The sequence below is a fragment of the Notolepis coatsorum genome, assembly GCF_963971535.1.
Source record: "Notolepis coatsorum genome assembly, chromosome: 20".
In the NCBI taxonomy this organism is placed as follows: domain Eukaryota; kingdom Metazoa; phylum Chordata; class Actinopteri; order Aulopiformes; family Paralepididae; genus Notolepis; species Notolepis coatsorum.
In genome coordinates, this window is record NC_140184.1 from 45540982 (window position 1) to 45613070 (window position 72089).

The 72089-nt window shown below is 42.4% G+C and overlaps 1 protein-coding gene across 3 annotated transcripts; it reads left to right on the plus strand.

Moving 5' to 3' along the window:
- The first annotated feature begins 2036 nt into the window (after positions 1-2036).
- LOC311247363 (ubiquitin-conjugating enzyme E2 Q2-like) lies at positions 2037-56455 on the plus strand. 3 transcript variants are annotated; one of them, XM_084337737.1, is made up of 14 exons: positions 2056-2173; positions 2608-2794; positions 3232-3336; positions 18546-18668; positions 28670-28726; positions 32020-32175; positions 40111-40195; positions 40907-40967; positions 41078-41168; positions 41263-41321; positions 42191-42239; positions 42398-42493; positions 47690-47756; positions 52830-56455. In XM_084337737.1, the coding sequence occupies exons 2-14, from the start codon at positions 2636-2638 to the stop codon at positions 52859-52861; spliced, it is 1140 nt and encodes a 379-aa protein (XP_084193863.1). In that variant the 5' UTR covers positions 2056-2173; positions 2608-2635; the 3' UTR covers positions 52862-56455. The 3 variants fall into 3 exon arrangements, with proteins under 3 accessions (XP_084193862.1, XP_084193864.1, XP_084193863.1); XM_084337736.1 differs by having other exon boundaries at positions 2037-2794; XM_084337738.1 differs by having other exon boundaries at positions 2037-2794; positions 32020-32160.
- Positions 56456-72089: the final 15634 nt, after the last annotated feature.

Sequence of the window (72089 nt, forward strand, 5' to 3'; positions counted from 1 at the left end):
ATGGAGCCTAGTAGTAAAAGGGTGGGGTTCGCAATCCACATTCCCGCTCTGCGGGTCACCCAGAGCAGACGGCTGTCAAATGGGGTGTCAGTTTTTACATCAGAGGTAGTGGCATTATTATGGGCAGTAAATTTGGTAGAAGAGGTGAGGCCGCAGCAGGTGGTTATCTGCTCGGACTCGATGGCTGCATTGATGGCGCTGCAGGGTGGGAGGTCACGGGTTAGGCCGGATCTCATCTGTGAACTGCTAACTGCGCTCTATAGAGCAGAACGGGCAGGAGTTGAAGTGGGGTTCATTTGGGTTCCAGCCCATAGGGGGGTGAAGGGCAACGAGGCTGTGGATTTGGCAGCGAAAGAGGCCCTGAGGAGGGAGGAGGTGGATGTAGGCGTAGGCGTAGCCTTGGGGGTATCAGAATTTCGCAGGGAAATAAAGGCGGAGATTACCAGAAGGTGGCAGAAGGAATGGGAGGGAGAAAAGAGAGGAAGGTTTTATTACAGCTTGCAGAATAGTGTTAGGGGAGGGAACGTCACCCTGGGGAACAGCAGAAGAGAGCAGGTGATAATGGCAAGGCTGAGGTTTGGACACTGTGGACTAGCGGGGGACTGGCCCACATTGGGAAGCATGAGAATGGACTGTGTGAATGTGGGGCAGAGGAAACTGTGCAACATGTGGTTATGGAATGTGCCAATTACGCATCAGAGAGGAGGGTGCTGTTCACTGCAGTCCTGGATGCAGGGCTGCCTTGCATCTCACTGCGGAGTTTGTTAGGACCTGAGGAACAGCAAAGGGCAGTAGTGAAAGCGGTTATGGCATTTCTTGTGGACACAGGCCTACATCTTAAGGTGTAAGAACACAGCATTATTGGAGGGTAGGACAGGAGTGAGTTAAATTCTTGTTGTGGTTAGGTTAGGTTTAAGTTTATTATGTAGGATAGGGAGGTGAGGCTAGGGTTTGTATATCCTGGGTTATGTTTTGATTTTGATTTTGTTTTGTTTTATTTTTGTTTTGTTTGGTTTTGTTGTTTTGTTTGTTTTGTTATTATTTTCTTTATTTGGCGGAATCTTGCCGTATTGGCCCAGCGACAGGAGGTGGCGGTATGCGCCTTTCTGTTGTGGCGACTCGACGTTAAAGAAGAAGAAGATCGAGTTAGGCAGCAATACGCCGGAAGGTGTCTAGACTGCCGGAAATTACAAGAAGAAGAAGAAGAAGAAGAAGAAGAAGAAGAAGAAGAAGAAGAAGAAGAAGAAGAAGAAGAAGAAGAAGAAGAAGAAGAAGAAGAAGAGGAAGAGGATGCATAGTTATGTAACAGGAAAAATGCACAGGCGCCCACCCCGCACTGACCAGCCACCTTTCTGGAGATAAAGGGGCCCCTTTAACCTTGGCCTAAAAGCCTCTCAATGTAAAGGGAAAACCACTTATATTATGTACTTTTAACTTAATCAATGTTCCTAATTAGCTAATATATATATATATATGTGATATAAGCCTAAAGCTAATTTCCGACACTATAGCACCAGCATGTCATTTATTCCATCATGTGCATTCCACATGTGGAAATGGGAAGTAGGGAGGGGATACATGTGAACACAGAATGTTTTTAATGATTAGTTACTCTACATACAATTGTATATATAGCCATTTAATGCTTAGCAAATGCAGGTGAATGCCTTTACCATCTTGTTTTTTTTCTTTAGTTCGGTTTTATGCTCTTCAAGTATAGTATGTTGAAATAATTGTATCATGTCATTTCTTTAGTTGGTCTTTGTGGTAGCCATCTTGGCTGTACCAATTAGATCAACACAGGGTATTGTAGGGCGGCCCCTTCCTCGTGTACAGTACTAGTATATAAACAAAAGTTATATTATCATTTATGTGGACTAATCAAACGTGTAATTTGCAGCAGACTGTTGAAGTCTTGCCATCAGCACAAACAAAACTTATTTCCCCTAAATAAACTGAACACGCGCTGAATGCTGGGATGGATTCTGCGGGAACGGGCAGGTTGGAGAGAACGCCATCTTTAAACCCCACAAGAAGCCACGGTTGAGTCGAGCGCCGGGGATGAACGACACACAGTAACATAACGGCTACATCGCGTTATAAATTCTGAATGCTGGGAATAATAATGTTTGTTTCCCAGTAAACATCCGTTAAGGACCTGTCCGGTGGAACTGTAAGGAGACGGTTAAGGCATCTCGTTAAGACCTTAAACCCGTTTTTGATACCATAGGCTTGACAACAACAATAGACTGAAAGACAACAGTGGACTAGCGCGCGAGCAGCTACTAGCACGAGCTACGCTCATTTCAATGATAACTAACTGCAAGCTAACCCGACAGTAGGCTAACAGTTAGCTTAGCTACTAACGTTACGTTAACATCTCGCCCGTTTGGTTTTAAATGGACGTAGACAACGTTATTAAACGCTAGTTTACTATTCGGCGAAGCAATTTCCTATTTTTTTCCCCTCACCACTTTTCGTTTAATCTAGTAGGAACTGCAATTACGTTGTCAGTAAATAGCTTATCTAACGTTAGCTTAACTTGCTAGGTTAGCTACCAAGTACAACAAAGCTAAGTCCCGACTCCTGACTTCTCCCCTTCCCCAGCGGCCCGGACGGAGATGCGCGGAGGAAGATGTCGGTGTCGGGGCTGAAGGCCGAACTGAAGTTTTTGGAGTCTATTTTTGATCCGAACCACGAACGCTTCAGAATCATTGACTGGAAGCCCGACGAGCTAAGCTGCCAGTTTAACGTGACTGGGGAGAAGTTGTTGATCATCCACTGCAATATAACGGTAAGGAGAGAGGGCGCCAATGCGTGTGTTGATGGGCTTGATAACACTGCCCTGTTTAACCCCAGCTAAAGTTGGCTAACTAGCTTAGCTTAGCTTGCTTGCTAGCCAGGTAGCGAGCTAGCTGTACTCTTGCACAACCTGATGCGATGCGGGACAGGCGTTGCGTAGTTGGCTCGTTTATTTGCATCTGTGGAACTTTCAGGCTGATGTGTTGCATATAAGCAAAATATCACCCCATTTGAAATGTATCACAAATAATTACTATTATTGTCTTGTTACAAACTTTACATTTGCCTAATAGGGTTTGGTATGGTTAAAGCAGGCAGTCTAATTGGGCTGTCACCTGGGTCATGCACGGAATTTGTAAATTATAATTTGTTCAAGTATGGTTGTCTATTTTTTTTTTATTTCATTTGTTTTCATTCCCTATTCTTTAGGAGTCTTATCCATCCACACCACCAATATGGTTTGTGGATTCTGATGACCCAAGCTTGGCACAAGTTTTGGAGCGTTTGGAAGATGTGAGAAAAGGCAGTACCTTGGTAAGTGTCATTTCAAGTCAAAGAATAATGTCAAGGGTCAAAGATGTTGCCTGGGATTATGCTCGTATCATTGGAGCCCTTCATGTGAATGTGTTTACTGACGATGGTGATCATATTGCGGATGCACTGGTTTTAGCTACAAGATGACAAAAGATAACACTATGGAGTTAAATATTGCCAGTGCTTTTCCCTTTTGATATTCCAATAGTGTTTTCCCCACATATTAGTACTAGTTGGATTTAGCAGCTGGCTTGCCTTGTGTAAGTGGATGGAAGAATAACATAGCTAAAGTAGATGTCATATGGAGTGAATGGAAAGCGTAGGGCTTATTTGACTGAGAGTTGCCAGGTTAAAGAATTATGGGCCAGGCTGTTTCTCAGCAGGGGCATTCTCTGTGCATTATGATGACAACACCAGCCTGCTGTGCTAAGCTTCATCAAAACCAGGCAGATAATTGTGGTGCTAAATCATCCTATTGTTGGCTTTTTCAATTCCAACCTTTGATTTAATGCACCATATTTATTTGATATACCAAAAAAAAGCATTTGGTTCTTTGCGATTTTTGGTATAGGTACTACGAGTGTTGGGCCTAACAAAAATAATGGTTGGTTTCAGGTTGCCGACCGACCCTGCCGATTTAGGTGCGACCCAATATATTTTATGAGTTTTTAAAAAAAATTATATATTAAAAAAAAAAAATCGTTTTTTTTTTTTTTTTTTTTTTTTTTTAGAATAAAGTTTCATAGAAATCTTAGTCAAACATTTAGTATTATGGATATTAAACATGCTGGCAGAGTACATGCATCCATGTTGTTGTGAACATTTTAATTAAATAAAGAAATTCCCTATCCATAGTCGCCGTGGGAAAGAATAAAATAAAAAAATAAAATAAATTCCCTACCTACCCATGGCCAAACTGACAACCAACCTGAAACCAACTATTATTTTTGTTAGGCCTTGGCTACAATCTAAGGTTTTTAACTGACATCTCTGTTGACAATGATCAGTTAAAGAATCTAAATCAACACATTATAGAAGTTATTGTAACAGTCGTGTGTGCAAAGCCCTGCATTCCACCGAGTGAAGCAGGTCTGATAAGAATTTGGTAAACGCCATTGCTCTTTTCCCCCCTTTTAACATAATTATAGCAGGGTTTAGTGACACAGTAGAACCTTGTTTTTCCAAACCCCCCTGGAATTGAGGATGTTCATTAGGCTGCAATGTTAAGATTATTGAAATATGTGTGAAAACACATGGGACCTCCTTAAATGTTTTTATTCAATAAAGTACTACATTGCAAAGCTGGTTCCAAGTGCAATATTTGTTAATAATGTGTTTATAGGTGATCTGTGTTGGATATGCAACAGGCAGGTAAAGTAAAGTATGGCGCTTAGGGGGAAACAAACGAATATCCGGCCGATGGGTTGAATCAGTCAGTTGAGAACTGAGTTCAGATTAGAGCGGTGCGATTTTTTCGGTACTTTTGGTGGTATAATGGTATTTGTTTTCCAGTACAAATTACAATGTGATATGACAATATGTCTAAATTGGTGATACACACGCACAACTGTCCAAATGGATGACTGTGATTGTTTTGGGATAATTGGGGTTATAATGGAGAATTCTGATAAAAGTTCAATAGGGATGCCCCGATCGATCGGCCAGCGATCGGTATCGGCCGATATTCAGTATAAATCGGTGAATTGTGATAATGCTTTATTTTCGAAGATCGTGAAAACCGATCGATGACATATGCGGAAAACATGATCCAATTCTCAGCGGAGTTCTCACTCGCTCTTCTCTCTCAGCTGCTGCTGCTGCACGTCTTGCCCCTCCTCCTCCCCCTCCCAGACCCATGTCATGTCAACAAAATGTTAAACAAAATGGCCCAGTCATCTATTCACTTTTGTTTAATACATGAGGCGTTGTCTAATGTTATCTAGCTACTGATAGCTCCTGATATCAACGTCTGATATCATCAGTTTGGCATTCGTTTTCGCAGGTGCTGGCTAGCGTTGGCTAACTAGCTATCGCTCGTGAGCTAACGTTAGCTACCTAGCTAAGGGCTGAGGGCATGCTGAATGTGATTTTGACCAAAGCAGAGTGTACACAGACAGTGGAGCTGTTTGCAGATAGCGAGCATTTTGACTTGTTGCGTGGTGGCGATGTCTCGCAGATAATACAACTACAAGTATAATTATATAATGTATATATTTTATATATAAAAAATATATATATTATATATTTAAATCTTTATTTTTTATTTTTATAAAACCAAAAACGATCGGTATCGGCCGATATGGCTCATAGACGATCGGTGATCGGTATCGGTGGCGAAAAACGTGATCAGGGCATCCCTATTCAATATAATTTTTTTCTTTTCCCCCCTCCTTTTTCCTCCGATTTTCTCCCATCCCAATGTTAGTCGTTATGCCAATTCCCAATCCCCTTCCTGGTCGCTGCGCACTTACCCCCCACAGTCGGTCTGGGAGAGTGGAGGCTATCACGTGCTTCCTCCGACACACGTCTAGCCAATCAACCGCTTCTTTTCACCTGGCAGCGTGGACTCTCACTGAGAGGGTGTAACGTGTGGAAGGATCACACTACCCCCCTTAGATCCTATCCGCGCTGAGCAGGCGCCCAGACCGAACTGTAGGAGTCGCTGTTTACAACGACCCGGACCCACCCCGCCAGCTTTCCCACCCTCTAATACTGCCAATTGTATTAGTGTGAACGGCCAGCCAAGCTGGTGACAACGCCGGAGCTGTGAGCTGGATTTGAACAGGCGAATCCAGCGTCTCCGGTGTTGGTGACGAACGCAATCTCCGCTACGCCACCTGACCGCCTATTCAATATAATTCTAATTCCATATCACCTTTGTTTGAACTTGATTTTGATAAAAAGTTACATATTTTCTATTTCATTATATTGTAATAGTTATCATGGTGCCATTTCATTCAATTAAATATAAATCAATTTTCTTTTCTTTTACTTATTTGAATACTGCTGGAAGGAAATACTTTTTGATTAAACAAAAAAATATACTGTGTACTGTGTGTAATATATATATATATATATATATATATATATATATATATATATATATATATATATATATATATATCGAGGACTATAGTATAGTAAAAATCCATACATTTGCAGGGATCCATGATGGTATACCTACCAGCCAGATAATTGGTGCTCTACTGTGTAATGTGGGATTAGTGCAAGAGGATGTACACTTGTAGGACAGGTCTTTGTAGGATGCACACTAGGGGTGTAACGGTACACAAAAACCAAGGTTCGGTATGTACCTCGGTTTTGAAGTCACGGTTTGGTACCGATTTTCGGTACAGTGGAGGAAAGTTTGGCTTTCCATGTTCCACTCAGGGGTGATGTAGTGTGCAGTAACTAATTGTAATTGTAGGGCTGTCAACAAATATTCTATATTGAAATTGATAATCTACTAAAATAATTATATTAGCCCCCGGTGGGCAGTCGTTAGTGGTTAACATACCGTTGTATTCGTTCGGTACGGTACACACTGAAACGCAGGGGGAAATTCTTGGCCGAAACCGATACCGAAAATAGAAAACAGTTGGCCGAAAGCCCAAAGGCCGAAAATGATTCATAGAATAGAATTTTTTTTACCAATGTTGTGGAACATTATGATTATGGAAAAATATATGATTATGGCAAAACTTAACTTAAATAATAAATAATCACTATTATGGGTCCATAAAACATTTATTCAGCACTTCTGAATGCATACAGTACATTAATTCCATTTTTTCTCTGGCTGTGCAGCGGACATCTGTGCTCTACTGAGCGCACCTTTCTAGTCCCCAGCTGAATGTGCTCGCTTGACTCGGCACAGTAGACGCGCGACAGACAGACGGCGTCAATGTGAGAAACACAATCCCCCCCCCCTCCCGCTCTGAATAATATGCATATTAGATCACTCAGTGATTAACCGCGGCATATAGTAAATAAGGATATAAAGCATGTTAAAGACTCATTTATTGGACGCGTTGCGTGCAGTTTACATAGAAACAGCGCGACTCCCGACAGTGCGACATCATCACAACAACACGCGAATAATATGCATATTAGATCACTCAGTGATTAACCGCGGCATATAGTAAATAAGGTTATAAAGCATGTTAAAGACTCATTTATTGGACGCGTTGCGCGCAGTTTACATAGAAACAGCGCGACTCCCGACAGCGCGACATCATCACAACAACACGCAAGGTTGGTTGTTTCTGTTTCGGTGACATATTTTCGGTGAATCGGCCAAAAGCCGAAAGGCCATTTTTTGCCGAAAACTTTCGGTGCCGAAATTTCGGTGCATCCCTACTTGATATCGATAATTATTGAAATTGTTATAAGTAATTTTTTTTTAAATTTTATACAGATGTACGTTTATTTTGCAGCAATTCTTTGTCGTTGCCGCCATCTTTAGTGTTACATCCCCTCACACTCCAGTTCTCAGGCTGCAGCTGGTTTAAAAGCGAAAGTAAACCGGCTTCTCTGCTGGCTGTGGCTCCAGGGGAGTTGAACAGTTCTGGCTCTGCTAGTTTCTTTTCTATCTTTTGGCGCTTTTTTGGTGAACAAACCACCACACATGTGCACCGTGACTCGTGACTGGAGTCTAGCTCTGCTAGCACACATAGCCTACTGTGTACAGACGGGTTCAAACTGTATTTTAAATTAGAAAGCAAACAAAATAAATGGACAAGAGAAAAATAAATCTCAATTTGGTCAGTATTGTCATTTGGACAAGCAAAGCCATTACTTTAAGTTGCAGGCAAGAAAGACAAGTCTGTCCACTGTCTCTGGTTTTAAAACTGCCCTGTTGCAGGTAAAAAAAAACAATTTTTTTATATCTTTTTGATCGATTATTAAAATATATCGCAATATTTATCGTTATATCGCCCAGCCCTAGCTGTACAGTGCAAGATATATATTGCACGTGCTACAGCAACATCCGTCTGTGTGATGAATGGATTTACTTCAGTAGCACTGGTGCGATAGGCATTCGGTTCATATCGATACACTTTTTTTTTTTTTTATATTTTCCCCCCTCCTTTTTCCTCCGATTTTTCTCCCATCCCAATGTTAGTCGTTATGCCAATTCCCAATCCCCTTCCTGGTCGCTGCGCACTTACCCCCCACAGTCGGTCTGGGAGAGTGGAGGCTATCATGTGCTTCCTCTAGACACACGTCTAGCCAATCAACCGCTTCTTTTCACCTGGCAGCGCGGACTCTCACTGAGAGGGTGTAACGTGTGGAAGGATCACACTACCCCCCTTAGATCCTATCCACACTGAGCAGGCGCCCCGACCGAACTGTAGGAGTCGCTGTTTACAACGACCCGGACCCACCCCGCCAGCTTTTCCCACCCTCTAATACTGCCAATTGTATTAGTGTGAATGGCCAGCCAAGCTGGTGACAACCCCGGAGCTGGGAGCTGGATTCGAACAGGCGAATCCAGCGTCTCCGGGGTTGGTGACGAACGCAATCTCTGCTACGCCACCTGACCGCCTCATATCGTACTCTTATTTTGAAAATCCTGTGGCTGGTCTCATTTCTGCCCAAGCGCAGCTCCAGCCATAATATCTATGGCTCCGGCAGCTAGCAACGCTCAGTTCATTTTGATACTCTTATTTTGAAAATCCCGTGGTGTCGTGACTCATATCCGCTCGCAGGGGGCGAAATTAAAGCCCGCCATTTGCGGGCAGTTTTTACGTTTGGCACCTCCCACTGAGAGGTCTGCCCGCCGTGTGGTGGGCAATCAAATAGTCATGTGAAAACCGAAAATCATGATCCAATTCTGAGCGGAGTTCTCAATCGCTGTCTCAGCACAGACATGCAGCGCACCGCGCACTGCTCCTCCTACCCCTCCCGCACCTGTTTCTGTATGCTGCATGTAAACGGAGGACAGTCACCGTGACGTTAGTCTAGTCAGAGGGACCTCCGTGAGCTAATGTTAGCTACTGTTACAAAATGACCCAGTCAACTATTCACTTTTAGTTTAATACATGAGGCATTGTGTAACGTTATCCAGCCGGCTAGCTACTGATAGCTCCCGACATCAACAACTGCTCCAGCAAGTGTCCAGTGCATAATACCTCCGTTGGCTAGGTAGCTCATGTTAGCCCACGTTAGCTCACTAGTCACTACGAAATGTCCCAGTAAACTAAATGGTTCAGAGGCGTTGTCCCAACGCCATCCAGCAGTAGCTACAGATAGCTCCTGACATCAATGTCCTTCAACATGTGTATTCGAGCCCCTGGCTTACATCGCATGAGGGCTGCTGAATAGGGTCCAGCTGGAGCGCAGGAGAATCCTTTCATGCTGAATGTAGAGTTTAGGGTCCAGCTGCAGCGCCGGAGAATCCTTGCTGGAGCTGGAGGCCACTCGAGTATACACACAGACCAGGGTTAGAAATAATAAAAAAAAAATTCAAGGGCTTTTTTTGCCCCCCTTAACACTTTGGCTGCCATGGGTTAAATTCATTATCAACCGTAGGTTGCCGGCTCTATTTGTCTATAGAGAAAGTCCCCTTCTTTGCAGGGCTATAACTTTTTAAATTCTATTGCTACATTGCCATTATTAGGGCCCATTCAAAGTCCTATATGTATTGTTCATTGTGTAGCAACGTTAAACTTTTTCATTCACATATTCATAGTAAAGTATGGTCTAATGTATAAGTATGTTTTCATCTCTTTCTGCAGCTTTCTCCAGAACGTGATCTATAGCCCCAAATGCATTATATTGATGATGCAATACAGTTTTATGGCAATCAGCGCGATATAAAAAATTCCAACTAGACGTACTTCTAGAAGTTACTACACGTCATCTGATGTTGACCGGATGGGCTAGGGGGCGTTTATAATTCCGTGGGCAGCGTTATACCAATCATCTAATGTGGGTCAAATGTTGATAATAGCAGTTAGTATCGAAGACGGTAACTTTACACGCTAAAACTCACCCCAGTCTCCGCGCGCCGTTGGGCGATCATCGTAGAGTAGAAATTTTACCATTATGGGATGTCGATTTACCCGGTCCATCTCCAGCTTGTATAATGGTATATACGTCCAAATCATGTTGTTTATCGAGTTATTGGCAATCGATCGCTATGTAGTGTGTCGAGATCGAGTCCCGGAACCTATAGCTAGTGCCCGGAAGTAATGCGGCCGACCAGCACAATCTCCATAGCACTTCCTGTTAAGCGATTGCGCCGATCGGCCACCAGATGGCGCTCCTGAACCGCCAGAGAGCTCAGTGGGTCCTCCTGGTGGATCTCAGGCCAGCGGAGGGGAAATATGAATCCGATCCCAGATTTTTGAAATATTGATATTAAAGACGCTGTAAAGCGTCTTCGGCAACTTGAGCATGGCCGGGAATGACGTGTTTAGGCGTTTTCCGGCAGCCAAAGTGTTAATTGATTTTCGGGGGCTTTTTTTGTATTTTGGGGGCACTGGATTTTTATGATAAATGGTTAAACATCCTTACATCCAATTTTTCGTACAGTCTTCGTCCCGCGGACAAAAATATCCACACAAGCTCCTCGAACACTAGCCGTGTTTGCAGCCGGAGTCTCACGACAAGCTTTGCAATAAATGATATGTTGACCGGTAGCATCCTCCTCAACCCTTACCCAGTCTAATCCCCACGACTCCATCGTACTCCGCTTTACATTTTTTTATTTGAGGACCTGGGGAATCTGCTTCTCAGACTCTTTTTCCTTCGTGTTTTTATAGTTTATAAAAAACGCTCCATCTTGTCTGTCTTCAAAATGCCATCAAATGCTGGTGAGCTACTCACCTGCTAATGTGAGAGGGTGGGGAGAGTGACGTTGACATCGGCGTCTGATCAAAACAGATTTAACCTGTTCCACCCCAGGTGAAAATCCACATAAAATGTATACCTAGGTAAATGGAATATTGCTCCACTTCTACAAGGGCTATTTGCATATTCTTGGTATCTAGGTACATCTATGGACCTCAGGGAATGTATTCACAGTGTCAGAAATATTGTGTTATATATATATATATTACTATTACTAGGCTTGCTTAAATTGTGATGAAACAAAGGAGAATATGAATTATGATTTTTCTTTGACAGTGAATAACACCATGATAATAATGACCAAACTTAAAAAACTGCCACTGACCTCGTTCAGTACCCTCTTGAGATCATGTGTACAAAAAAATCGAAGGAAATTAATAAAGAGAAGATGATAAAACCGAAGGTTCTGTAGATACAGTACTGAATTCTCCCATCCGGACCAATGCAATTTGAAATGTTATTATAGAATATAGAATAGATGCTTATACATTACTTTATTATAGCCAATTCGCACATTTATATATATATACAATAGTATCTTTCAAATGCCCGAGTTCAATTTGGATTTAGTATCACCAGGCGTGCATAATAACTAGGGATGGGTAGAGCTGCCGCGGTATCGGTATTACCGCGGTATCGCTGTTACATCATGCCCACCGCAGCGTTGGGCTGAATACCGGCATCACCGCTGTTTTTTATTATATTATTATTATTATTATTACGCTCTCGTTGGGCTTGCGGCTCTGCAGATTTACCCTACCTCTCTGTCGAGATTCCAAGCGACCCTATTGGGTACCAGAAAAGTCACATGAAACACTGCAGACCACTGATTGGTCAGAAGAGATACGCGTCACATGCTTGGAGCATCTTGCAGTGCTTTTACTTCCTGAATCTCAGCCATCACAACACGGCTAATAGTACGTTAGCTCCCACCGGAGACCGGAGTGGATTACCGACGCCGTCGCTCCTCAGGGAACGAGGCATAATGATTTTACTGCAACGAAATGTTATAATAAAAGCCCTTCGTTCTATACACTTGTCTGATTGAAAACTTTATTAACAGACCGCAGAATGGGTACAACTCGGCACGCTCTGAGCAAAGAAAGGAACTTAGATATTAATTGAGTAACGCTTGCCTTGCTATGTGGTCCGGTAAATACGAACGTGTAACTATACTAACGTTAATGCCACAAATCGAATGCCTTTGTAATCATAAGTAGTAACGTTATAATAATAAGAAGAAGAAAGGGTCGGGGGGGTAACCGGCGGGCGCGACACCGAGGGGAGACTTCGAATCCGTGTTTCACTTTTAATAACGAATGCGTGCATGCCGAATCCCAAACAATATTCATGCTGCAAAGTCATCCTCTAAAGATAGACATTTGGACTAGAGGCAGGCTATATGCTATATAAAGAGTAGACTACAAAAAAAATGCATTCAAACTTTTTTTTTGTGTGTGTGTGCGGTTATTACCGCGGCGGTAGGAAATATTTTGCAAATGTGTGCGGTAAGGAAAACATCAATACCGCGGCAGCTCTAGGGATGGGTACCGAATTCGGTACTTTTGAGGTACCGAACCGAAACACGTCGGTACTACCGAGTATCCAATCAAGTGAGATACAAAAAAAAAAAAAAAAAAAATGCTTTTTTTTCTTTACTTTTTACTTTTTTTTTAACTTTCTTTTCATGTCAACGTTCACACGCACAATATATGCTTACCTAGGATTTGACTTGATTCAACAACAAAGCAGTCTGAGCAATGGCAAGCCGAAAACTGTCGAAATTGTAGTTATTTGAAGTTTGGATTTTTTTTTCACGACTGAGGTAGGCAAATAAAATTTCTTGAGACTAAAGTACCGAAAAAAGGTACCGTTGGGTACCGGTATCGATTCACAGGTACCGGTATCGGTTCAAATGTGAAAGGTACCCAGGCCTAACAAAATTAATAGTTGGTTTCAGGTTGGTTGTCAGTTTGGCCATGGGTAGGTAGGGAATTTATTTTATTTTATTTTTTTATTTTATTCTTTCCCACGGCGACTATGGATAGGGAATTTCTTTATTTAATTAAAATGTTCACAACAACATGGATGCATGTACTCTGCCAGCATGTTTAATATCCATAATACTAAATGTTTGACTAAGATTTCTATGAAACTTTATTCTATAAAAAAAAAAGAAAATCGTTTTATACCGTTAACTGGAATATGTTAGTTGGATTATGTAATTGGTTTGTCATGACAAACTAATAAAAAATTGCGAATTAACCGGTGGTTATCCTATAGCCCTAGTTATGTACATTTCAAGTGGAGCCGCAGGGGACTTCCATAGCATACGCCTCCAATCATCTTACCTTGACGATTAAAAGCCTCCACAATTTAGTAAACAGTGTTCCCATGGCTGGTGTTGATATTTTACGATGCTAGCTTGTGATAATTTGTTGTAGCCAGCCAGCTAGCGTTGATGCTATTCAATGCTATCATACCCAACTAACGTTAATGCCATTCAGAATTGATTAACATAGCTACAACAACACACAGTAACGTTAACCCTTTCTCTGCCACGCTTATGTACATCCTTATACCATCCTCTGCCAGCTCTATTTGTCTATGGAGAAGTTCCCCTTCTTTGCAGGGCTATAACTTTTTAAATTGTATTGCTAAATTGACATTACTATGGCCCATTCAACGTCAATTATCTATCGTTTAGGATGTAGCAACGTTCTACTTTTTCATTCACATATTCATACTAAAATACGGTCTAAAGTATAAATATGTTTTTATCGTTTTCTGCAGCATTCTGCAGAACGTGATTTATAGCCCTAAATGCATTATATTGATGATCAAATACAGTTTGATAGCGATCGGCGCCAGATAAAACATTTCAAATGGACGTGCTTCTAGAAGTTACTACTCATCATCTGATGTTGACCGGATGGGGGGGGGGGTCGTTTATAATTCCGTGGCCAACGTTAGATGATTCATGTAGTGTGGGTGATATGATCATCGGAGCAGTTTGTATCGAACACGGTCATAATAAACGCTGAAACTTACCCCAGTCTCCTCGGGCCGTTGGTCGATGAGCGTGGAACAAAAAGATTGCTATTATGGGATGTTGAAATATGCGATCCATTTCCAGGTTGTATAATAGTATATACGTCCAAATCTTGTTGTTTATCGAGTTATTGGTAAACGATCGCTATCCATTGTGTCGAGCTCGAGTCCCGGGAGCTATAGCGAGTGGTCGGACCTAATTTGGATGAGCACCAGTTTCCGTTTCCGGTTTGCTGTTTGGGCGATCCGCCGATCGGCCACCAGATGGCGCTCTTGAACCGTTGGAGAGTTGAGAGGAGATCAACAGTAGATCTCAAGTCTCCGCGGGAGAAATATGATTGCCATCACAGATTTTTGAAATATTGATCTCAATGACGTGTTACGGCGTCATTGGCAGATTAAGCATGGCGAGCAATGACGTGTTACGGCGTCCTTGGCGATTAAAGGGTTAATATAATTACATGCATCATTGTTTACAATGAACGGTGGGGTTACTCGAAAGGACTGGACACGGACAAGTTAAACAGCAATCAATTAATTTAATATAACAGGTAGTTCGTTGATCTACAGACATCAACAAACACAGAAGTTACACAAGCAGAATACATCACAATTACTTCCGGTCGGGGGATTTCAAAATAAAAGAGCGACGGAAATACGTTTATTTTGTACGTATTTACGGTGCTTTTAGACGTCTCTTTTATTTTGAAACCCCCCGACCGGAAGTAAAAATGATGCTTATTTTTCTGCTTGTTATCAATGGGTTGGTTGAGAAGGGAAGTTTCATCTATCTAGGGAGCGTGTATGCCTTCTACGACGGAACTGCATTTCCGCGTTCGAGTTTTGCGCTCTGATTGGCCAGGTCATGCGACATGTGCGCCAATCGTGGGACACCCTGGCGTTCTATCGCCAGTGCCTAAGCTTAACCGTCGGAATCAGGGCAGGCGTTCTATCGCCATGCTCTAAGACAAACTCTAACCTTAACCGACTACGAACAAGCGCCTAAGCTTAACCAGTGTAGAAACTTGCGGTCCCACGATTGGGCGTACATGTCACATAACCAGAAATTACCTGGCCAATCAGAATCGATTATAAAAAAATCGTCGGCGAGAAATTGTTGCGTCGATTAGTCATTAATTTTTTTTTTTTAAAATTATTTGATTTTTAATTTTTAATTTTTTTAATTTTTTTTGTGCACTACCTATCTTTGTGAGAGTGGCTTCTCAGGGTTCCAGACAACATCATAACATGATGATCCCATAGCAAATTTTGGACATTGAAAACATTGTTCCCCTGCAGGAGATGATGATCAGACTAGACACACAATACATTACACACACGCACTCCTCTCACTCACACACAGCGATCAGAGTAAGACACACACATACACTCCTCTCACTCACACACAGCGATCAGAGTAAGACACACACACATACACACTCCTCTCACTCACACACAGCGATCAGAGTAAGACACACACACATTCACACTCCTCTCTCTCACACACAGCAATCAGAGTAAGACACACACACATTCACACTCCTCTCACTCACACACAGCGATCAGAGTAAGACACACACATACACAAATTACACAGTACACACCTCTCACTCACACAGCGATCAGAGTAAGACATACACACATACACACACGGACTCCTCTCACACACAGCAAACAAAATACCTAGAAGTCTGTCTGATGTGACTCATCCCCCTCTCCCCTTACAGCTGTTCCACGTCACCCTCCTGGTCCTGCACCAAGTTACAGCCCCATCAGCCGCGATGCTGCTAGTTCTTTTTCTTTTTTATTATTATTTTTTTTAGTTACACTTCCACTTTAATTTGTATTATTTCATTTATTTATCTTGTTATGAGTGATTGCTGTATTGTTCTTCAAATACATTTTCATTTAAAGTGGCTTAAGATCCAAATTCAAATGTTTCATGAGTCATTATTTTAATTTGCTATGGGATCATCATGTTATGATGTTGTTGTTTGGTCCTGACAAGAGTCTCAAAGTCTGGGGTGATGGTAGACGAGCAACTCTGAGGTCATGCTCAATGTCCAATCTGTTCCTCTGCTCTGTCTTCAGCTGGACCAGAGCTGAGAAGCCACTTTCACAAAGATGGGTAGTTTAACATTTTTTTTTTTTGTTTTTTATAACATAATTGGTTTTCGATTAGTCGACTAATCGAAAAAATAATCGACAGATTAGTCGACTACCAAATTAGTCATTAGTTGCAGCCCTAGTTGTAGACGGCATTCAGGCATCTAGCGTACCTAGCTACATCCGGGGTACAATGTTGCATAGGCTGCGCGTCGATGTTGCAGAAGCATAAAGGCAGAGTGTCTGCAACACTGTTGCATTGTCGATGTTGTGTTGCAGTTTCTGTAGCATGCAGAGGCCTTTAGGTAGAGCCATATGGAATCCGCGATCACGGAATCGCGGACGGAATCGTGGAATTGAGCAATAAAAATGGAATCAACTATAAAAAAAATTAAATTAAATTAATTTTTTTTTTTTTTTTTTTTTTTTTTTTTTTTTTTTTTTTTTTTTTTTTTTTTTTTTTTTTTTTAATGTTGTGGGACTTCTACAGCACTTTGTTCAACTTTGTCAGTGCTGTAAAGTTTAAACATTTTTAAATCTTAGACAAACAAAACACTTTGCTTTCATGAAATATTGTAAGCCGTCATTTGAGGCTTTATAAAAGCAGCACAATGAACACATCTGTCAGTGCCGAGTCCAACCTCATCTTAAATAACAAACAGCATTGCTTGTTGTAAACAAAGAGAGGCAGAGTTGATTTTGCAAAAATATATATAATAATTTTTTATAATCGAATTTTATTTTCATATTCGAATCCCATGCCCATCGAACGAAGCTTCGAAGTATTTAAGACAGCCCTATTAAATGGACTGTTATATCTTATTAAATTGTGGACATTTATTCATTCCCACTTATTAGACACTATTTCTGATGGTAAAATTAGCGTACAAAGCAAAATACAGAATTCTGAAATATTAAAACGGAAAAAACGGAATTTGGAAAAAAATAAAATGGAATTTGGAAAAAAATAAAACTGATTTCATATGGCTCTACCTTTAGGTCTGCTGATGCCAACCTCCTAACACCTCCCACCACGACCAGGCTCCGGACCTGGTGCGGCAGAGCCTTTGCTGCTGCTGCCCCCTCCCTCTGGAATGCCCCCCCCCCCAGCCATATCCGTTATGCAAACACCCTGACATCTTTTAAATCAGCCCTCAAAACCCACCTTTTCAATCTTGCTTTTGACCGCTAATTCTGTCTGTTTTATTTTATTTTGTCATGTATTTTTGTTCTGTTTTTGTTTTGCCATAGTTTTGTTTCTTCTACCCATGTAAAGCGTCTTTGAGCATCTGGAAAAGCACTATATCAAATAGATGTATTATTATAATTAAACCTTTCCATTTTTGTGGCCACATTATAGACAAAGGCAATCAACATAAAGTATGCATATGCTCAACCAGCACTAGACTTTATTAAAAAGGAAAGGTCACAGAAAAGATGATTAGGGTTTTAAATAAGGATGTTTATGGGGTTTCTTGTATTAATAATAATTTGCACTAAGGAATGTTGTAACTGAAAGAAAAAAAAGGAGATGTTAAAGGGAATGGGGAATGTTATATACCCCCCCCCCCCCCCCCAGTGGTGCGTGGAGTTGGTATGTCCCAGCAGGGACCAGGATGTAAACTATGATGTCGTGTTATGGGTTGGCAATACAGACTCACAGTTGACGCACACGCTCTAGTCTCCTGGCTCGTTATTGAACACAAACGGTTATCTTTGAACCTCTGTTGTCAAGCCTTGTCAATATACCCCCCTTCCCCACTAATGGAACTGGTGTCGTGGAGTCACTTCGCGGTGAGCGTTTCTGCGGTTAGCTCGTGGCTAACGTTAGTTAGCTCACGGCTAACCTAACGTTAGCCTAGCTCGCGGCTAACGTTATAACCGAACAATACACACATGCCCTGAACCGTGTAGGTCGTACCGAACGATGTACGGTTCGAATGCGTACCGTTCCACCCCTAGCTGGTAGTGAAGGTGGCATCGACATTAACCTTTTGAGCCACTTGTGGCTTTCGGAGTCCCAATATGCCTTTTCCAGGGGAAAATACAGCTCTGTGACATTGAATAGGATATTAAAAGCGAATAAAAGAAAAAACGAGTCAAACGTATATACGTTTTGGCCGTCAACCGCTGGCTCCCAATAACGTGTATATATACGTGAAAATAAACCTATTGATATGTCTCTCTCCACACAGCTCCTGCAGCAGCTGAAAAAGCTCATCTGTGACCTTTGTCGACTGTACAACCTTCCCCAACACCCAGATGTGGAGATGCTGGACCAGCCCCTGCCTGCAGGCCCTGTAGCTCAGGATCGAAAGGTATGGCTGCTTGCTCAACAAATACCAGTCTACAGCATACCTGTCAACCATCCCGTTTTTCCCGGGATTGTCCCGTATTTCAACCTTCCTTCCCGCAGTCATCCCGTTCCCGTATTTTTCCCGTTTTAAAATTTTATTTTTATTTTTACAAAATGGCTGCAATTCCACTCCCTAACGACAGGTGGCAGCAGTGTAGATTAGAACGTTAGCACAGGAAGTCAGACCGGAAGACTGTTGCGATCCGAAGAAGAACAGCGACCGGATAAAGGAAGGGTTTAGCGTGAAATGTATTACATACAAAAGGCAGAGAAGCGAAACCGGCAAAGTGGGGTTCTTCCCGGAGAGCTCACTCTCGGCCGTGGTTTCTCAGTGTATAATAGTCCAAATAATACCCTACTTTATACTATATTATTGGCATTCGTTTAATGTAAAGTCAGTCTTACATTGGCACTGCTTTAACGTTGCATTTACCCATAATCCATTGCTGTATTAGACGTGCCAGTATAACTTGTAATATGAATGAAGAGCAAATGTAAAGTTAATCAATACACAATGAAACAATATCTTTATCTATATCACATGTCAAAACTACTTTAATAAAAGAAGATTTCCGTTTTTCATTTCTACTCATTCATCCAAAACAAGACAGCAATTCTACTTCTGCATGCACCGGGAGAATTGAGCTCATAGCACAGATTTGGAGTTGATAGAATGGACATTGCTGTTCTTAGGAAATGTTGCACATGGTGGAAATAATGGAAATTAACATTTCTAACATTAACATTTAGTGTATGTTTAAAGTTGATACATTGAGGCATGGTAGAATTTCACTTTATATTACACTAGTATCCGTTTTTAACATTACAATTAGGCAGAGGTTACACCTTTCGTATCATCTTCGTATTGTTTTCTTATGCGTATCGCCGCGACGTCGTGCGCCTGAGTCACACTTTCGTTTTTTTTTCGTTTTTGTCAGCCAAGCACACTGATGTAGTACACTGCCAAAGCAGTAGGTGGCAGTAGGTGGCAAACATGAAGGCAATTTCAACCAATCAGAACGAATGTGCCAATACACTTCCTGGTGGAAGCTCCAGGAAATAAATGTCAATAAGGCAGGCGCCTATGCCGCGCCACCATCTTGCTTGCTCACTCAATGCAGCAATTCTTTTTTCAGCAAAGCCTAATAAAAGTGCAATAAACAAAACGGATACATTCACTGTGTGTTCTGCCTGTCATTTGTTGATGAAACAAAACTAACATCAACACAAGTGACCACCAAGAGCAGATAGTTTAGTCTAAAAACGATCGGTAGCATTGTTAGCTGCATGCTAACGTCAATGGAGTATGCCATTATAACTATAGCATTGTGGCTAGAAGCTAATGTTAGCTCACGCTACTTAGCCAGCACGAAACTGATGATATCGCGAGCTATCAGTAGTTAGATAACATTAGAGACAACGCTGTGTGTATTAAACAAAGGTGAATAGATGACTGGGCCATTTTGTTTAATGCTTGTTAAGTTGAAAGAGGAACTCTGAGCTAACAGGGTCTGAATCCTGATAGCTCACGTTAGCCAGCTGCTCATGCTATCGGTAATGCTAGCAGAATGAATGGATGTAAACTTTATTTAACATATTGCATATGGGTACAATACAATACGGCTCAATACAAACAATTGTTAAGGGAATGCAGACTGTTGTAGCTTGGACTGGGGTCCTTATAACAATAACTTGACAACACATGGTAGCTGAAGCTATTGGGACACGGAGCTCTGTCCCAAACACACACACACACACACTGTTGTCACCGGAAGGGCACGCAGATGGTATCTACTGCGCATGGGCGTTTTCGCAACAACGGCTAGCGTGCTGACTACACGCTGTTGTCGACTCGTTTTCTATAGTCATTTTTTCAATTTGTGCAAGACATACAGAAAAATTCAATTACGTGCCCCCCTTCCCACGGTGTATATAGAAAGACAATAAACACAAAAGTAACATAGGACACAATATACAACACACAGGACTATGTACAATATAAACAGTGCCTACAATTAAATTAATGAATGAATTAAATAAGAGGTAAAAGAGAACTTGGTGTAAATATTCTTTAATTTGTGTCAACGTTATAAAAATCCTATTGTATTCAACAAATTAATTATTATACACCACAATGTGCCCTTTCTATCTATTCTAAATCTATGGCCTCGCGATTCCACGGCTGCGCAGTGGAGACAATATATATATATAATATACATACAAGGGGGAGGAGACTACATTGGGAGGGGGTGGGGCGAAATATCCAGTTTTTTCAAATCCCAATGTTGACAGCTATGGTCTACAGGTGTGAGACAGCCACCACACTGGCCAGGATAAATATATATATTTATTTTTTTCATATTTGAAAGGATATGAGAGACATACTTGGATTCACGTTTAAAGGAAAACTCCAACATTTTGGGCAAATTAGCTTATTTAACATCTTCCCTGGAGTTAGACAAGAAGATGCATACCTTTTTTGTCTCTCTGCATGCATTAGGCTTAGGGAACGCCTGCACCGTTAGCGTAGCTTAGCTTCATCACTGGAAGTGGGTCAGACCTTTACGCTGACGTTCCCTACAGTCCCCTACAGTCACGAAATACACTCCAAATACAACTCCAAAACGTTCTGTAAACATGTTGTGACCTGTGTATTTACCACATGGAGAAATAAAAAATAATTGAATTCGACATTTACGTTTTCTAAGCAAATATACTCGGAACTATTTTTTGCCGAACCACTCCTCTGGGCTCAGTGATTTCAGGTCACCAGTGCTACTTTCTAACGTCGAGGTCAGTGTTTGTTTACATTTTCATTTCATTCAAAGGATCCGAACCGATTGAAGTTTATGGATACCATGACTGTGGTAAGTTTTCATTTATGTTTTTAGATGGAAGGCTGTATTCCAGGGGTGGCCAACCCGCGTCTCGCGAGCCGCATGCGGCTCTGCCCGACAATGTGCGGCTCTTCCATCCATAATTTTTTTTTTTTATAACTTTTTTTTTTATGTCACTCATTCCGTAAGGACGTAGAATAAACATTTACAATTTTTTTTTAAATGGTCCATTTGCATGTTCTTGGTATCTGAATCTAGGGACATATATGGATCAGTGTCAGAAATAGTGTGTCTGTTACTAGGCTTGAGTAAATTGTAATGAACCAAAGGAGAATATCAATTCTATTTAATTTTTTTTTTTATCTTTGACTGTAAATGACCATGCTAAAATTGACCAGACCTGACAAATCTAAGCAAATGAATAAAGGGAAGATGATTAAACAGAAGGTTTTGTAGATACAGTACTGAATTCTGCCATCTTTTTTATAATGTAAATTTCTCCACCATTTTTCATCATATTGCAACACCGTTTTTTGCAAGACGTTCACAGAAAGGTAGAGAAACTAACTGCGTTCTGTTTTATGGCAATAACGTTCAGGTTTGTGGGAGATAATCCCAAAAAATAAGAGAAATTAAAAAGTAAATCCAGAAGTCAGATGATTGACAGGGGCTGGTGTGAGCTGGGTAGGGTAGTTTTTCGAAATTTGAAAGCCCAGAGTCTCTTCCTTCAAAAGACTACACTCACTTTTGGCTGTGCCACTTCCTCCTGTCAATATGCGCCGGTTTCCGACTCAATGCCCTGAGATTTCTATAATCTTATATTTCACTAATAACAGTTAAAATAATTGGTAAACAAACGTAATGCTGAAAATATACACTTTTACTGTATATCTCGGGCTTAAGAGGTTAACCCTGTGAGGCCCAAATTAAAAAGAAATTAGCAACTTCAGAGGGTGGGACATATTAGGGGTGGACGGTATGGTCTAAAATGTATATCACGGTATAATTTGAAGCATAGACGGTAACGGTATATATCACGGTATCATCGTTTTTGATATAACATTTATTTTTATTTTATATTTTATTTTTTATTTTTTATAAAATATATATATTATATAATTAGACTTGTACTTGTATTATCTGCGAGACATCGCCACCACGCAACAAGCTCCACTGTCTGTGTGTACTCTAGTAGCCTCCAGCTACGGCCAGGATTCTCCGGAGCTGCACCTGGACCTATACTCGAGTAGCCTCGAGCAGAGCTACGGCCAGGATTCACCGGCGCTGCACCTGGACCCTATTGTATTGGTATAACGTTAGCAAGCCCTCAGCTCGAATACGCATCGAATCAGTGTTATAAGACATTGATATCGGGAGCTATCTGTAGCTACTGCTAGCCGGATATATAACGTTAATACAACGCAGCATCAGTGAATTATTTAGTTCAATGGGACATTTCGTTTTGAACGGTGAACTAACTTGCGTTAACGTGAGCTAACAGGTAGCACACACGTCTCTAGTACTAGACTTTGTGGAGCGTTTGTTGATGTCAGGAGCTATCGGTAGCTGGCCGACTAGATACCGTTCGGTTAGACAATGCCCCATCATGTATTAAACTAAAAGTGAATAGTTGACTGGGTCATTTTGTAATGGTAGCTAAGCTAACGTTAGCTCAGGGAGACGCCGCCGTCCTCCCGACAGCTCCCGTGTCCCGTCCCACTAGACTACTAGACCCGTGTTTACATGCGTGCGGTAGGGGCTGGCACGCCCACTTGCGCGAAGCCTCCTAAATAACTTTTTCCAATTCGCACATACCGTAATTCCTCTAATAGTAACCGGGTCTCAAATACAAGCCGGGTCTCTATTAATGGCCGGGTGCGCTCTTGAGCTAAGCAATTATAAGCCGGCCTCCTAATACAAGCCGGGTTACTAATATACTGAGCTGCATACTGAGCTAGTTACTTGATTTCACTTTGAAAACGTTGAAATGACCAGTGACCACCTGTAATTGCACTGTTTACTATTTCATACAGTACTTGGTTTCAATAAATGAACCCAGTACATTTTACTGGGTTCAAACTGACACAAAATCTTGATTTATTCATTATGATCCGTTTGAAAATTTGAAATATAGGCCTCCCTCTTATACAGGCCTCCTCCTAATACAAGCCTGGTACCCGCTACAGTTGAAACAAATACAAGCCGGGGTTACTATTAGAGGAATTACGGTATCTATTATCTATGACTAATTCTATCTATTTTTAGGGGCAAATGCGAGTGAAATAGTCGCGCTGTGGTTACATGACGTCATTGCTATTTTAGAGCTGCACTACCGGTTACACGGTATACTCAAAATCCATACCGTAGAGCAAATTCATACCGTTTATACCGTATACCGTTTATACCGTCCACCCCTAGGACATATAAACACATTTACTATCAAATAGCGTTGTGAGGCTGAACAACAGGACCAATTGACTATACATGTGCTTAAAGGGGAACTATCTTATAAATGGCTTTTTTCAGTGTTTACCATTGTTTCTTAGCTATGTGGACTTATATTAATAGGATATATGTCTCTAATTCTCATATTGGCGAATTCTTCCAATTCTCCTCTCACAATATTCACCCTCACTGAACTGAGTCATCTGAAAATGTGCATATCTGTGATGTCAGAGATTTCTCAGCTGCATAATAATGTGGCAGTTGATGTGGCAGTTGGCACCAGGCCACACAGTGGTTGGAGCCCAGCCTCAAAACGGCTTAAGATCTTGAGGTAGAAAAATGCGGTTTTTATTACTTGATTAGAAATACAAAACAATGCATTTTTTTTGGAAAAAAACCTAGGTGTTCCATAGACTCACAGGAATTGTGTAAAAGTGCCCAAATAGTGAAAGAAATAGTAAAATAGTTCCCCTTTAACATTTTTTAAATAAACATTATTTTTTTAAATGGCTAAAAGTGATTTTGTAATTTTGCAACCGTGGGTCTCACAGGGTACTTTTAACCCTGTGAGGCCCAAATAAAAAAGACATTAGCAACTTCAGAGGCCAGAGGGTGAGACCTATAAACACATGAAGGGTGCCGTGACTGAAAAAAAAGTTGAGAAACGCTGGTATATGGTGTGGCTCTTTGTGGTACCACAGTAATTTTTGTGGCTCATAGTCTCTGACTGGTTGGCCACCCCTGCTGTATTCCATCTGTCTAACGTTAGCGAATATTGTGAGATTGATGAATAGGACAGTCACAACGTTGCTGGACTATCAACCTAGTTAGCCCCTTTCATGACTACGGTGCACGGCTACAGGGTTTGGGCGAGTGAATCCACACTTGTGGTATTATTATAACTAATTTATTGTGTAACGCTAGCCCCTTAAAACTTACCACAGTCATGGTATCCATAAACTTCAATTGGTTCGGATCCTTTGAATGAAATGAAAATGTAAACAAACACTGACCTCGACGTTAGAAAGTAGCACTGGTGACGTGAAATCACTGAGCCCAGAGAGGAGTGGTTCGGCAAAAAATAGTTCAGAGTATATTTGCTTAGAAAACGTAAATGTCAAATTCAATTATTTTGTATTTCTCCACGTGGTAAATACACAGGTCACAACATGTTTACAGGAACGTTTTGGAGTGTATTTCGTGACTAGGGGACTGTAGGAAACTTCAGGAGTTCAGGGTAAAGGTCTGACCCACTTCCAGTGATAAAGCTAAGCTACGCTAACGGTGCGTGCGTTCCCTAAGCCTAATACATGCAGAGAGACAAAAAAGGTATGTATCTTCTTGTCTAACTCCAGGGAAGATGTTAAATAAGCTAATTTCCCAAAATGTTGGAGTTTTCCTCTAACCCTTTCAGTGCCACGGACGACATATCTCGCTTTATCAGCCCCCCCCCTCCCATTGAGTGCCCACGACGACAAATATTTTTTTATTAGCAATCTGAATTCATATTTCATCAACAGTCTCCCGTTGGTACACCAGCCCCTACAGGAGCTCAGATTGGAAAAAAGCGCCCCCTATCGTCTATCCCTGTGTAACTGCAGGTCAGTCACTTAGACTGACCTGGGATCTGTAGATCTTTGGGGGGGGAGCCAACTCGCTCCTTGTGCTGGTGAGACGTCTGCTCAAGAGCGATCTGCTCGCGGGACGGAAATCAGCCTGGATTATGTATTTACAGGAATCAACACTGTAAGACCTCATTTTCTTCTTCTAAATTCATGCTATATTATGTTATTATGTTATTTGATACTATCTTGTCTAGCACAGTCTCTGGAGCGTAACAGTAAGAAGCATTTTGTATGAAAGTATTCTGTACTTCTGTATGACAACTATTAAAGAACTTGAACTTGAACTTGAATCAATAAGCGTGATCGATATTTGGAATGGCGATCAGGAATTTGAATAATCTTTTTGGATAACATCTGATCTCGGGTAAGGAATCTATTTTACCAGTCTTAGGATAATCAGACCTGTTTTCACGGAGATATAAGCTTCCGCCCTATGCGTGTGTGTGCGCGGTGATCGCTGATGAGGAAATAAGAGAATAGATTTTTCAGCTTGCGTCTATAGCGTGCACATCAGGGTTAGAAATTTAAGAAAAAATCCGAGGGCTTTTTTGCCCCCCTTAATTGATTTTCGGGGGCTTTTTTTTTTATTTCGGGGGCACAGAATTTGTATGATGAAAATTATCATAAAGATTATAAAACATTGACACTTTTTTTTTTACAGTCTTCGTCCCTATGTTTGATAACGTAATGTTAATGTCTCCATATATAGGGCTCTACGCTAACCTTTTTCCCAAGGAGCACATGTGCTCCTAAATAGTTAAATAAAATCTAAATACAAATTTAGGAGCACACAAACAAATTTAGGAGCACAGTGAAAATTGTTCAAGTAACACACACACGCACACACACACGATGTGTGACATGGCTTGGTTTCATGTTTTCACATACCTTCAATTATCTGTAAATAATACATACATACTTATCTAAATTGATTAAATATGATTGTCCCTGAGGGCAAGTTGTGTTGTTGTCTTGATATATCTACAAATAGCAGACGAATAGCCGGTTGCCTCTGGATCAATGAATGTCTAATATTGAATAATATTATTAGCTATTTTTAACATCCCTAATTCCAACAGTCAAGAGGCTTGTTTCAAATTGATACATGAAAAACCACACACACTCAACAACATCCACCTCAAACACAACAAAAGAACAGAGCATCTCATGAACTTATGTCATGGACTTTATGGACTGAACTCGCACCAATGCATAGGGAAATAGTCAGACATCCCAGAATTATTTCATAATACAAGTTTTGAATGGACGTTTGGATTAAAATCATCCCGAAGACAGCACTGGAACGTTTGTGAGTATAGGCTCTGGCCAGAGTATCAATGAAATACGTTGCATGCTCAGCGCTGTGGAATGAAGGAAATGCGCATCGGGATCGGATTTGGATGTTATTCTTTGGAGTTGTGTTACAAATGGAACGGTCTTTCCCCGCGGAACACAAGTTACTTAACGTTACACAGGTTGCGCTATGCAGATGCTTAGCTTGCTAACGTTAAGATAGCAGTGTAACTTAATGTTACACTATGCATGCTTGATGAAAGCAGAGCTCTCTGTCTGTCTGCGTTCGCACCTCAAGTACCTGTAACACGCAGCGGTCCCCGCCTCCCTCCCTCCTTGCATTCCACACAAAAACTGAATTTCAGTCCAGTTTCTGAACTATTAACAGCGGAGCTGTTTTGTAATATTCACTCGTCTCGCACACGAGTAAATGATTTTTCCGGTTCGCACACACATATTATTAGGGGCAAATACGAGGGAAATGCTCGCACTGTAGAGCATATATATAATTATATATATAATTAGTAAACTGTCTGGGGCTTTTCTTGCCCCCCTTAAAGGGGAACTATTTTACTATTTCTTTCACTATTTGGGCACTTTTACACAATTCCTGTGAGTCTATGGAACACCTCTGTAATATATATATTTTTTTTATTCATTGTTTTGTATTTCTAATCAAGTCCTCAAAAACAGCATTTTTCTACCTCAAGATCTTAAGCCGTTTTGAGCCTGGGCTCCTAAACCACTGTGTAGCCTGCGCCGGCGCCTGGTTCGCCTGAACATTAACATGCAGCGGTGTCTCTCTGACATCACAAATCAGCACATTTTCAAATGACTCAGTTCAGTGAGGGTGAATATTGTGAGAGGAGAATTGGAAGAATGCGCCAATATGAGAATTTTGAGACATAGATCATATTAATATAAGTTCACATAGCTAGGAAACAATGCTAAACACTCAAAAAGGCCATTTATAAGATAGTTCCCCTTTAACTGATTTTCAAGGGCATTTGGTCAATTTTCGAGGGCATTTTTGCCCCATACCCCTGTTAATTTCGAACCCTGGTACACATACATAATAAACTATCGATAATCTAGCGTTTATTTGAAAACTATTCATAAATAGGCCGAAAAATGACAATGTTTTTGTGTATTCTAGAATATTGCAGTAAATGTCTTATCATAGAATCTTTATATTTTCGTTGAAAACAAGGGCTTTTCAAAATGCTATAAAATGAAAATGAACCGATAAAAAAAACAATCCGTTTCGACAATGTTGACTGGAAAACGAGTCATTGATAAGTGACGGGCAGATTAGACACAGCCATAATTTAAAACATAGATTAGGCGTTTTTAACGCTAACATTGAAGTGGATGGTGGCATTCAACGGGGTAAATCAATGTTAATCAAAGGCACTGAAAGTGTTAAGGCTATAACTCAGCCTTTCGGGAATTACCCCAGACCACTCTAAAACTATACTTATATTCACCACGGTATAACATGGGAACGTATGGATGAAAAAATTTATTTTTCACATTGAACGATATATAGTTGATGTCAAATGGGCCATAGTATTGTATCCATAGCTATAATATAGAATATAATTATAGCTCTACAAACAAGGTGAAGCACTCCTATCTTTTAAAGCGTGGCATTGCTACGATGGGACCCGTCTAATGGCTGGCGCTGAATGAGTTAATGTGTGTATTGCGCTGTAAGCTACTTCCTTCATGTGACTCAACGTGTGGTCTCTTGTATCCCGCAGCATGGAACCACAGATGAGGTCACATCTGAGGAAGAAGAGGAGGAGGAGATGGGAGAGGTTCTGTGTCCTTGTTGTAATACATAATGCATAGCATTAAAATGTTTGCGATGAGAACAATGACGTGCATTTCTGTTATGAGAACAATGATGTGCAACTTGCTATGTTTACCACTTTCCTCGGACACAATAAGGATGCATCGATATTCAATACTAATCCTGGTGTTGGATGATGGGCCAATAATAGGATAGATCAGAGTATGAGGAGAAATTCTCCCAATACTAAAACCCAGTACCAAGAGCGATCCAACATACCAAGAGCCTTTAACATAAAAGAAAAGCAACTTGATTTTGTGCACGTTTGTAGGTTATGTAGAAACATGTTGGATCAATCTAATGGAGAAAAACGTCAGGTTATTCTATAACCCTAGTTATATGAGTATAGCGAGTGCTCTGCTCTCTTGGAACTATCCCTTTATCCAATCTAATAATGAATAATTTTCTCCACATGCACACACCCATCCGCCTGGCCACACCCACATCCGCTCCTCTACATAAGCTGGGTCGTGGCCACACCATCAGCTCCTTCTCAAGTCTTTCACCACCGAAGGCGAAGACCACGGGGTCCTCAGTGAGTCAGAGCAGAGAGCTCGCTATACTCGTATAACTAGGGTTATAGAATAACCTGACGTTATATTATCGTATAGCTTACGCTCTGCTCTCTTGGAACACAGGAGCTGAGCAGAGCGGAAGCTCGACAGATGTACCCGCTGAGGCCCCCCACAACCATCAGAACCGGGGAGGACCAGAGCCCCCTGGACCCCCCTAGAGGGGGACGAGAGGGAATCGGATCGGACTGTGCGAAGAGGGTTTAGCACCTCAAACGCACAGGGTGAGCAGATCGTGGGACTTACCTTCACACAGAAGGACCCGCGACCACTCAGGCGCGCATCCCACATGCCACTAGGGAACGGACAGGAAGCGAAACACCCCCGTCACAGCCCCCAACATCACAGGGTCAAAGGTCGATAAACCAACCCCGTGGCAAGGCCGTAGCAGCGGAGGAGGACCCAGCCCCAGGAACAGCCCGAGGGCCAGGACCCCCCGAAAAAGGGGGCCCGGTGAGGTCAACGATGCCGTAGCATCGAGACCCCACCAGACGGTCACTGGTGACACCACCCCCCACATCGCCAGCGTATCGTACAGGGCCCAATCCAAGAGCAGGCCCCCCCCCCCCTACGCCACGCCGCCCTGAAGCACTCCACAGAGGCTACACCCCCACAATGCTGTGGGGCCAGTCGGCGCACCGGGGAGACAACCCCCAAAGAGGTTGATCCCTCAATCCAGGCAACAGGCCCCAAGAGCATAACTCGACCTGTGCCCGGAGCACTGCGGACTAGACAGGCGCCTAAGGGGTCTACTGTGAAACAGCACCCCGGCGTAAGGGGCTTTCGGTATGCTGTGATGCCGTCATCTGCTGCATGGCCAACCCCAATAATCCAGCATCGGAGAAGGGGGTTGTGAGCAGCGGAATCCTCCTCTGTTCCCGTGCCTGCTCCAGCCAAAGGTGGCGCTGGATGAGAGTGGCCAGGGCGCGCTCCTTCCCGGCGGCTATCAAGCCGAGGCACCCCGTCCTTAAGCCCCTGGACCAAACCCACCACCTGCATGACTGGCACGTAGGCAGGGGTAAGGCCAACGATGTGGGAGATTACCTGTCCCTGTGCCACGTAAGCCCCCTCCATGTAATCCTCAGTTTCCATCGGAAATGGAGAAGAGGCAAGAGAACTCTCGTCCGGCTCCAGCACAACACTAAAACCAGGCCGTTCACCCCTGCTGCTCGCCGCCTTACGACGAGAGCGAGCCGAGGCGAAGAGTCTGCGACGCAAATCCTCGGCCACCAGAGGAGCTGTCGGCCTTTCGGCTGACTGTCCACTGGCGGGGGAACCAGGGCCGAAACCCGGCCATCTCACAGAAGATGGAGGCTCAACGGCGCCTCGGCGAGGCAGACTCGCCACCGGGCGCCGCCCAGGCGCACCTGGCTGCCACGACCGCGGAGCCAGAGACGACGCACGGAGGACGCTGCGATAGTGAAGTGCTGGTGGAGGGTAACGTTGTGAGCCTCCGACGGTGAAGACATTATCTCTTAGTTTTTTTACGAAAAAAACTAAGATACAATGTCAACGTAGCTCCTTTCCAACAACTATTTCGGCACTAAACTTAAAGTGGTGTATACAGGCACTTTACGGTGGTGAAAATAGGGAAGGAGCTGATGGTGTGGCCACGACCCCCCCTTATGTAGAGGAGCGGATGTGGGTGTGGCCAGGCGGATGGGTGTGTGCATGTCGAGAATTATTCATTATTAGATTGGATAAAGGGATAGTTCCAAGAGAGCAGAGCGTAAGCTATACGATAATATAACAGATGATCTAAGTCTCTACTACTAAAAGTAATGGATGCGATCAGTATGACTGTCTGCATATAATCCTCCTTGACTTTTCTTGGCCTATTCCAGTTTTCTGGTATTCTGGACGACGGGACCTTTATCCCAATCAACAGTTGCATGGAAGTTTCTGAACGTGTCAAGAACGCTCCATAACAGTGCCTTTTCTTTATATTTTCCCACCTCTCAATTGAGGTAATGGAATTGGTGGCTTTATCGCAAAGCATGCCACACTGAAGGATACATGTAGTCTGATGAGTTATGCACTTTCTATTTGTCCCCGAGTTGATTGATTTCTTCCATTTTCAGTTATGCATCTACACACTGCATCTATGCAACTACTCTTCCTTTCAAACTCTAACCTTATTTTGACCTAGACCCCTCGAAATACCACCCTTATAGCTAACAAGCATAGTCTAGTGTAACATGACTCAATCAGAGCCAGGCAGCATAATCTAGCATAACATGTGGTGTAACATATCGACTAGTCTAGCATAACATGAATTACAAGTCACCGCTACAGTATATTTAACAAACCCCAAACACAGGGCTACAATGACTATATTAGCTAACTAGTTCTTGCTATCGGGAAAGTTGGTAGCATCAATGGAAAAGTTAGTCTGAAGCCCTGCCCAAACACCACATCTTACCTTCCCATTCAAAAGTTAAACTTTTGCTCTACTGGATGTTGGCCATCTTGGATTTCTGGTTAAAAATGATGTCAAATCAATCATCAAAACATCTTAGCCAGAGAATGGTCACGGAATTGAGGTTCTTGACCCAACTATTAAGAAGTTTGCTTGCTGCTGCTGTGGTGTGTGTGGTTCGGCAGTCTATCTGGTTTGATGTGGTTTGCACGCAGGGACACCAATTTAAAGTGTGATTGATCTTCTGGGCTTGTGATATGACAACAGGACATTGAGGATCTGGACCACTATGAGATGAAAGAGGAGGAGCCTGTGGATGGGAAGAAGTCTGAGGATGACGGCATTGAGAAGGAGAATCTGGCCATCTTGGAGAAGATCCGCAAGAACCAGAGGCAGGACCACTTGAACGTAAGTGCTCATTCGGTAAGGTGACCTTTTTATACATTTTTATTGGGTTGGCAGGGGAGGGGTGTGCATGCTGTCAGCACTGTAGTTTTAAAGAAAGGCAACATCATGAAACCGCAAGTCTTAATTGTGTACATCCTCTGTTGTAATATTACATGTTAATACTAAAAAAAAATCTTTTCAGGATTTTAGAATTCACATCAAAATTACCTATCCTAGCAGTTGTTATTTTTTAATTTAAATTTGTACAATTAATATGTCTGGGACCTAGCAGAGAGCCATATACAAAAATGACCAAGTGATTTTTACATAGCCAATCATGAAATCCAGGCTCTACCAAATGAGGACGTATGTTCTGTGGTGTCGCCTTCCTATCGACTACATTTAGTCATTTAGCTGACCATTTAACCACAAATGCATCTAAACTGCTTGTATGCCCATTTGAGACACTTGATGTAGAAAAATTTGCATGCTGGGCTAACCATGTATTGTTAATGGAATGGCTGTTTCAGAGAGGTGATAACAGGGTTCCCACAAGGTCTTAGGACATCTTACAAAGTCTTATATGATTATATGATCTATCCATCATACGATAAAATGTATAACTTCTCTGTATCACGTTTAAATGTGTTTGTGGGAAATGTCGCGGCTGCTAACAGAAAAAATATTGTTCTGTAACAGAAAATAATATGGGCCACAGTGACTACCGGTGTTAATGTGGAGATGGATTTGAGTCTTGATGAAGTTTATAAATGACACCACCACCTTCATGACAGATTCCCACTTCAGAACTTTGCGGCACAGTGTTTGCTGGTGAATCAGGCAGTGGACTTGTAGCATGAGGGTGAGACCTCGTTCCTCTATTTCTCTGTTCCTGGGTCCTATTAGCTCCCTCGACGTGCCAACCACACTAGGAGACCCGTCGGTCGTGATGCTGGCCAGCTTAGACCAGTGTAGATCGAACTCTTCCATCGGTTGGCACACTTGACCAAAAATATCCCCTTGTCGTAGTACCTTGAGACTTTGTAGGGCCAGTGTTTCCCACATGATTTTGTGAGACTAATGGGTGAACCTTGGACCCTCTAGGAGGGTCCGGGGGCATGCTCCCCCGTAATTGTTAATTTTTTGTACATTTTAAAGTTAAATGCATCAATCTGGTCCACTTTGAGAGCAAAATAAAGAGGCCAGATCTATGATGAACTTTGTGCTCAAAACACAAAATCTACTAGACTCGAGCACTGCTTCCCAATCCTCTCCTCGAAGCACCCCAGCCCTTCCATGTATTTGTTCAATTCCACCACCAGCACACCTGATTTAACTTAACTAGCCCTTTATTAGTTGAATCAGATGTGCTGGTGGTGGAATTTAACAAATTCATGGAACGGCTGGGGTGCCTCGAGGAGAGGTTTGAGAATCACTGGACTATGGGTTCGAACCTCCGTTTTTTATAAAAAAAATTACACAAAAAATATATATCGGAATGTGATTATCAGAATATCACAGTACTATGTTGTGTTTACAATCATTCAAAAGTCACGCCAAACACAGACACAACAACACAGTCTAGTCGGGATGAGGAGGGGTTGCCTGATTACTTTTACCAACGGATTTCCAGTTCTGCGCTCTGATTAGCCACTGACGTTTCTGGTCGTGCCAATCGTGTGACGCCTGTTTCTTTCACCGGTTAAGCTTAGGCACTCTTTCGAAGTTGGTTAAGGTTAGAGTTTGTCTTAGAGCAGGGCGATAGAACACCAGCCCTGATTTCATACTCTAACCTTAACCAACTTCGAAAGAGTCGCCTAAGCTTTAACCAGTGATAAACTAGGCGTTAGGTAGTTTGCTGCTGTTAAAGGCGGAAATGGGCGCGTCACGCGATTGGGCGCACATGTCACATGACCAGAAACGTCGGTGGCCAATCAGATCGCACCAGAAACGTCTGGCCAATCGGATCGCAGAACGCGAACGCGGAACTGGAAATCCATTGGTACAAAACTAGACGCGGAGGGGTCACGTCATACATTATCAGGAAATTAATCAATCATGCAAAAAAGACTCGCACTCACCCGTCTTATTTCATAATACAAAGTTCCCAATGGACGTTTGGATTAAACCAAGTGTATGCAGTGATGCTGAACTTTCCCAGCGGAACACAAGTTACTTAATGTTACACAGGTATGTTATGCACGTTAATTAACACTGAGTGCCACGGACGCGTTTTGTCGTTAACACTTTCAGTGTCGGCCGTGTTTTCCTTTTTACCCCGTTGAATGCCAAAAACAACCCATGCCTATGATAATCTCCTTTTACTGGAATATTCCAGAATGTTGTCATTTGTCGGCCTATTTATGAATCGTTTTCAAATAAACGCTAGATGATCGATAGTATGTGTGCGCACGCACGCTTGTGCCGTGCGCTGATAATCGCTGCTCTTATTTCCTCATGGCTTTTACAGTCAAAACAGCCATATCACATATCACATAAACGCTTATATCTCTGTGAAAACGAGTCTGATTATCCTAACACTGATAACATAGATTCTTACCTGAGGTCAGATGGTATCCAAATGGTTTATTCCAATTTCCGATCGTCATTAAAAGAAATTGATAAATGTATTGATCCATCGTGTGTACAGTATAACACATGATCCGCGCGGCTCAGAGGCTCCAGAATGAACTCTGGTAGACCCCGGCTGCATCAGTGAGAAGTAAAATGTGGAGTCAGAAATCCGTTCTCCCATTCACTTTCATTGAGTCCATTCCAAAAGGGTGATTTACCATCTGGGAGACGATAGGGGGCGCTTTTTTCACATCTGAGCGCCGGCGGTCCCTGGATCTCCAACGGTAGGCTCGCGTGATGCAATATGATTTCAGATCGCTAATAAAAAAATTAAAATAAATTTCACGATAGCAAGCCGTGAGTGGCACTCAAAGTGTTAAAGCGTTTGTTTGTCGTATTATTTTTTATTAGCGATTTCTGCCTCACGCTAGTGTTGCAGACTCTCTGAGCTCAATTGGGAAAATACCGCCCCCTATCGTCTCTCCCTGTGTAACTGCACCCCATTGGTTAGACTGATGGGGGGGGGGGGGGGTCCAGCCTCCTCATGTTCCTTCTCCGGCGAGGCATCTGAAGAGACCCAAGTTGATTGCCGAGCCGGAAAACTTGTGGAATACATATTTACTGTACCCAACGCTGAATCAATAAACGCGATCGATATTTGGAATGGCGATCAGGAATTGGAATAATCTTTTTGAATAACATCTGATCTGAGGTAAGCAATTTATTTTACCAGTCTTGTGGTAATCGGATCTGTTTTGACCTATATCAACGTGTGCCCTGTGTGTGTGTGTGTGCGCGCTGATCAGGAAATGAGAGAATATATTTTTCAGATCGCTTCTATAGCGTGCATAAATACATATACTATTGATAATCTAGCGTTTATTTGAAAACGATTCATAAATAGGCCGAAAAATTACAATGTTTTTTGTGTATGCCAGAATATTCCAATAAAGGGTGTTTATCACGGAATCTATATATTTTCCTGAAAAACGAGGGCTTTTCAAAATGCTATAAAACTGAAATGAACCGATAAAAAAGAAAAAAAAATCTGTCTCGACAATGTTGACTGCAAACAAGTCATTGATAAATGATGGGCAGATTAGACACATAATTTAAAGGGGCTATGTACTGCTATTCCTAGCACTATTTGGGCAACTTTACACAATTCCTGTTAGTCTATTGAAGACATCTGTAAGTTTTTTTCTCCAAAAAATCCATTGTTTTAGGGCGCGTTCACACCTACCCCGTTTGGTCCACTTTAAGTGGACCATGGTCCCTTTAGATCAATAGTCCGTTGGGTTTGTACAGGTCTGAACGCAAACCGAACTATAATGAGGACCAAACAACCGAACCATGGTCCTCTTGAAAAGTTGGGACTCGGTTCGTTTCAAAGTGGACCATGGTTCGTTTGCTGTTGGTGTGAACGCAAAACGAACTTTATATAGTATCTAATCTAGAGCAAATGAGTGACGGGTGCCTAGTGACGGCAGTCGCGCGACCCAACTTGACAGCGCCAAGTGACAGCTTGCGCGCGACCCAAGTGAAATGAATGACAGGCGCGCGGACAGTCTCCCTCTTCCTCTCTCTCTCTCTCTCTCTCTCTCTCTCTCTCTGTCTCTCTAGACTGGCGCCGCGCGCGGACAGTCTCTCTTCCTCTCTCTGTCTCTCTAGACTGGCGCCGCGCGCGGACAGTCTCTCTAGACTGGCGCCGCGCACGGACAGTCTATCTATCTATCTATCTATCTATCTATCTATCTATCTATCTATCTATCTATCTATCTATCTATCTCTCTCTCTCTATCGGCAACTGTTTACGTTTGTGAGTGCTAGTCCAATAGATGAACGACTTGGCGACAGCATGTCCTTTGTTTACAAATTAGATCCGCACTAAACAGGGTAGTGTGAACGCAGACCAAAATCAAACAATGTATCATTTTCACATTTGGTCCACCAGAAAGTCCGGACTATCCACGGATAGTCCGGACTATCCCCGGACTTTCAGGTGTGAACACTCCCTTATATTTCTAATCAAGTACTCAAAACCATCATTTTTCAGCTCCAAGATTTCAGGCTGTTATGGCCTGGCTCCGCCCATAAGCACTTTGAGTCAGTCCACACAGTCTGCGACTGGAATGAATGAAAATAGAGAGAGAGAGAGAGAGAGAGAGAGAGAGAGAGAGAGAGAAAGATCACAACGCTGTCATTGAAGTGGGTGGTGACATTCAACCATGTTAACAAGTGGCACTGATAGTGTTAAGCTATGCACGTTTAGCTGGCTAACGTTAAGATGGCACGAGCCGTCGTTTTAACAAATGTATTCACAAAATGGATTATCATCCAAACGTTATTGAAGCCTCCCGTGACCAGTAAGTAGGTACTACTACTTTTAATAACCGCAGCAAAATATGCGCTACGTTATATGCGTAAATGTGCGCTATGTGCCTAAAGTCAAGACTCTACGGTACTGATTCTGAACCAGAAAAATTATTTAGGAGCACATTTTTTGCATGATTAAAAACGATGGTTCGAACATCCGTTAGAAAAACCCTGGCAAAGTTCGAATCCCAAAAACAGGCTTTGGGGACAGCTCTAGCTCTGATAAATGATGCTCTGGTAGATGACGCTCTGGTAGATGACACTCTTCCTTATGATCAGCTCGGACAGCAGCACCTCCATTTCAGCAGTTCTTCTTTCACTTTGCTTCCTTATTAGATGTTTGTGTTTAATGTGTGTAATAATGGGGGAGGGGTATGAGTGCTTCATAAATAAGTAAATTTCTCGTAAGCACTTCTCAAGAGCATATTTAAGAGAAGTGTGTAAGAGAATGTTCTTTCATGAGGCTAATTTGCCTCTTTTCCATTGCATAGTACTTACTCGACTCTACTCGCTTTAGGTACCCGGTACTTTGTTCGTTTTCCACTGCAGGTAGTACTCCGTTTGTCTCCGTGTGGGGAGGCGGGGCCGCTGGCGTACAGCATGAGGGATCCGTGAGCATAGCTATGTCCATGAGGGCTTGGAGCAAGCCAGAGTAAACGGTTTTCAATCAATCAATAACAACATTAACCAGACTCTCGTCTATTCTGCTAACGTTAACGTTACCTCTCGTGTCTATTCTACTAGCGGTAACGTTACCTCTCGTGTCTATTCTACTGACGTTAACATTACCTCTCGTGTCTATTCTACTAGCGTTAACGTTGCCTCTCGTGTCTATTCTACTAGCGTTAACATTACCTCTCGTGCCTATTCTACTGACGTTAGCATTAGGTAATAACCGGTTTAAAATGGATGATGATTACCTCACGTTGTGTCTATTCTACTAGCATTAACACTTTGGTTGCCATGGGTTAAATTCATGATATACCATAGGTTGCCGGCTCTATTTGTCTATGGAGAAGTACCCCTTCTTTGCATGGCTATAACTTTTTAAATTCTATTGCTACATTGCCATTATTAGGGCCCATTCAAAGTCCTATATGTATTGTTCATTGTGTAGCAACGTTAAACTTTTTCATTCACATATTCATAGTAAAGTATGGTCTAATGTATAAGTATGTTTTCATCTCTTTCTGCAGCTTTCTCCAGAACGTGATCTATAGCCCCAAATGCATTATATTGATGATGCAATACAGTTTTATGGCAATCAGCGCGATATAAAAAATTCCAACTAGACGTACTTCTAGAAGTTACTACACATCATCTGATGTTGACCGGATGGGCTAGGGGGCGTTTATAATTCCGTGGGCAGCGTTATACCAATCATCTAATGTGGGTCAAATGTTGATCATAGCAGTTAGTATCGAAGACGGTAATTTTACACGCTAAAACTCACCCCAGTCTCCGCGCGCAGTTGGGCGATCATCGTAGAGTAGAAATTTTATCATTATGGGATGTAGATTTACCCGGTCCATTTCCAGCTTGTATAATGGTATATACGTCCAAATCATGTTGTTTATCGAGTTATTGGCAATCGATCGCTATGTAGTGTGTCGAGATCGAGTCCCGGAACCTATAGCGAGTGCCCGGAAGTAATACGGCCGACCAGCACAATCTCCATAGCACTTCCTGTTAAGCGGTTGTGCCGATCGGCCACCAGATGGCGCTCCTGAACCACCAGAGAGCTCAGTGGGTCCTCCTGGTGGATCTCAGGCCAGCGGAGGGGAAATATGAATCCGATCGCAGATTTTTGAAATATTGATATAAGGACGCTGTAAAGCGTCCTCCGGCAACTTGAGCATGGCCGGGAATGACGCTTTTAAGCGTTTTCCGGCAGTCAAAGTGTTAACGTTACTAGTACAAACAATCAATAGCGAGTTATATTGATCTTTGCACACTATATACGCTAGCCGCAATGCTAACTATTATAATGGTAAAACGCAATCACATTAGCACGTAAGCTAACAAATCAGCGATCTTTTTGTGATAAACTCTCCGCTCTTGGTTGTAAATTGTGTTGATGTTGGTTTTGTTTCATCAATAAATGAGACAGAATACACAGTGAATGTATCCTTTTTTGTTTATTGCACTTGTTCCTGCTGCAAACAAAAAATGTAATCCTACGTGAGGCATATAAAGATGGCGGTGTTGTGTTTTGTGCAGGACGTCTCCCTTGTAGCGCAATGATAACGTAGTGACGATTCTCTCTTCTGACCAATCAGTGGTCTGCAGTGTTTCACGTCACTTTTCTGGTATCGCTTCTACTAGGGATGGGTACCGTTCACATTTGAACCGATATGGTACCGGTACCTGTGAATCGATACCGGTACCCAACGGTACCTTTTTTCGGTACTTTAGTCTCTAAAAATGTAATTACCTACCGGTACATCAGTTGTGAAAAAAAAAATCCAAACTTCAAATAACTACACTTTCGACTGTTTTCGGCTTGCCATTGCCCCGACTGCTTTGTTGTTGAATCGAGTCAAATCCTAGGTAAGCGTATATTGTGCGTGTGAATGTTGACATGAAAAGAAAAAAAGGTTAAAAAAAAATTTTTAAACTTTTTTTTCTTTTTTTTATGGTATCTCACGTGAATCGATACTCGGTAGTACCGACGTGTTTCGGTAAGTACCTTCGGTACCCATCCCTAGCTTCTACCCGCTTGGAACCTCGACAGAGCAGGTACTAAAAAAGTACCCGGTACCAGGTACCATCCGCAAATGTTGGCAATGGAAAACCGAAAAGGCAGAGTAGAGTAGAGTCGAGTAGGTACCATGCAGTGGAAAAGGGGCAATTGTCTCATTCAGTCAAGCAGAGTATGGAAATTGTTGAAGTGGGACCGGATATCAACATTCTCTTTGAGTTGGCCTATTATGCATAGTACATGGTCTTACCTCTGTTGCAAAGTGGTGTGTCCTCTTTGTGTTTGTGTCTTGTGTCTCATCCCTGTGTTTTGTGTTTCAGGGTGCGGTGTCTGGTTCAGTTCAAGCCTCTGATCGCCTCATGAAGGAGCTTAGAGAGATCTACAGGTCCCAGAGTTACAAGACTGGTACACTCGGACTCTTAGCCTATTCTTTATTAAGCCTGGTCTATGTATGTTGAGGTTATCTCAGATCATCTGTGTCTTGCTGGGTAGATATAATTGAAAGGATTTAGAAATGTGATGAACTACCAATTTAGGATGCACTTGATAACCACTTTTTATTTTTTATTTTTTACTACGGATTGCATCATCGTTGTATCATCTAATGCTGATTACCAATTTGATACATTCCTTTTGTTGAACAGTATAGAATCACTTGGACCAATATCTAAGGGTCAGTGGAAAATAATATTTGAGTCGAGACTTAATCAATTTTTCTCTATTAGAGATCAGACATGCTTATGTGTGCCAAAAATGCAACAAGCACCATGCTTCTGTATTAGCCTGGTACTAGCCTGGTATTAGCCTGATATCTGATACCAGTGTCCAGTTGCATTACTACTACAAACCTGGGTTCTCAAGGTCTTTCTAGTATGCCTTGTTAAAGAATTGCATAACTACATATATTATAGGTAGGGAGATAACAGTTTGATACCTATGATCAAAACACCCATTTCTTCTCATTGTGCTAACTGTTAGTACATTGAATACTTTTGAAACTAAGCAGCTTTTAATTTAGCTGAGGACTCTGGCAAAGTACTCAAAGGAGGAGGTTCATGGACCCTACTTTTTAGAACCACTAAAACCACTAATATTACGTTTGCTTATCATTCATAGGCATCTATTCAGTGGAGCTTGTCAACGACAGCCTGTATGAATGGCATGTGAAGTTGAGAACGTAAGTAGCTTTGGGAGACAACAATGTATTCTAGCCTTATTTCTGTTGAGGGTTATGTATTATTTTGCATGCAATTAATAAGAATAAACTGTGATTGTGTGAACCAACAGGGTGGATCCAGACAGCCCCTTACACAGTGACCTACAAGTCCTCAAGGAAAAGGAGGGGATGGATTACATTTTGCTAAACTTCTCATATAAAGTGAGTGAGCCCTTATGGTGCACGTTCATAAAATGACAAATACCATTTTGAGGCCAATAAATCCCCCCAAAAATTCTGATCTTGTTCCACATAGGATAATTTCCCCTTTGATCCACCGTTTGTGCGGGTGGTTTCGCCTGTGCTCTCTGGAGGGTGAGTTCATTCATTGTGTGTGTGTGTGTGTGTGTGTGTGTGTGTGTGTGTGTGATATTTTGACTGCTTTGATCCTCACTTTCCTTGAAGTAATTGGTCTAGACATGGTAGATTCCACAGGGTGAACAGTGGAGAGATAAAGTGGGTCCATCTAGTCTTGTTGAAAAGGGAGATTACTGTGGTGTGAGGTTTAGACCTGAAGCTCATATCTAGGGATGGAGGATCGTTCATTTCTATCCATATCGATAGCATTTTGATAGCCAAGTTCAGATTACATGAATATAGCCCTGATTTTTGCACATGCTGACTTTTGGAGATCGCCCCAGATCAGAGGCAAATTGGTGTTTCTCTGTATGTATATCTGGAACTGTCGGGGAGTCCAACAGCAAGAAAATTATGAACTGTTCAGTCTATTGCAGTTTTTGATGTCCTAAGTGGCTCTTAGTTGTCATTCATGATTTTAGGAACATTTTAAAGGGGGGATGGGTGGAGATCTGGGAAATAGCCTACTATACTATACAGCCCATTACAGTTGCAGTTGACAAGTTAGCGTTGTTCTCCGCTAGCTTGTTTATTATGATTGTAATGATTTGACAAATTTAAACACTATATTTGTCACTTGAATTTGGCAATAAAAGTTTCCTATTCTGAGAGAGAAAAAGAGAAACCGCTAAGACTTTGCCTTGTGTTTTCTCCAGTGTATTCCTCTGACCAAAACAATGACCAAAACTCTGTCACTTTTCATGTTTGTTTTTGTGACAAAAGCAGTATTGATGAGTTCTTCTGACCTTATTGATTGTTTTGAGAAACTTGGAACCAGGTCCATTCAGAAACATTACAACAGCTCATATCCTTCTCCTTTCCCCTAGTTATGTTCTCGGAGGAGGCGCCCTGTGCATGGAGCTTCTCACAAAGCAGGTGCGTTCAGTGGTTTTCTTATGTACAACTTGATTGTCAGTTTTCCCTGTGCGCAATACATACCAGTTATTTCTAATAGTTATATTTTGGACTGTAAATGCATCACCTTTTGCCCTTTCAAAAGCTACCTGTGTTTTTTTTGGGCTTCTTCCTTGCAGGGTTGGAGCAGTGCCTATTCCATAGAGTCTGTTATCATGCAGATCAATGCCACTTTAGTCAAGGGAAAAGCCAGGGTTCAGTTTGGAGCCAATAAGGTAAGTCGGCAAACTGCAGAGGTTCATTCACGTTGATCAAGTGGGCTGTGGTGATCTGACACCCTTGCATAATGAACAACACAATACTGAATTAATGGCGCTTTGACTAAGATTTTACCTATCTCAAGCCATGCCCCCCTTTGTTGATCCTCCAATCACAACTGTTGCTTGGTTTGCTTGAGATGGGTCAATTCATGCATTCACATTTAAACACAGTTGCTTGTACAGACAGGCTATCAATGTTCTCCATTGACTGGCATGGCATTTTTCCAAATAGTGACTGTTATCGGAACCCAGTGCCCAGTACAAGTGCAACATTATCCACTGTAAGAATGGAACCATTTTAGGGAATTTAGAAGAAGAAATCAATACTGAGTGGGGGCAGATCTTGACCCTGGTAGCCCATTTCTAGGGGCATCTTATTGAATGTTTGGGGAAATTTGCACATATTTGTAAATTAATACTTTCCCATTCTTCAAATCCAAATAAATAATAGTATGGTGTGTTCAGCACACCTGTTTCATATATTAAATGGTGTTGATGTTGTTGTATGTTAGGTGAGATGTAAGTGGCATCTGTCAATGTGAACAGGAAGTCTTAGGTGCTTGTTCTGGTACTTGCATGTGGCCTTGCACTACAAATGGCAACTTATCTTCTGCTCACGTCTGAATGCTCAGTGAGCCACCTGGTGCAGGAATGACCCCTCTTAGTAAATCCACTAAGCAGTTATCAGGGTTTTAGGTGACTAATACTTTTTTAAGTGGTTTGTTGTTTTTGAGTTATATCTTAAGAAAATTATAAGCACATCTCTGGTGTTGCATTCATGATATGCTTTGGTCTTTGATAAACAGACTTAAACAGATCTTTTTGTATGACTGCATTTATTTGCGGGCCATTAACTCAGCCGGAGTCAAACCCGGTGTCTCTTGCGTTGGTGACAAGCACAATGTCCGCTGCGCCACCCAGCCGCATCCATTATCCCCATTCTTGTAGTCAATGGGCCACGCTTTAAAAGATAGGAGTTTTCACTGTGCGTCACGATGTTTGCAGAGCTATATCTATATTATAGCTATGGAGACAATACTATGGCTCATTTGACAGTCACTATCCCTCGTCCAACATGTAAAAAATATAAAAAAAAATCATGTATACGTTCGTGTGTTATCCCGTGGTGAATATTGTATAGTTTCAGAGTGATCCGGGCTAATTCCTGGAAGCTGAGTTATGGAGCGCTATGTGCATTTTGCGAAAGTCGTTCGCGTCTTCGCCTGGACTAGGGATGGGACCAAATATTCGAAAATTCTAATAGGTGTTTCTGTTATTAAGATCAATTACATTTTTTTACAGTCGAATATCCGTACAAAAATATTATAATCTTTTTTTTTATATATATAAAATGCTTTTTTTTTTTTTTTTTTTTTAGCAAACATTCTTATTTAATTCCTTTTTATATTTAGAGGCAGCCTAATTTTCATAGCCTAATTGATCAAAAAGATGCACATGCTACTGTTTCTGTTTGTTTATTAAAGCCGGTTGATAGGCCAATGCAATGCTGTTATCATAGGCTACAATGGTGAATGGTGTCATTTTTATTTATTGTCGGTTATGTTTCATCATGAAGGCATCAAAGGGGGGGTCGTTTTGTGATGCTCTGATCGTCAGCAACGGCATACGTTTTGAATACTACATACGTTGATCGTTGCGATCGATGTGAAATCATTGTAGGATAAAAGTAGGATTGATGTCATATAGTCCTTACCTTTGATAGGAGGTATTGCAAAAAGAATATTCCAATTGTCTGATCGCGATTTCTAGTATTGATGTCCATCGGGTCTCTGACATGAAATGGGACAAACTATGCATGAAGTGTGCTGGACACGTTCCAAGTGGCTCGAATGAAGCCTTTCACTTGCCCGGGTACCATTTCTCCACCCGGACCATATATAATGTAACACAGTGTGAAATAAGGTTTCAAAGGCTAGGTGGATTCACCTAGCAGGATTCGGCCGGCATTGCAATCTCGGCGTCTCAGAATGAGTCCCAATGATACACGAGGTCCTTGTTTACGTTAAAACTCTTTACGTTTTATGGACCAGCTAGTCATTAAAAACGGTTCCATAGGTTCCAAAATTCCATTCCAATAATGATGTAGTATAAGGAGGAAGCTTACCAATAAGGTTGTTAAAAAATAACAAATACCAGTGTTTGTTGCACCTCTGCGTCGGAGAGGACCAACCAACCTTCTCATAAAGGACACCATGATGAGTGTTGTATCTATCATTAGTGATGAATCTGAAGGCAGAGTGATACAGAGTCCAGGCACTGTTGAATTTGAATTTATTCGTTTATTTGTAAGGGACAATGTATTAATGAACATTCAGCATTTTGCAATTAAACATTGATGTAAATACACTCGAATCTCATCGGTAGTCCCCACATAAAAGCACATAAGACCAAAAGTGCATACAGTACATGAAACCAAAAATAGGATACATAGAACCACAAATGCATTAAACCAGGAATGCATACGGTACAATTACAAGGTTAAAACACAAAGCAGAAGTAGAAATGACAGGAGTAATACTTATCCTAAAATGCGACTAGAGTGCTATCTAGGTGGGGCATATCCTAAAGTGCAAATGCTAAAGTGCTCTATTTTTTTGTTTTAAAAGTACATATTAGGCAGTGCCTCAAAGTGCTCATTGCTATCATAAATGTCTTATCGCCCCCCCAAATGCCACTAGGCCTTGTGTTCACAGGTCTGCCTGCCTATGAGCCATGATTTAAGCTGTCTCTTTAGAGCAGCAAATGTAGGACTTTCTCGAATAGCCATAGGCAAGGCATTTCAGCTAGTGCAACCTGAGTGAATGTTAAAATTAACCTGAAGTGAAGTACTCTCTCACAACTGCAATGATAGTTGGTTCAGCTCCTGGTTGCAGTGTTTGTTTTGGACTTTTGCAGATACAATACATAAATATATTATTTATGGCTATAACAATGTACATTATGTACCTTTTTATCCTGTGGTCGATTGGTACTTAATTTTCTGATGATGGTGTTGAATTACTAGACTGGACTATTGATTATTGGATGACTATTAGACAGTTCAATTAGTCAACAAAATTCTACCACCGTTAGTGGACTATGGATCTCTTTAGTCGCAGATGGCACAACTGACCTGTTGTGTCTAACCGGCTGGTCATTTGATCCCGGCAGAGCAGTGTAGCACCTTGCTGCCCCGGGGACGGACGGAGGGATGCTGACCTCTGACCTTGGTCAGACCACATGCCACAAATCATGTCTCTTACTGTAAACTACTAATCTGGCTACAGGCTCCCATTACAATTTTAAAGTAGACCAAGCATCAGTTGTCGGATTGCAACTCACTACAGAGTGCCTTCCACAAGCCCTCTGACTTTTTAAATTGTCTGTATTGTTATGCGTTTGGGGACTAAGGCCAAAACAGCAAATGTTATTTCCATTTATGTTTTAAATATTATTAGCATAGGAATGAGGAGACTGACTATGCAAGTCTATTTATAGCCAATCTGCTACCTGTGCCATCACTCCTTTCACTGTGTTAGACTTGTAACAGGAGTCAAGTGGGTGTGAAGTGCAGGGAATCAATACTCTGGCATGTTTGTAGAAGCCATTATCAAGCTATTTATTGATGAGTTAGGTCTGCCCTTTGGCCCATGATCACTTGATTGATATTATATCAAGCAATCATATATACCAATCATATTCCAATGGTCGTCTGGTAATCCGAAGGTTCCCGGTTCGATTCCCGGGCAGCGTGTCGAGAGCAAGACACTTGACCTCTAATTGCTCCCGATGAGCAGGTTGGCACCTTCCACGGTTGCCTCCGCCATCGGTGTGTGAATGAGTGAATGGGTCAAATTTAAGGAACAAATAATTGTAAACTGCTTTGGATAAAAGCGCTATATAGCGCTCGCCATCAACGCTGGAGACGCTGGGTTCGAATCCAGCTCTCGGCGTTGCTATCAGCTTGGCTGGTCGTTCATACTAACACAATAGACCTATCTCAAACCCTGCCCCTTTTCTTGATCCTCCAATCACAGCTGTCGCTTACCTCGGACTTCCTCGTACGAGGAAGTCCGAGGTAAGCGACAGCTGTGATTGGAGGATCAAGAAAAGAGGGCAGGGTTTGAGACGGGTCCATTGGCAGTGTTAGGGGTGGGAAAGCTGATGGGTGGGTCCTGGGCGTTGTGGACAGCGACCCCTACAGTTCGGTCGGGGCGCCTGCACAGCGAGGGTAGGATCTGGAGGGAGGTAGTGTGACCTTCCACACGTTACACTCTCCCGGTGAGAATCTGCGCTGCCAGGCTGGCTGCCGGCTGGCTGCACATGCGTCGGAGGAAAGCATGTGACAGTCTCCGGCCTCCCGGACCAACAGTAGGGGGGAGTGCGCAACAACCAGGAAGGGGGTTGGGAATTGGCATAACGACTAACAGTGGGATGGGAGAAAAATCGGAAAAAGGAGGGGGGGGGGACTTTTTTTTTTTTTTTTTTTTTAAGTGCTATATAAATGCACCATTTACCATTACCTAGGGATGGGCACAAGTAATGTTTTCCCAGATCGAGTACTTGTATTAATTGCTCGAGTGCTTGTTTAGTACTGTAAGAGAAGAGCTGTTTTTTTTCCTCATGTTAGATTAGGTCTTAAGAAAAACTCAATCATATAATAAAATATTAGAAATTAAGTAAAAATGTATGCTTTACTATTATGCCTATGCTTTATTATAGAGGTGTACTGTGTGTTCTCAAGCACAACAGCATCTTTACTAAATTAATTACTTGCCATAGTCAAATCAATTGCAACCCAGTTGTCAGATTTCTCAGCCCTAATAGCTGTGAGTGTGTGTGTGGCACCACCGACTGCACCTAGTATCCGGAGCAAGAAAAATGCAGGCGCAGGCAACTGGTATCGATGCGTTCAAATATTCAGTATCAATCTATATTTTAAAATCTATATTTTTGACAACACTACTTCCCAACCATATTTTAACATATTTTCAATGATGGTTGTTATTGTGTGTGGGGTATTCACCTCCCCAGGAGCAATATATTTGGTCTCCTGCTGTAATTTCTGTTTGCTCTTTTCGTTCAGTACTTGTCATTGTCTCTGCAACATAACTCTGTTTCTGAGGTAGAATGTCTTGTGTCTTTGTTCAGAACCAGTATAATCTTGCCAGAGCACAGCAGTCCTACAAGTCCCTGGTCCAGATCCATGAAAAGAATGGTGAGTGTTTCCCCTCTCCAGTTACAGGGAACATCGCTGAAACCAAACCCTTCTCCATGCATCAGTCCAAGCTTGGGAAAATTACTGACTGCTGAGCACCAATAATACTTGGTTCACATTGTTGCTGTCGTAAGCATTGTCTCTGTTTACATGCACAGTCTAAGTGGCTGTGTCCACCAAATTGTTTTTTCCTGAGGTCAGCGTATTCTTTGAATAGTCCACTGTGCAATGAGAGTGCCGTGTATTTACACTATGCTACAAATGGCAGCAGCATGACTTTGTTTGTTTGGGTGTTTTCAGCTTAGAAAACAAGTCCTTTGTTGCACACAGCCCCAAATATGACAAGCGTATGGCGAGTTTTAACCTCGTATATAATTCTTCTGTCACTAGGTGATCATGTTGAACATTGTTTTCTATGACAACTGTGGCTTAAATGGCTCCTCTCCTGTTGTTCATCATTCAAAACTGAGATAAACAAAGTCCCCCTCAATGCCATTTGTAGGCAATAAATTGGATTATTGACTTAACTTTAGAGTTGAATTACTCTTAACACTTTAACTGCCACACACGAGATATCTCGGGTTTATTTTTATGTGGTTGAAAGCCACGCACAAGATTTCTCTGAATTTTTTTATTTGTATTTTTTTTTAGCAATCTGAAATCATATTGCGTCACGCGAGCCTACCCGAGTATACACTAGCACCGCCGGAGATTATATGTGGAAAAAAGCGCCCCCTATCGTCTTTCAGATGACATAAGGGATTTTGGAATGGACTCAATGAAAATGGATGGGGGAAAAAATCCGGTAGTCCACACTTTCCAGTCCACTGATCCAGCCGGGGTTACCACAGTTCATTCTGGAGCCTCTGAGCCCCGCTGATCATGGAGTTCTACTGTATCGCGTTGGATCTATACACTTATCGATTTTTTCGATTGGTGATCAGGAATTGGAATATACCAGTTGGATACCATCTGATGTCAGGTAAGGACTCTATGTTATCAGTGTTAAGATAATCAGACTAATTTTGATGAAGTTATAAGCTGTTTTGTGAAATGGGCTCTTTTGGTTTCACTGTAAAAGTCCAAGAGGAAATCAACGCAGCGATTATCCGTGCGCGGCCCGAATGTGCTTGCGTGCACGTATAATATTGATCATCTAGCGTTTATTTGAAAACGATTCATAAAAGGCAGACGAATATCAACGTTGTGGAATATTCCAGTAAAAGACGATTTTCATAGAATGGTCCAGAATGGGCTGTTTTTTATCTGAAAATGGGTGCTTTTCTAAATGCTCTGAAACGGAAATGACGTGATAAAAAAACCAATCTGCCTTGACAGCACTGACTGGAAAATAGTCTTTGATAATGCGATGGGCAGATTAGACACATAGCCATAATTTAAAACATAGATTAGGCGATATTAACACTTTGGGTGCCATGGGTTAAATTCATTATATACCATAGGTTGCCGGCTCCATTTGTCTATGGAGAAGTTCCCCTTCTTTGCATGGCTATAACTTTTTAAATTCTATTGCTACATTGCCATTATTAGGGCCCATTCAAAGTCCTATATGTATTGTTCATTGTGTAGCAACGTTAAACTTTTTCATTCACATATTCATAGTAAAGTATGGTCTAATGTATAAGTATGTTTTCATCTCTTTCTGCAGCTTTCTCCAGAACGTGATCTATAGCCCCAAATGCATTATATTGATGATGAAATACAGTTTGATGGCAATCGGGGCGATATAAAAAATTTCAATTGGACGTACTTCTAGAATGATCTACGTATGATCTGATGATGACCGGATGGGCGGGGGATTTTTTATAATTCCGTGGGCAGCGTTATATCATTCATCTAGTGTGGGTCATATGTTCATCATAACAGTTTATATGGAACACGTTCAACAATAACGCTGAATCTTACCGGATATTCCTCGCGCCGTTGGACGATCAGCGTGGTGTAGACCGTTTTCGATTATGGGATGTTTATCCTGATAAACCATTTCCAGCTTGTATAATACTATATACGTCCAAATCATGTTGTTTATCGAGTTATTGGCAATGGATCGCTATATATTGTGCCGAGCCAGAGTGCCGGCAGCCAAACCGAGTGCCCGGAAGTAATATGGCCGACCAGCACAACCTCCACAGCACTTCCTGTTTGGCGATTGCGCCGATCGGCCACCAGATGGCGCTCCTTTCTACGTATCATCTGATGATGACCGGATGGGCGGGGGATCGTTTATAATTCCGTGGGCAGCGTTAGATGATTCATCCAGAGTGGGTCATATGTTCATCAGATCAGTTAGTATAGAAGACGTTAGAAAATAACGTTGAAACTCACCGTGGCTTCCTCGCGCCGCTGGCAGATGAGCGTGGAACAGATATTTTTCTATTATGGGATGGAGAAATGCCCGATCCATTTCCAGGTTGTATAATACTATTATTAATAGTATATATGTCCAAATCATGTTGTTTTTTCGAGTTATTTGCACCGATCGATGTTCACTGTATCAAGACGGAGTCTCTCTAACGATAGCGAGTGCCCGGACCACATATGGATGAGCACTTCCGGTTCAAAGGTTAATTTCCGGTTGGCGATCTGCCGATCGGCCACCAGATGGCGCTCTTGAACCGCTAGAGAGTTGAGAGGAGATCAGCAGTGTGTCTCAGGGCTCCGGAAAGGAAATATGATTTCGATGACAGATTTTTGAAATATTGACATCAAAGACGAGTTACGGCGTCTTCGGCAGAATGAGTATGGCTAGGAATGACGTGTAAACTCGTCCCCGGCGATCATAGTGTTAATTTATTTTGTGGAATTGACTAAATTTGCATTTTGGAGTCTGCGACATCTCTCTCTGTTTGAAAACATTTTCTGTGCAAGCAACAAGAGCGGCTAACACTTAAATTCAGGCGGAGCAATTTGGAAAAAATATCGAATTGAGAGTATTTTGATTAATATTGCAATATGATTCACTATATAGAAAGCAAACAAAATAAATGGACAAGAGAAAAATAAATCTCAATTTGGTCAGTATTGTCATTTGGACAAGCAAAGCCATTACTTTAAGTTGCAGGCAAGAAAGACAGGTCTGTCCACTGCCATGTTGCAGGTCACAAAAAAAAAAAAAAAAAAACGATTTTTCGATTTTTATTTTATTTCGATATTCGATATCGATTATTAAAATATATCGCGATATTTATCGTTATCGTTATATCGCCCAGCCCTAAAGCTTATTATAGCTTATTGTTAGGGATGTTCGATATTGGCTTTTTTACCGATATACCAATATTGTCCAACTCTTAACACACTCCCGCCCGACCACGGACATGTCCGTGTTTCGGCACCATGCTTAAAGGGCTTTTATTCCATTTTAATAACCTACTCAATGTCACCGAGCGGCACTGCAGATTTACCCCACTCTTCGAATTCTGAAAAGTGCATTACCGGCCAGATCCTCGTAGGGGCGCTGTCTCGATAATGCAGTGTTCCCTGTGGCAGAACGGTGCTCTCTTTTTATTTTTATTTTTTTTTCAATAGTTTCCAGTTAGCTGGATTCTATACGTGTAGCCTGTAGCTTGGAATACCTTTTGCGACGCCGAATTAACTATGCAGTAAAGGAATATATCATCAGCCAATGGACATATCGATCTACCAGATGGCGATCGATAACTGGGAAATCCTTTTGGGGATCCAATCGGCCCACGGTAAGATCTTTTTCACGTAAATTACATGCTGATCAGGCCTTGCTTTGATAGCCAACCAGCCGATCAGCGAATGTGGCTACTGAGGCTAACGTGGTTATTGGTAATCAATAATCAGAAACGACGTCCCCCGCCCCCCCCCCCCTTTCATGCATTCATGGTGGACCATGAATACCGACAATATGCATTTTGCGTTTTAGCTCTAGCTTCTGTAGTGCCGAAACGCTGTTCGATTTAATGTTATTAGTAGTGCTGTCAGGCGATTAAAAAAATTTATCTAATTAATTACAGGATTTGTAATTAATTAATCTAATTAATCACATTTTAATCTCATAACCATTTTATGCCTGATATTCTATATTCTATAATCATATTTCAAATTGCATGTGTCCGGATGGCAGAATTCAGTACTGTATCTACAAAACCTTCTGTTTAATCATCTTCCATCTATTAATTTGCTTAGATTTTTCAGGTCTGGTCAATTTGAGCATGGTGTTATTCACAGAAGAATGTTATTTATATTCTCATTTGGTTCATTACAATTGACTCAAGCCTAGTAACAGACACAGTATTTCTGACACTGGGAATACATTTCCTGAGATCCATAGATGTCCCTATAATCAGATACCAAGAACATGCAAATGGACCATATTAAAAAATGTCTGTAAATGTGTATTCTACGTTCTTATGGAATGATTGTAATTTTGAGTTAATTTTCATAACGTGATAATTTGCTGTGTAATTAATTAATGTAATTAACGTGATAAACTGACAGCCCTAGTTATTAGCTTAGCGCCCTGTATCTCGCCTTCCAGGAAATATACTAGACCAAACCCCATATAACGCTTATATTCACGAGGCTATAAAATGAGAACGTATTGATGAAAGAATTATTTCTTTAAGCCATTTTGAAGGGACGGTTTATGGTCTCAATTGACAATGAGAATGGACAGATAGCAATAGATTTAGCTCTACAAACAGCCTCACATACAATGCAAGTCTGTTTTTGAAATGCTGGCAGTTTAGCGTGAGATTAGATGGCCCCGAATGTGTTCATTTCCGATACCGATATCAACCGATACCGATATATGCGGGGGTTTCCCCCCCCAAAAAACACATTATGCATACTTTTCACAATAAATTAAATAATAATTTGTTCTTACTTGCTTGCCTGGGTAAATAAAGGTTACATAAATTAAACATTTTTACAGATCATTTCTGATATTACATTTTAATGCCAATATTGGCCGATAATATCGGACATTATTATATTTTGGTTGGCAGGCAGGCATGGATTGTTGTTTCTTTGTTGTTTTGTTGTGCTTTTCCTGTATGGTCATGAAGTGTCCTTGTGTCTCCCCAGGCTGGTATACACCCCCTAAAGAGGATGGCTAGGAGAGGAGCATCGTCATGCCTGCACTGGGACCTCATGTCTTAGGATAAACACTTATTTTTCTCCCCTCCCCCATTTTCTTATAACCAATATTCATTTTACCACCTTTTTCTTTGTGTGTTTTCACTCAAGTTATTTTCACTGGGAGTGTGAACCCCCCCCCCCCCCCCCCCAACCAACCATATTCTGACCATCCTGTAAATGCCCAGTCACACACACACACACAAAATACACTTCACATCCCAGCTAATCTGCTGTTAATAAGGGGATCATCTCTTTTTGTCTATCTTGTTATTTATCTCTGTTATCCCATACAATCTATCTACTCTCTGTTACAACGTCACTGTCACACGCAACCCCTCAAGCAAACAATGAATGGAGGCAAGTATCACCCCTTCCCCATCCCCCCCTTTTTCCCCCCCCTGTGCCACAGACTGGAGCTTTCCGGGGGGGGGGGCAAGTGACAGTCCCCTCTCTGTGACTGCAACAGCAGTGTCTGGAATGGAGGTTTTATTTTGCCGGCAGTGAGAGGACACACACACCGCCTCGCTCCCCACGGATGGCTTCTGTCATGTTTGTTGCAAATGTAATATCTGTATAACGCCAAGATTTTCTCCTACGGTAGTACCTGGAGTAACGCGCTACCGAGACGAGCTTGCTTACAAGAAAACGCCTCGTCTTAAAAAGCCTGAAGTCACTGAAGTGGGGAGGAAGCTATTGAGACTTTCGCTGGCCTCTGTTGGTACCGGGTGGTGGAGAATGATTATCCTGTGGAGCCGGCACGGTGGAGGCCGCAGAAGCCACCACCACTAATACTTAACTAGGTCATTCCCCAAAAGGCTTCAGTGTTTGGCCAGGTTGGCAGCTTACCGAAACTTGACTGGGCTAAGCGAGAGGCGAGTTGGAATTTTGATCACAATGTAAATGTAGTTGAATTTAACTCCACACATGTAAACTTGTAAAGTTGTATTTCTGCGAATGGATTTAATTGTTTTTAAATGTAAAACCTTGTCTGGGTCTTTGGCTGGGCAGAGACTGCATTAGTAGACCCTTGACTATTAAACAGCAGGGGGCACTGCAGCTTATTTTCAAGGTATCTCACTCAAATAGAATAAGGAAAGAAAATACTTCTTCATTGATACACTTGCAGAAGTAAAAATCAAAACACCTTTTAAACCACGTTCTTCTGTAAGCCTAATGACTACTGCTGTTTTTTTTCTTTCTGTTTTGATGTTGAGTTTTAATACTTAGATTTGTTATTGACACCAATGACTATCATTCCTCTTATTCAATGGGACCTCTTACTACAATGGCTGTAACAGTAATTGCATTGATGCAGCTGTTTTTTGTTTTTTTTCTCTTGGGTTTGTTTTTTGGCATTCCACAGATTTAGGCTCTTTGTACTTAATGACTCAACTTGATGAATCAGTAAGGCTACGCAGAGGAGAGATGGGAGGTGAAGTCGGGCTGAGACTCATCAATAAAAAAATTAGTGGCGTAACAGTGATTTCATCTATTTAATCCATGTGACCGCTTTGCATCCCGACCACTCTACCTAGCCCATATAGCCTTGAAAGAAAAGACAAAAGGTGAAATTTCTTTCATTTGGACACTTTGACCTCATAGCCGTTCAAACGCAGCAATATCCATGCCTATATACCCACTTGACTTCACCCACAGAAATCAATTTTATTCCATTGTTTCCATAATAGTTGTTAAACTTTGAAAAGAAAGGACCCCAGCTCTTCCTATTACCACCCCTCTCCCTCCGGTTACTACTAATGACCACGCTCTCCGCTGACGTTAACTTCAGCATGCAGAGTCTTTGGATATAATGTGAATAATATGCAGAAAACTTTAGTTTTGCATTCTGGTTAATGCTATTACACATGCTTTTGGTGTCATTGTGTGGGTATTCACATTATTTTAAGTGTGTTGTCCTGAAAAACCAGCATAGGAACTAGTTTTTTTCCAGTCATTTTAGGTGATCACTCTGATACTAACCTCATTTATAATACAGGTATCCTCAAGAAAAGGTAGCAATGGGCATATTCTGTAAAACGGGGAGTCTACGCGTTTCTTGTTTTTTTGTATTGTACCAGCGATTCCACTTTGTACCCCAGGATTATATCATGAGTGGTGTTCACCAAGACTTCCATCCTATTTAGAGGAGGATGACCTCATTACACATTCCTCTTCACCCTCTATAGTGACTTTGTCACAATTGACCTATCTCAAACCCCACCCTCTTTTTGTGAGCCTCCATCATAACTGTTCCTTCCCTTGGACAAAAGTTTAATAAAACGTTTTTTGTAATGACATGACATTTTGAAATGAAAAGTCAGTTGTACACATTTTTGTCAGAGGGAAGCAACAGTTGTGATTGGAGGATCAAGGAAAGGGCTGGTTTGAGAGAGGTCACTTCGTTGTCATGGATGTTAGGTTATTGTACTATTCACTTCATTCATTATGGTCACATGACATCCAGCCATCCCCTGTGTTCTCTGGAGAAGCAAACTCAGGAATACATACTGCACACTTGACTTTGCAAGGGATTGCTTCAGAATATTGTCAAGAATGAAGCGTGTACTTGCTTTGTCTGTGGGGGGGGGGGGGCGGGGGTTGTAAAATGGTGGCCCTGTTTTAGAAGGGTTTGCGTAATGGTTTGCTGTTTTTTGGCTGCAAAAGTAGACGAGCTTTTTCCGATTGGCCTTTGGGTTGCACTTGATCAAACTATTGTTGAGCAAGTTTAAGTGATAATAGTTCACCCCCTCCAATTGTCAGGCTCTTTATGGGTGTGTTCAGAATTCTCGTCTGCCCTGTCCCCTTGATATCGCTGTGTTTTGCATGTCAATGTATCAAGTGGTTTTGTTACTGAAGATGCTGGGCAGTGGGTTGGGTGGAGTCCATAGCAAGACTAGATGTTTTATTTTGTGTTTATTTTTTTTAATTATTTTTGGTTAATTTACTTGTGTTGGTGGTTTGGTTACATTATAGCACAGGACTTGCTACTTCGTGGTGCATTTGTCTTAATGAACCGATACCATTGACATCAGAGACACTGTAATGCTCTCTTACCCGTCAGAATTATCTTTTTAAAGATGTCGGGAGGACTCAATACAGTAGCAGTTCATATTCCTGTACCATCAGCTATAGACTTGCATCAACCAGTGCTCCATAGACATTATGCTCCATAGTGTAACTCTTACATTAATGCTCCATAGTGTAACTCTTACACCAACCTGACATTATGCTCCATAGTGTAACTCTTCACATCAACCTGGCATTACGCCCCATAGTGTAACTCTTTTCTGTTGTGCAGTGAATAATGGTCGCTTTCTTACCAATACAGGTTGTCTTGACTAACATAACCATTTGACAACATATGAGCAACCTTTGGTTGAGATCTGGACTAGTTGGGTTCTGGATTATTTTTCTTGCTTCATTCTGTGGTGGCCGGGTTATAAAGTTATGCACTGTTGGCATGCTTTTGGTTTCTTTTTTTTTCTCCTTTTTTTCATTGCAAGGGTTTTGACCATGTACAGTAATTTGTAAACTTGCATCAAGTTTATGAATAAAGAATTTTATGAAGTATTCCTTTTTGTATGGTGTGCTCTCATTTATGTATGTATGTGATATACACTTATTGTGATCCTATACCTGCACTAATGGATCTTTTGCAAACCAAATCATAAACTGCTGGTTTAGCCAACTGACATTGACGGCCACAATTAAACACAGGTACTGCAGGCTACAGTGGTAGCGGAGTACATAAAGACGGGTGCCCTGGAAATCAAGATAGTGGCCATTTGGCACACCGCCCAGCAGATGGGGCCATATGCAAGTTATTTGGTGTCAGTGTTAGACCGTCAGTCCACAGGCCTTGCTTGTTCACCATGACTGGTTGGAACCAAGGAGCCAGTTAATCAACAAATGGCTACATTCTGCTGTGTTACTATTAATAGAACCAGTATGTTGACCTGCAAGCGTTGGAGTTGAATGACGACATCCGGTATGACCTGGGGGTGACTGGCTCAGGAGGTAGCGGCCTTCTGGTAATCTGAAGGTTCCTGGTTCAATATGGTGTGTGCAGCGGGTTGACATTTAACCCCGGCCTAACTGCTCCTCATGAGCAGGTTGGCACCTTGCATGGTTTCCTCTGCAGAATATGAATGAGGCATAGGCCTAAGGCGCTTTGGATAAAAGCACTAAATGCAATCCATCTGAATGAGTATGGTGGTTATTGTTAGACTGTTGAGACTGCCTGTTTTGTTCCTTCCACTAAGCTCTCCGCTCACACACAGCTATGAGTACTAAATGGTATTAACACTTTCAATGCCGGAGCTCGGTGCGAGCTTTAGTGCTTCCTTGCCACCACCCACTTCAATGATAGAGCTCTCATATTTGCAAATGCATAAACTATGTCTTAAATTATGGCTGTGTCTAATCTTGCCGTCGCTTATCAATGACTTGTTTGCAGTCAACATTGTCTAAACGGATTGTTTTTTAATCTGTTCATTTCCGTTTTATACCATTTTGAAAAACTCGTTTTTTGAAAGTTTCAGGAAAATATAAAGATTCTGTGATAAACGCCCTTTACTGGAATATTCTGGAATACACAAAAAACTGTCATTTTTCGGCCTATTTATGAATCGTTTTCAAATAAACACTAGATTATCGATAGTATAATATGTGTACTTATGCACGCTAGAGAAGCGAGCTGAAAAATCGAATCTCTTATTTCCTGATCCCCCACACACACACATAGGGCACACGCTGATATCTCTGTGAAAATAGCTCTGATTATACCAAGACTGGTAAAATAGATTCCTTACCTCAGATCAGATGTTCTCCAAAAAGATTATTCCAATTCCTGATCGCCATTCCAAATATCGATTGCGTTTATTGATCCAACGCTGGGTACTGGAAATATGTATTCCACGCTGATTTGGGGCTCGGAAATTACTTGGATCCTCTCGGGTGGCTTGCGGAGCTGTATTCCCCCCCCCCCCCCCCCCCATGTGTTTTCATGCAATCCATTCCAAAGGGGGTGCAGTACCACAGGGAGACGATAGGGGCGGTATTTTCCCAATGGAGCTCAGAGAGAGTTTGCAGCACTAACGTGAGACTAGATTGATGAAATATGAATTCAAATCGCTAATAAAAAAAAAACGACATATCGTGTCGTTGGCAATGAACGGTCGACATGAACAAACGACATATCGCTTGATTGTGTTAAGATATTGACATAATTTGGGGCATGTTGGATGTTTAACTCTTTCAGTACCAATCACGAAAAGTCGGGTTATCTCGCCAACCGTTGAGCGCCAATCACAAGAAAACTGGTTTTAATCGTTATTTCAATGACAATCAACTGTGTTATTAGACCCATAGCTATAATATAAGATATATTTTAAGCACTTGCAAGTTTCGCAGTCTCCCCATTGACTTACAGCGATGGCGTTCTACCCAGAAGGTAGACGGCGACCCCTGGCGCTCAATGAGTTAAGGCAGTGGTGGCTTGCAGACGTAAATATTACAGGAAGTGATGTCATGGGCCGACATATGGCATTTGTGTTCGGTTCATCGTGTCAGTGATAGGTCTGCCTTGTTTCACTTCAGGTTGCATATTAATCCGGCCAACACACGCCAACATTATGGGCAATGTGCTTACTGTCTTCTCTGTCAGACAAAAAGATGGATACCAATTTCCTCTCTTAGCACAAAGGAATGGAAGCGGATACAGACCACTAGCTTAGCTCAACACTCCAGGAGAGGTGTTTTTGGCCAACAGGTAGGCTAGCTGGTCCGTATCCACTTCCATGCATTTGTGCTAATCTAGGCTAGCTTGCAGCCGGAGAGCTTTCTACTGAACACAGAGGAAATTGATATTTATCTTCTTATCTGACTCTGGAGAAATAATGTTCCTTTGAGTGATGAGAGGGCTGCCTCGTCACAAGTACAGTTTGATGGACAGCTCACGCTGCCTCGTCACCAAGACAGTGTGATGGACAGCTCACGCTACCTCGTCACCAGTACAGTTTGATGGACAGCTCACGCTGCCTCGTCACCAGTACAGTTTGATGGACAGCTCACGCTACCTCGTCACCAGTACAGTTTGATGGACAGCTCATGCTGCCTCGTCACCAATACAGTTTGATGGACGGCTCACGCTGCCTCGTCACTGTAATGTTAAATAATCACTCGGTTGGTTTAGTAAACACTCTTTATTCAACATCAGGTATGGGTTGACTCGGAACACGACTGCATGCTTAGCCGGTGTTCTGGCGGGATGGTCCTGCGCATGCTCCGTCCTGTTGTAGGCTGACTTGTATTACACAGGTATACTGCACCGCGTAATCTAGTCCCTGATGTTACTAGACATAACATTACAGTCACCAGTACAGTTTGATGGACAGCTCACACTGCCTCGTCACCAGTACAGTTTGATGGACAGCTCACGCTGCCTCGTCACCAGTACAGTTTGATGGACGGCTCACGCTGCCTCGTCACCAAGACAGTTTGATGGACGGCTCACGCTGCCTCGTCACCAAGACAGTTTGATGGACGGCTCACGCTGCCTCGTCACCAAGACAGTTTGATGGACAGCTCACGCTGCCTCGTCACCAGTACAGTTTGATGGACAGCTCACGCTGCCTCGTCACCAGTACAGTTTGATGGACACTGGACAGCTCACGCTGCCTCGTCACCAGTACAGTTTGATGGACAGCTCACGCTGCCTCGTCACCAGTACAGTTTGATGGACAGCTCACGCTGCCTCGTCACCAGTACAGTTTGATGGACAGCTCACGCTGCCTCGTCAGCAGTACAGTTTGATGGACAGCTCACGCTGCCTCGTCACCAGTATATCTGTCAGAGATTCTAATAGGTTCTATTTATTTCCATTAGTTCTTAGTTCACACAGGGTTGGTCTATATACACAGAGCTCCCAAAACATCCAGACAACACGGACACATTTTACACATATCAATGTATAGCAAGGCGGGCACCAAATCTGTATGGAAAAGGGCAGGAGGATAGAAGGGAGTGGGGAGTGGGGAGGAGAAGTCTCAACTCCACTGTTCCATAACTGAGTATAATTGCCTATTATTGCAAAAGAAAATCTTTTGTCTTTATTTGAAGGCTTGTCTGGTTGACCTCTTTATCCAGACTCGGACAGTTTCTGTCTGGGGTTCAGAAGGCACACTGTGGAGACCGAGTAGGAAAGCGACTGTGATTAACTTGGTAGTGGCCATACTGAGACAGCGTGACAATGCTTTGCCTTTTCCTCCTCCTCAACCCACGGCCAGAAGAGAGCTGCACTGCGGCCCGCATTCAAAATCAGCTGGAGTTGATTGATAGCCTGCGGTTTAACGGTCTCCTCCATCAGAGCTCGACTTTCACTGCTCACGTCACAAAGCATAACCCCAGAATCAGACTGACTACATCAAAGAGGCAGGGGAAGGTTTAAGCCTGAAGTCGGACCCATTTTGTTCTGCTTGTGGTCTGTTGTTCTCTAATTACTGTCTCCTTGCTAGCTGGCCAGGAGGGTTTGGGAAAGACTGCTTAGGATGACTTATACCAACATAGTGCATTTGGTAACCTGAAGTCAATAACATAATCTGTTCACTTTCGGATAGCCTACTTTTGGATGACTTCAATATCCAGTGAATGCTAAGGTAAATCGACTTTATTCCCATTTGCACACTGAAACTTCAAAAATAATAACATCATCTACAGCAGTCATAAGAGTAATCTAACAAGGGATCTACTCTTTAGATGCAAAGCACCTCTTATGGTAATGTCACTAACTCATTCACACAGTGACTCACATTCAGTGACTGGGACTCCCTATTTCCCCGCTATTTTGCTTCAGATTCAGATTCAGATTCCTTTATTGAGCCATTTGTGTAAAACACATTGGTAATTGTTGCAGCAATACAGTGTATGCATTCTTTCTTTTTTCACAGTAAACAAACACCAACACAGACAAGAAACGAAAACAGTGCAGTGGGGGATTAATCAATAAATAAAATACATATATATATATATAAAGTGAAGTGTGCAGAGATCCAGTACGGACTAGTGCAGTGCAGTCAATGTCATTGTGCCAGTGTCACTTGGGGGCGGGAGGGGGGGGGGGCCTGAGGCATTGATCAGCCTGGCGGCTGAGGGGAAGCTCAGTCTGTGTCGAGCTTTCACAGCTTCTGGGGCGGTTGTTTATAAACCTAACCCTTAATCAAGGTAGTACCTTAACCTTACTGTGGAGACCTCACGCCTAACCCTAACCTCAACTAGAGATGAAAACAATATGTTTGCACATGTTCTGCCGTTAGACACACATGCACATTCAAATCACATATAAGGAAGTGGGTCATTATTAAATGGTGCATTTATATAGCACTTTTATCCATAGCGCTTTACAATTTGTTCCTCACATTTGACCCGGTGCCAACCTGCTCATCGGGAGCAGGTAAGGGTTAAGTGTCTTGCTCAAGGACACTTCGACACGCTGCCCGGGAGGAGCGGGAATCGAACTGGGAACCTCCTCGGATTACCAGATGACTGCGCTTCCTCCCAAGCTACTGCCGCTCCTCATTGTTACTTATCTAGTACCAAGAACCTGATCTGCCAGCCAACTATATCCTGTACCTACACCTGTACAATATAACCACCTTCTTCATTGGAGATTTAACGAGATGCTTCCAGCTGCAGAACGTCAGACCACCACAGTAGCAGCGCTTAGAAGCCCCGCGCTTAGAGGCCCTGCGCTTAGAGACCCCTCGCTTCCATTGGCTGATTTGGGTCACGTGATTTGGGTCCCACCCAATGGCTGAGGTCCCCCGCGCTTAGAGACCCCTCGCTTCCATTGGCTGATTTGGGTCACGTGATTTGGGTCCCACCCAATGGCTGAGGTCCTCCGGCCGTTCGCTTCCATTGGCTGATTTGGGTCACGTGATTTGGGCTTGTTAAATATATTATTATTATGTGCGCCCTTGCTCATTTGTGTTAAACGCACTCCGTTTAACAGGGCTAACCAAAACACGGAAGTGAACACTAACAGATGTAAAGTTTGTAAACAAAATGGGGGCATCTTTGGACACCCCCTGCGGCGTGTCCTTTGTGTAGCGATACATATCGGGACCCGATCACGTTGAAGTGCAAGCATCGTTTCTGCAAGCGCTGTATTGGAGACTTGTGGAGTGACTCCACGACCGGGCCGTATTATTGTCCCCTCGCCCTCGCTGCACCGCAGGTAGGTCATTCAAAACTAAATTAAAAGATAAACATGTTTACCACATGCCCCCCCCCAACCTCCTCCAATGTACAGTTTCCCCACCCCACCTACGTGACCTACCCAACCTCCTCCAATGTACAGTTTCTTCCCCCTCAAATGTATACTCTCTTTTTTAGACCCTTTTTGTATCACAAACAGTACTGTATTTGTAGATCTGGTATGTCATAAATGTATAGATGTAGCAGTACTGTCTATCTGTATGTCATGTATGTCATATGATTAATTGAAAATGGGGGACCCTGATGTAAACAAGACGAAAGTCTTTCTCTGGTCTGCATCCCCCTAACAATTGTGTATTGAGCTGTACTGTACTGTACCCATTGATTGATTGATTGAAAAGTGTATTAACAGATTGCAGAATGGGTACAGTACAGTACAGCTCAACAATACATACAATTGTTAAGGGGATGCAGACCAGAGAAAGACTTTTGACTTGTTTACATCAGGGTCCCCCATTTTCAATTCATCATGACATACAGATAGACAGTACTGCTACATCTATACATTTATGACATACCAGATTTGCAAATACAGTACTGTTTGTGCTACAAAAGGGTCCAGAAAAAGAGTGTATATACAATACATACATACTTCCTTAACTGTCTCAGGTGGTAGAGGCGCTGCTTCGCCTTCTTTACGACTGAGTCTAATAATAATAATAATTTAGGACCTGCTCAAAGGTCATCAATCGGCACACATGCGATGCATGCATGCAATTCGTATCTGCGATTAACCCATCCCGTTGTCCTTCCCCCCCAAGGGCAGCCGGGAGCAGACAGGCGTCAACGTGAGCCGCGCCAGGGGACCAATCCAAGTGCTCCTGTCCGTCTTCGTCAAGGACGCCACAGCGTTAGCGATCTATTGTTGTGCATGTTTTTCCATTGGGTTTATCTTATCGGGGGGAAACCCTTGCGAGCACGGGGAGAACATGCAAACTCCACACAGAAAGGCCTGGGAGATACCCCACCTGGGTACCTGGCATCATGGAAACCTGGTCCCCAAGCGGGAATCGAACCCTGGACCTTCTTGCTGTGAGGCGACAATGTTAACCACTACACCACCATGCCGCTATCGTCTATGTGTGTTGTCCATGTCAGGTCCTCTGAGATGTGGACCCCCAGGTACTTGAAGCTGCTCACCCTGTCCACGGTAGCCCCGTTTATAACATTACATCTCTATATATTATATAACATTACATCTCTACCTACTGTAGTAGTTTAAGTAACAGGACATGTCTAACTCATCTCTGATCGCCTGTCTTCCTCTTGTATAGCTGGGCATATCTCCACTGTTGTTCCATGAGGTCTACCTGCCAAAGAAGGACGATGGGGTGAAGACCGTGTCCCGCCGCCTGGACGACCAGAAGGGACACGGAGGCAGAGAGGACGGGGTAAAGACCGTGTCCCACCGCCTGGACGACCAGAAGGGACACGGAGGCAGAGAGGACGGGGTAAAGACCGTGTCCCACCGCCTGGACGACCAGAAGGGACACCGAGGCAGAGAGGACGGGGTAAAGACCGTGTCCCACCGCCTGGACGACCAGAACGGACACGGAGGCAGAGAGCACGTCTCCCTCCCCTGTCCCCGACTCTGTGTCCTGGACCGAGAGGAGACCGGGTTCGGGTTCCACCTGGGCTGTGTTCAGGATGAGCCCGGGACATTCATTAGCCAGGTACTCCATACTATAGGGATGCACCGATCCGACTCTTTCAGTCCCGATACTGATACCGATATACCTGGGCTTTGGGTATCGGCCGATACCGAGTACCGATCCGATACCCATTGTTCAATTAATAAACTGTATGCCTCACTGTGTGGAAGAGACTGGGATCATTCTTTTGTGCAAGGCAACAACAGGCTTGACATAGATATAAATGTACTGAATTGTTATTTATTATTAAATTAAATATAAACATATAAAAAACAATAACAATATATATATTTAAAGTGTCTCCGATACCCGATCTAGCTATTTTCGGGGCCGATATCCGATATCAATATCGGATCGGTGCATCCCTACTCTATACTGGATCTATAATGGATGCCTTTTATACCAAGAATGATCTAACGTCATAATGAATATATACATTAAATGGTAAATGGTGCATTTATATAGCAGCTTTTATCCAAAGCGCTTTACAATTTTTGTTCCTCACATTTCATTCACACATTCACACACCGACGGCAGAGGCGACCACGCAAGGTGCCAACCTGCTCATCGGGAGCAGTTGGGGGTTAAGCGTCTTGCTCTTGTTTTTTTATTTTAAACAATATTTGTATTGGGTTTTATAGTACACAAGTCAGGTTTTCATTGCCATCAATTATTTTTAGTTCCTTTTCTCCACAAGTGTACACAAGTATACCCCCCTCCCCTTATCTCTCTCTTAGCATCTTTAAGTCCACTTTTACTGTTATCATATAGAAATAATACATACATTCAATGGTACCTCCAGTAAGATAACTCGTACATAGATCAAAATAAGTAAGAAATCTACATAAAAACATCTTTACAACACCTTCAATGACATGCCTTATTATTATTATTATTATTATTATTATTATTATTATTATTATTATTATTATTATTATTATTATTATTATTATTATTATTATTATTATTATTATATTATTATTATTATTATTATTATTATTATTATATTATTATTATTATTATTATTATTATTATTATTATTATTATTATTATTATTATTATTATTATTATTATTATTATTATTATTATTATTATTATCATCATCATGAACAGCATAGTCTGGCGTCTCTGCACCTGGCGAGATACTCGGAGCAAAGCCAGTGAGAAGAAGCCTGAACTGTCGCCGTCGACACACTTCTTCAATCAATATGAGAATGAAATTAATTCAATGAAATGAGAAAAAAATTATAAATAAACACTAACCTTCTTACTGTCTTATACTACCATGCTCTCTTCCTACTATACTAATATGTCTTTACTACTATGCAAGGTTGTGGAAAAAAAGTCAGCACACCGTCTGCCGTGTTCCCAAGTTTAATTTACTATAACACAGCGTTTTGGCCTGTGGCCTTTGTCAAGTGTCCTTGACTTGACAAAGGCCACAGGCCAAAACGTTGCGTTATAGTGCAGACGAGGACTGAGACTTGTTAATTGATAAATACAGTTATTTATATTAAAAAAAGTATTGTAATAGGCCCTAATCATTTGCCATAAGATATTGATGGCTAGTGCATTTTGTTTGGCTATTGTGTCACAAAGTAAATAAACTCCATTTGAAACGGTGACCGCTGTGTCATTTATGTTTAATGTAGACCTTTTTTTATTTGCATGTCAGCTCTTTGACTGCCAGAGTGGAGTGGACTCAACCTGGATGACTTGGACTCGGACTAGGGTAATGGGGACTCGACTCAAACTCGACTCTGGCTCTTCTTTGGTGACTCGGGACTTGGACACGTGCTCAAACACTGGGGACTCTCGACTCGGACTCAAGATTTTGTGACTCGACTACAACACTGACATGTACATTACAGTGAAATGCTTGGTTCTGTATGAGTGGGTTGGAGTTGACTGGTGGGGGGGTTCCCATTGCTGGCCTCACCTCAGGCTCTGCCAAGAGAGGTCTGGAGAAATTCACCTTGCAATAAGATACAGTAGAGGCAAGCGCTACCGGAGTCTCATGGCCAGTACAGAGAGACTCAGAAGGAGCTTCTATCCCCAGGCCATCAGGATGCTCAACGACAATGACACTATTTAACAACCCATCATGACTACACTCACAGCACACACATCCACATGCACACACTTTAAATAAACACTCACCTTGGGCACCCAAGTGGCGACCCATCTAACGCACTGTGTCGCGAAGCGGCCGACCGGGGTTCGATTCCCGGACCCGGCGTCCTTTGCCGAATGTCTTCCCAGCTTCCCAATCTGTTAATAAAGTTTTCAATCAATCAATCAATCAATCAATCGGTCACTGTACCCATTCTACAATCTGTTAATAAAGTTTTCAATCAATCAATCAATCAATCAATCGGTCAGGTCACTGTACCCATTCTACAATCTGTTAATAAAGTTTTCAATCAATCAATCAATCAATCAATCAATCGGTCACTGTACCCATTCTGCAATCTGTTAATAAAGTTTTCAATCAATCAATCGGTCAGGTCACGTGTACCCATTCTACAATCTGTTAATAAAGTTTTCAATCAATCAATCAGGGCCTGTGGTGGTCACGTGTACCCATTCGGCAATCTGTTAATAAAGTTTTCAATCAATCAATCAATCAATCCCGCAGTGCAACGTGACCCAAATCATTCGGCAATCTGTTAATAAAGTTTTCAATCAATCAATCAATCAATCAATCAATCCCGCAGTGCAACGTGACCCAAATCAGCCAATGGAAGCGAGGGGTCTCTAAGCGCGGGGGACCTCAGCCATTGGGTGGGACCCAAATCACGTGACCCAAATCAGCCAATGGAAGCGAGGGGTCTCTAAGCACGGGGCCTCTAAGCGCGGGGCTTCTAAGCGCTGCGTTCTGACGTTCTGCAGGTGGATAGTATTGGATTTAACAGCGGCTTGCATCCTTAGTGTTGCATTACTGCCATCTTCTGGAGTTAATTAACTCCTACAGTGTTAAAATCTCCCAAAATCTCCCAGTTTCTTTTAAGAAAGCAAAATTCTGCCCTTGTCGATTCCCAACACTTCCAATGATGCCTTTAAGACTATTCCCTCCATCATGGCCTTCCTTTCTGCTGTATATTTCCTACAGTTAAGTAATATGTTTTACATTTGTAGCACCCTGAATATTCTACTATTATTCAGAAGTGCTGACTCTGCCTTTTATCTCCCCTTTGTGCACAAAGACATGTTAACCAGTTTCCCTTGATATTCTCCTGAACAATGACGCAAGTTTCTCCTTCTCTCACCGGCTGGAATATGGATTATAAACACTAACTGAATCATATTCAATTCACCCAGTTCTTCCTGTGGGGCTAGTTGGCGGTGCCAGCAGGGGGCAGCGGTGGCAGGCGGAGCGCAGGAGGGAGGCGGCAAGGAGAAGCAAGCCACCTGAACGGAAGTGGAGAGAACCACTCTCTTCGGCGTTGAACGTGAAGCTGGACGGACGTGTCGTTGTGGAGCCCCGTAGTGAAGCACGCGGGTGAATGTAATTGGACTCAAGTATATTTCGGGTTATGATAGAAATATAAGCGTAGTAGCGTGTTGAATATCCAAACGGAATAACCCTAGTGATACAGCGAGTTATCCTAGAGGTAAGCGGTATATTAAAGTGGCTAATGCTAACGTTATCCCCTCCAGCGAGGTGCCCCCGGCAAGCGTTGCCTGAAGAGAACTGGTGGTTAGAGGCACCGTGCATTGCTGCATGTTCGACTAGCAGGAGGGCCTTCTCAGACCCACAGAGTAGCTTCAGTTAAGGTAGCCACCAGATTATCACGCGCGCCAACACAGCTCGTCGACCAGCAGCTTGTCAGCACCGGCAGTCAGCAGCTTGTCAGCACCGGCAGTCAGCAGCCTAGCACGGGAGTTCGTCTCGTCCAGCAGAGGTCGCCATCACCCAGCACGCGCCTCCAGCACGCTACTGCCCCCCTGCCTACCACAGCTTGCTAGCTCCTGGGACGAGAGCGTTCGACGCCATCTTACCACCCGGACGAGCGGTGGTGAGGGCGAGGCCGCCATCTTGGCTAAGTACACTGGCACTTCGGTGACCAAGATCCTATCGTACATTACACAGTGTGTTGCGGCCTACGGGCGAAGATAATGGTTGCTAACCACAGTGCATAGGGGTACCCCATAAACATTTCATGCCGGCATTAGTTAGGACTTTTGTTTGGTAAAGTGGGCCCACCTTTTCATTTCATTTGAGTGTGATAACGTGTATGTTCATGCCTATTGATTTCCCGTCTAGTTAACCCTTTTTCTTCCTGGGGTACATTAATGCTGCCATAATATGTAAAGCCTTAGAGAAAGGTATTATTGTATAAGGATTATTATTATATATATATTATTATAATTATTAGTAATTAGGAATAATAATATTATATGCCATTTGACTCACTGCCAGTAATACTTGTCACTGCCCAGTATAAGTAACACTAAACGAACTAAGACGGGAATTGTGTGTGTGTGTCCATTACTGAGCCTAACCCTAACCCTTCCTATGCGGGTAATCGTATTATCCTACCCACCTTCCCCTTTCAGTTATTAAGGTCTCTGGTGTCACTAAGGGAGGGTACTGCTTGCGGGAGGAACAAATCTATTTATTCATATAACAGTCACTAGGTGTGGGAGGGTTAACTGAGGTATTGGGGGAAGTGAGAGCGAGTTGGGGAGTACTGCTGACCGCCCCGGAGAGGCGAGGAAGACCAGAGTACCAAACCAGGTTGGTAAATCCCGGGCCCCATTCACTCCCACTGCCGGGCCCCAGTTTGACGCTCCAGGCCCAAAGACGAGGGTGCAGTCAGACGGAGCTCTACTGCGTCCCGCTACCTTGTGACTGCCAGCAACCATTCCCACGAAGCAGGGATAATCCACCCTGCTACACATTGTTTCTGGTGAAATCAGAATGGTGGACGCAAGAGGAGATGGCCTGTGGTAAAAAATAAAAATAAAATAAAAACTGGGGTGGGGGTCCTAAATCATTGGTAAATGTTCTGTCGGTGTGGTGAATGCTAGTGTGGACTATAATTTTTCATATATAGCTCTTTGTTGCTCTTGAATAAAATAGGGTGTATGTGAACCGCTGTTTTTCTTTTGAATATTCCAATTCGACTATGTGCCATCAGATGTAATCAGAGGTGTCTTTCTTGCAGTGTGTAGATCCATACATGTTTCAATCAATAGTATAAACAAAATTTTCCCAGTTACTTCATACTGTAAATCTATGTACCGTGAAGGTCATATATAAAATACACCAGACCATAATTCACATATTTGTCCTCGTAGGGCAGATCAACTACTTGGATTTTCAGTCAAATCTTTGTCCCCAGGAGAGTCTGCATTTCTTTGTCTTCTTTCTTTTTCCTTGCAAAAGGAATGTCTCAACGCACCTTTAGTGACCAATTCACCCCTTCAAGACCTTGGAAAGAAATCCCAGGATAGAATTTGGACAGGTGCCTGAGAGATATACAAACTTTTATAATTTAAATTGAATTTGAAAACCTGTTGAACGCACACGCATACACACAGACACAAACAGACAGAGAGATGGCGCTAGTGAGCTAGTCCCCGGGCTGTAAATCATAATGATCAGAGAACGCTTTATATACAGCTTATTCCCAGTGATGAGAGAGAAGACTATACTGTTTGCCAGGCTTAAATATTCTTGTTACATACTTCCTCTTCGGAGAGCTGGTTTCACTTCAATAATAAGCACCCAAATCAGCATTTATTTCGGGTTGGGGTGAATAGCCAGCAGCGCCCAGTCGAGAGAATGACCTTCACAGGCTTTTCTTTTTTCCCCACATTGCTTTCAAAAAAATAAATCACTTCAAATGTATTCACAATTTGCCTTTCAGGCCGTCGCAGCGTCACAATCAAGAGGATGCAATGCATATATTATAGTAAAAGGCCTGGAAATCCAATTCTCTTGAAGTCTATGTAAATATTAATGATGTATCAATCTGCATTTCACTCTGCATTCTGAAGTGTTTCAATAGTCCTTTTCTCACCGGTTTAACTTTCAGGGAGAATATCTCTGCTGGCGGGGGGGGGGGACTATATTTTCAGGAATGAAGGAAAAGCAACCTCATTTGCAGATTGACTGGCATATTTTAGAGGTTATTCATCTCTGGGGTTTGAATGAGTTTCCGGAGCCCGAGAGTCACGAAACCCGCTCATAAAGAAACCACATAAACTGTCAATCCAAGTAAAACATGAATATTTTCAGTATTGGGAGTAACAAGGTTCAAGTCCATAGTAACATTTGTCCCTATCATTAATACGTTTCCGTTGCCTGCAACAGGACACATACATCTGGATGCAATATCCACCGATGCACATGGCTAATTCCATATTGGGTAATATACTTAAGTTCATTATCTAAGAAGGTCTCCTCTACCCTGGGAGACGTCTGCTTGGCCTGTGATCAGATATAAGCCAGAGGTTCAGTTCACTCTGAAGATATCCCCTTGTGTAGCCTACTGGCTTATACCTTGGACCGAGCTGAATGGATTTCCATTAGTGGGGCCATGACTCAATGCAAATGTTATTCAATACCGATACCGTGTGGGCACTGTTGCAGGAAGTCTCCCAACTCACAGAACAAAGGGGCAATAACACTGAGCATCTTTACATGGCGGTGGTGTGTATCATGTGTGTATGTTTGTTTGTCTATACAGCTGTTTTTTTGGTATGTGAGCTTAGGACAAAGTGAATGCTCTGTCCCCTTACTACTATACTCCCCAGTGCCCTGTCTGGCTATAGGGAGGTGTAGTCTGACATCACTTTAGTTTCCCCCGCGGTCCACCCGTATAGGGATTTATCACTGGGAAAATGTATATTGGCTATTGTAATAATTCTGGCTCATGAACATTGGCAAGCTTTCCATTTTTGCACAAAATGAGTTCCCTTCTATCACTAACATTATTGTTTAAGCATTTTTGGTTGAAATAAAATGATACGTAATTATTTTACGATTGATTGCGAATTGTTTCATGTTGAGCTATAGATTGTGAATGAATACGCACAGAAAAGTACACCATGCCAATGTTCATGCTTTATTTGTTATAAACGAGATGATTTAGAAATGTGTCCATTGGAAATACATAGCAATTTCAAGCGACGTGGACCAGCCGGAAACAACAATGAACCACTACACCTCCCTATAGAGTTGCCATGGAAGATCAATAGGGAAAAGCCATGATCTCAGTGAAATGGACTATCTATCTTATTGTGATCCCTAATGCTCCAAACTAGAGCAGAGTAATGGAGCAGAGTTTTTGTCCAACCATTGATTTGAACCGTGTGGGGATACGGCGCTCTCCTCGCTCATTACCAGCACCCAATGAAAACGGATCATTTGTGGGAGATAAGCGACATAAAAGCCTTTTGTCTGCCGTTTAACACCAGAATTGTTACCCATCGTTGGATGACACCTGTGTCTTCCATCTTCTGCCATGATGGATCCAATCGTGGTCTTCCCTTTTTTCTTTCCTCTTAAAGCTATACCGTACAGGATTTATTTGTCCATCTCCATCTCTGGTATATTCATCTGTCATAAAGAGTTTGACTTGTAGATGGAAAATGAACATCCTTGTATAAAAGGCTCAGCCAAACCATTTCAGAGTAAAACTAATTATGTTCAATCCGACGAATTACTGTGTCAACAAAGCTATTAGTGTCTGAACAGAGGGAGCCATACTGCAGTCACAGATTTAGGCTTTGAGTCACGATTATGAGCGTTTTGACCTGAAGGACGGTCAGACTTTGGAGTTTAACTGCCATCCATATTACTTTCCTCCTCACCACCGCCACTGGTATAGCACCGTTTCCGTCCGTGACGGATGGAGCACGACCACTCAATGAAGCACACAGCATCTGGACAATGGCCTGCCCTGACCGCTCCATCGAGTGGTGGAGGAGAGGAAAGGGGGATGATGGACCTCATGGGGCTAAAATGACCCCCTGCCCCTTCCATCCTAATCTCCAGCTATATTTTAAGGAGCAGTAGGAGGATGTGTAGGGGGGCGCAGGGAGCCACTGACAGATGACCAGACAAGGGGGCCACTCACACAGCTGATGGATGGGATTTCTAGATGGGCTAAACGGCCTCCCTGACACCGCCCGGAGAGACGAATCATCCATCACTGAGGGACAACAGCTGCTTTAACAGGACTGGCATTTTGCCACAAGGTAATATCAGAGTAGCTTTGAGTGCAACTAACACAATTATTCACAACTAATCAAAACACGAACATGCCCG

Coding starts and splice junctions, on each gene's coding strand:
- LOC311247363 (XM_084337736.1), top strand. CDS start 2,636: ATGTCGGTGTCGGGGCTGAAGGCCGAACTGAAGTTTTTGGAGTCTATT. Junction 2,795..3,231: donor TCATCCACTGCAATATAACG/GTAAGGAGAGAG, acceptor CCTATTCTTTAG/GAGTCTTATCCATCCACACC. Junction 42,494..47,689: donor TTCAGTTTGGAGCCAATAAG/GTAAGTCGGCAA, acceptor GTCTTTGTTCAG/AACCAGTATAATCTTGCCAG.